General features: G+C 46.6%; 1 protein-coding gene across 1 annotated transcript; it reads left to right on the forward strand.

Moving 5' to 3' along the window:
- The first annotated feature begins 14,406 nt into the window (after positions 1-14,406).
- Positions 14,407-58,050, forward strand: Susd5 (sushi domain containing 5). Its single transcript, XM_036192726.1, has 5 exons — positions 14,407-15,034; positions 19,503-19,680; positions 23,035-23,153; positions 37,719-37,907; positions 54,597-58,050. Exons 1-5 carry the CDS (start codon positions 14,935-14,937, stop codon positions 55,874-55,876), a joined length of 1,866 nt encoding a protein of 621 aa, XP_036048619.1. The 5' UTR covers positions 14,407-14,934; the 3' UTR covers positions 55,877-58,050.
- The last annotated feature ends 14,039 nt before the right edge of the window (positions 58,051-72,089 follow it).

A 72,089-nucleotide genomic window follows, 5' to 3' on the forward strand; every position in this document is an offset into this window, starting at 1 on the left:
ACAGCAACCGAGAAAGACCCGATTCACATATGCATACATATTGTTCACACATACGCACAAACGTAAGTACATAAAACAAATATACAAACCAAGTACCCAAAGGACACTGAAACAAGGAACTTACTGTCATAGGCCTTCATGAGTTAGCCTGGCACTGGGCATATTACCACATGACCCTCTGACTGTGAGCATGGCACTACAGATAAAAACACAGAAAAGTAAATCGGCCCAACTACTGTAGAAAGCAGTATAGAGTACCCTCCTAAAAAATTAAAACTAGGGCTGCTGAGATGGTTCAGTGGGTAAAAGTGCGTCTTAGTTTCACATCAGAGGGAAGTCCGGAGTAACTCCAGGAGGAACAGAAACAGCACCTGTGGAGGAACACGGCTTACGGCTCCCTCTCATTCAGCCCAGGCCCATCTGCCTAGGGATGGTACTGCCCACAGTAGGCTGGGCCTCCTCCATCAATTACCAGTGGAGGCCATGCCCACAGGCCAGTCTGATGGAGGGAGGTTAATTCTTCAGTTGAGGATCCCTCTTCCCAGGTGACTCTGGCTTGTATAGTGATATTTTATTTGTACTGAAATGTGATTTTATTTGTATATTAATAAAGTTGCCTTGGGGTCAGAGCAAGCCATAGCAGAAGCTGGGTGGTGGTGGTGGTGGTGGTGGTGGTGCATGCCTTTAATCCCAGCACTTGGGAGGCAGAGCTAGGCAGGATCTCTGTGTGTTCAAGGATACAGCCAGCATGGTGACACACACCTTTAATCTCAATACCAACCGTAGAAGACCTGGAGATCTGTACAGACAGGCAGTGACGAGGAGGTCATGTGGCTGGGTTCACAACCAATGAGAAAACCGAACAGAAAGTCTACATAAAAGACAGGACACAGGAAGAAGCTCTCTAGCAGAGAGGAAAGACAGAGCAGCAGTGAAGGGTAAGGTTTTCAGCTCTCAGCTATTGCTCTGACCTCTTGGCTTTTAACTTTGCAATTGGCTCTGTGTTTCTTATTTAACAAGACAGTTACATCTAAAAGTTTGTGTCACGATGAGGTTACCATGAAACCTAAGGACCTGAATTGGATCCTTGGGATTTGGGGATTGGCGTGGTCCAAAGAACCAACTCCCACAAACTGTCCTCTGACCACCCCACACACACACACACACACATTAAATAAATAAAGATTTTAAAATTCTGAATCCAGCTATCCTACTCCTGAGTGTACTGCTGATGGTTCCTAAAACACCTCACTTCAGAGACCCCTGAATATCCATGTTTATACAGCGCCGTGCCCAAGTTATAAATCAGGCCAAGAGAGGAGCAACAGATGAAGAGTGAGTGAGTGAAGAAAACAGGGCACACATTGTATTAGTTACTTTCTTCCCTGCTGTGATCAAATCCTTGACGAGAGGTTGATTTGGTCCATTCTGGTAGGAAAGGGCACAGTGAGATGAGAAAAGAGCAGTGGGTTGATGCAGATCCCAGTTAGGAAACTGAGAACGAAGAAAACTGTTCTTCAGTTGGCTTTCTACTGTGTGTGTGTGTATGTGTGTGTGTGTGTGTGTGTGTGTGTGTGTGTGTGTATGTGTGTGTGTGTGTGTGTGTATGTGTGTGTGTGTGTGTGTGTATGTGTGTGTGTGTGTGTGTGTGTGTGAGAGAGAGAGAGAGAGAGAGAGAGCGAGAGCATGAGCACACATACGTGTTATGTGTGTTGTTTGCATGTGTATGTGTTCCTGTGTGCACATGTGTGTGCATGAGGATGCTGGAAGTAGATGTCAGGTGTCTCCATCTATTTCTTGCCACCTTATTTTGTGAGCCAAGGTCTCTCTCTGAACCTGGAGCTCACTGTCTCGGGTGGGCTGGCCGGCCAGTGACCTCTGGAGATCTTCCTGCCTCCGTTCCCAGGATGGGTTATAGATGGGCACCACCACACCTGGCTTTTTCCGTGGTGCTCAGCTCCTCCTGCTCAAGCACCTTTCTCCTTTTTATTCCTTGGGTTTGAGTCCTCAGCCCACGGAATAGCACCACCCACAGGACAGTGGGGCTTCACTCTGATAAACTTAGCCTAGCAATCCCCTCGTGGGCATAGCCAGAGATTTGTTTTCTAGGTGAGTCTAGACCCTGTCAAGTCAACAATAGGTATAACTATCCTTTGCACAATGGAATTCTATTTGTCTACAGAAGATGAAATGATAGAGCTGGAGAGCTGGTTCAGCACTTAAGAGCCACTGGATGCTCTTGAAGAGAGACTTCCGTTCTCAGTAATCACACCCAGCAGCTCATAACCACCTGTGTTTCCAGCTCCAGGGGACCTGATGCCCTGTTGTGACTTCCCTGGGCTACTGCATTCATGTGGTACACATATACACATAAATAAAAATAAGCATTTTTTAAAAAAGAATAAAATGGACTGTGTTGGCACATGCTTTTAATCCCAGCACTCAGGAGGCAGCGGCAGGTGGATCTGTATAAATTTGAGGCCAGCCTGGTCTACAGAGTGAGTTCCAGGACAGCCAGGACTGTTTCACAGAGAAACCCTCTGTCAACACCAAAGGAAAAAAAAAAAAAAAGCTGGGCGGTGGTGGATCTCTGTGAGTTCGAGGCCAGCCTGATCTACAGAGCTAGTCTAGGATAGACTCCAAAGCTACAGAGAAACCCTGTCTCGAAAAACAAAACAAAACAAACAAACAAACAAAAAAACCACATCAAAAAAAGGGAAATGGAGAGGTGAGATGGTCAGAGGACATGATGTGCTGGAAAGAAAGCTCCTATATGACACCAACACTATGTTCAATGAATATACACCAATAAAAGAAAAACTCATGCAATTTAAACAAAAACAAGCAGTCCAGACAGGATGTAAATGTTCAGGAACTAAGTCACTGAGCTGTACAGCGGTCCAGGGCAAGGTAGAGGAGGTGTCATCTGTGGAGAGAATGGGTCACCAGGAAGACTGCTCAGCGGAGGTGCCACTGCCACAGCTCAGAGGATTGTGGGAGAGAAGTCATCCTTCACTCAGCAAACCTTCAGCAACCAGGACAGGACAGGTGCCAGGAAGGGAGCAGAGGCAGACCCTCACATGGAGATGGTAAGACCCCGTACCCACCCTGTGGAAAAGGACAGGCTCATAAGCATGATCACGGGGGTCCCAGCTGTGCAGGCAAACACTGTCCCAGGCGGCTGCTGTCTACGCTGATATATGAACAGGTTCTTCCCTGAAGTTTAATTTCCTGTTCTCCCCTCCCCCACAGCCCTCCTTCCCTTTCTTCCTTATTGTTTGTATTTATGTGTATGTGTGAGTATAACTATATGTAAAGATGTATTTTTATTTATGTGTATGTGTGAGAATAACTACATGTAAAGATGTATTTATTTATGTGTATGTGTGAGTATAACTACATGTAAAGATGTATTTTGTTTGTATTTATGTCTCTGTGTGAGTGCAACTACATGTAAAGGTGTATTTTTTTATTTATGTATGTGTGTGAGTGTATGTATGTATGTATTCAGGTGACGTTGGAGGCCAGAGGAAGGCATCCGATTCCCTGGAGCTGGGGTTACAGGCGGTTGTGAGCTGCCCACCTGGGTGCTGGGAACTGAACTCCAGTGCACAGGAAGAGCAGTAAGTACTCGTAGCTGCTGAGCCCCCTCTCTTCATCACCCACCCCCCTATACTGGGGATTGAATGCAAGGCCTCTTGAAATGCTAGGCAAGCACTCTATCACTGAATTGCTTTCTCAGACCTTTTTCATATTTTATTTTGGATAGAGTCTTACTCAGTTCAAGCTGGCCTTGAACTGCATATCTTCTAGTAGTGAGTGTTCTAGTCTCACTATGGCCTTGGATGTTGAATTATAGTCGTGCACCATTATAACCAGTTCAAAGCAAAATCTTTGGACTGTAAACAATGGGACTCTGGTGTGGGCCCGATGCTAAAATTCCTTCCCTTGGTGAGCCCTAAACACCCTCCTCCTGTGGTCCCAAGGTGTGATTCTGCCAGAGTCCACCCTGCGGGGGAGCCAGCGACTCAGACTTACTTCCAGAGCAAGGAATGAGGAGTTACAGGCAGGAGCTTGGGTGGCCTTTAAGTAGCCAAGCTGCACAGGGGCTGTACCCAGCTAGGGTGATGGCTGCCTCCCCCATCCTTCCTCACCTCTATCCTCCGGCCCTTCCCAGAGACCCAACGCTGAATTAGGGTAGTACTGCACACAGCTGGTTGAGAGGACTGGCTGGATATACAGGTGAGGGTCCCAGGATCCTCTCCACCCCCTCCTTCTTTGGGGATCAGGCCCAGCCAAACCCCTGAAGATGGGAGCCGTTTGGCTCAGAGGACAGTCCTGTATGTCAGGGTCTAATCTCACTTGGGTCCTCATCTCTAAGTGCCGGCATCTTGGAGTGTTTAAGAGCTGGGTGCGTTTAGAGCTGTGCTGGGAAGCCAAGGGGAGCAGAGACCTAAAATGCAGGATGATGTGATGATGAGGATGAGGACAGCAGACAGACAAGGAGAAAACACCGAAAGATGGTAAAGAAAACAAAACAACAACAAAATGGTGTAGTTGGAGCCACGAGGATGGCTTGGTGGGTAAGAACGCCTGCTGTTCTGGCTTGATGTCATAGTTACCTTCAGCTGTCACTTTACACAAATCCAATGTCATCTAGGAAGAGGAAACCTCACCTGAGGAATTGCCTCCATCATGTTGGCCTGTCTGTGGGGCATTTTCTTGATTGTTAATCGACATGGGAGGGCCCAGTTATTGTAGGTGGTACCATTCCTGGGCTGGAGAGATGGGTAAGTGGTTAAAAGCGCTGGTTGCTCTTACAGGTTCTGTTTCTGACACCCACAAGGAAACACCTAACTACTTCTAGTCCTGGGGGATCTGTCTCCCTCTTGTGGCAATTTTGGGTACTGCATGCATGTAGGCAAAACACCCACATACGTAAAATAAAGCAAAAATTAAAAAGAGGGCTGGAGAGATGGCTCAGAGGTTAAGAGCACTGACTTGCTCTTCCAGAGGTCCTGAGTTCAATTCCCAGCAACCACATGGTGGCTCACGACCATCTGTAATGAGATCTGGTGCCCTCTTCTGGCCTGCAGTCATACAGGCTGTATACACAATAATAAATAAATAAATAAATCTTTTTTAAAAAAATTAAAAAGAAAAAGGTAGCTGGATGTGAGCCTGGGAGAAAGCCAGCAAGCTCTGCTCCTCCGGGAGCTCCACTCCCCTGGGAGCTCTGCTTCAGGCTCCTGCTCTGACTTCCCGTCTTCGCTTCTCTCTTTCCTTACTTCCTCTCTCCCTTCCTTCCTCTCTCCCTCCTTCTCCTTTTCTCTCCTTCCCTTTCATTTTCCTCCTGCCCTCCTTCTGTTCATGCTTCTTACCTCCCCTTTTTACTTCTTCCTCCCTCCCTCCCACCCATCCCTCCCTTCTTCCTACCCCACTCCTCCTGTACTCACTCTCTCCCTCTCTCCCTCCTTCCCACCCTCCCCTCCTTCCCTCCCTCTTCCCTTTCAGTGCTGATACTGAGACCCAGAAGCCTCCACCCCCCAGACAAATGTTCTTCTCGGTAAACTACATCCCCAGCTCCTTTGGATAATTTCTTCTTCCTTCAAATTGAGACTTTTTGCTCGGTGCAGGTAACTAGTGGTCACCCTGTGCATTCCCATCCCTTTAGCTAAGGTGAGGTGAGGGTCAAGGCCCCAGGTCTATTCTCCTGGGTTAGCTCCAGCTTAGTGTCTGTGTCTTTCTGACCTGCTCTAGGGAATGGTGGCTTTTGGTACTCAGGGGAAGCAGAAAGGTATGATGTAGGCATGTGATCCTTGCTGCAGAATTGCTGGCCATTCACTTCACCTTTACCCCATGGGTGCACAAAGAAGTCTGGTCCTCGGGATCTGAAGATGGCTGATCACTTGACACCTGATGCCGGCCAAATGAAGCTGACGGTAGTTCATTTGGATGAAGAGCCACACACTGTACAGACCACCCAGAGGTTACATTTAGCAGCAGAATACGGTAAATAAGGACATCAGTGAGAGGCAGGCTTTGTGGTGAGAGGGGGTGGGATGATGCCTGGTCACACTCCCAGGGTGCGGTTGGCTTGTTTGAATAATTTCCCAGGCTGGCGGAGAACTGAAGTCTACGCAGGGGTAAACAGAAACCTGCCTGCTCTCCCCGGGGGGGAGGGGTACTTGGCGGGGAACCCTCATCCTTAGGCGCTCAGTGGAAAGGAGAGGCTGAGGCAAGTCCACTTGAGGCTGGTCCTTCTGTCTCACTAGATGTCTTGATTCGGGGAAACTATTTAAACACTAAATCTTGCATCCTATGTCTTAAGTAGGGATGATGATGATGATGATGATGATGATGATGATGATGATACAAATCCATAAAGTTCTTGCTGTGATCAGAAATTCTTGGAAAGTAGCTGTGTCTGCTAAGACTAACACACTGGTAAAACTGCAGCGATCTGGTGGGGTTGGAATGCTTCAGGTCCCCAAAGCTGAGAATGTCATCAGCATCTGAAGCCTGTAGAAAAGCTTCCCCTCTCTAATTGTTTTAGTTAATTTTCTACATCATGACCAAGGAAATTTTTAAAAGAAGTGTGGTGATACTATATTTGTAAAATGTGATTTTATTTGTATATTAATAAAGTTGCCTTGGGGTCAGAGCAAGCCATAGCAGAAGCTGGGTGGTGGTGGTGGTGGTGGTGGTGGTGGTGGTGGTGGTGGTGGTGCATGCCTTTAATCCCAGCACTCGGGAGGCAGAGCTAGATGGATCTCTGTGTGTTCAAGGACACAGCCGGCATGGTGACACATGCCTTTAATTTCAATACCAACCATAAAAGACCTGGAGGTCTGTACAAACAGGCAGTGATGAGGTCATGTGGTTAGGTTCACACAAATGAGAAAGCAGAACAGAAAGTCTATAAAAAAGACAGGACACACAGAAGTAGGTCTCTGGGGGAGAGGAAGGACAGCAGAAGCAGTGAAGGGTAAGGTTTTCCGCTCTTGCTCTGACCTCATGGCTTTTAACTCTGCAATTGGCTGTGTTTCTTATTTAACAAGACATTTACATCTACAAAGAAGCATTTAATCTGGAGCTCATGGTTCCAGAAGGTAAGAGTCCATGATCAACATGGCAGGAGTGTGGTGCCATGGTGGCAGGCATGCAGGTAGGCAGGCAGCAGTGAAGTGTGAGCCACAAAAATCTATTTAATAATTTATTAAGGAGTGCAGTGGAAATACAGACTCATTAATACAGAACAAGGAAGAGGCCGGTGCTAATTCTGCTGGTCCAGCTGCCGCTGACCTGTCCAAGGAAGATGGGGACCAACCTCAAGCTGCTCCACACCGCTTGATCTGGTCCTGGCCACCCAAGAAAGGACACAACCTCTCTCCTTCTCCTCTTAAGTGGTCACATAGGCAGGTCAGACCATGACCTAGGGTTTTCTATCCCAAAGATGAATTCCCACAACACAGCAGGCAGGCAGGCAGGCAGCAGGCAAGGCACTGGAGCAGTAGTTGAGTTTATATATGATCCACAAGCATGAGGCAGAGAGCTAACTGGAAATATGACGTGGTCTTTCAAAGAGACCAGAGACACACCTCCTCCAACAAGGCCACACCTCCTGATCCTTCCCAAACAGTTCTACCAGTTGTGGACCAGGCATCCAGACACATGAGCCTTGGGAAGCCATTCTCATTCAAACCTCCACACTGATATATTTTAAACTTACCTTGATTTAAGATGTTCCTTGTTCTGTAAAACTATAGAACCGAGTTCACATTGGAGCATGGACTGTGAGGTAACCTAAATCCGGGTTCCTGGGCCATGGTCATTCAAATGGCTGGAGAATAAACTCTCTCTCATTCCCTTTAAGGTGAGAGCTGTGTGTTTTTCTCGGGCATTGCTACTATTAAATGAGACATCCCAGTGCACTGCAAGCATGGTACAGAGATTGGTTAAGCTTGGGGACTGCTGCCCCTTCTTTGCATCACTTGGGGGACACAGCCATGAAAGTGCCTCACCAAGCTTGCACGGTAAACACGGTAAACACGTTGAAAGAAAGTGACTCAGGGAATCTTGTGGCAAACATGGCGATGGCAGACCTTCTGGTGAGAGAAATGTTATCCCGAGAGGGCTTTCAGAGGAAGCATCGGTTGTCTATGGTTGGGAAGGATCAATGAGTCTGGAATTTATGGGCTTCTGTGACATGAAGCTGTACCTCCTTTGTGTAAGTTTTTTAAAAATCTCTGTTTAAAGTGGAGATGTCTCAGGATTCAGGTGGCTGCCTATATGGAGATGGTCCCCAGATGCTCATGAGCACTGTAAAGGGTCATTAGATATCCGAGAAAAATCTTTACCATAAAGACCTAACACTAGGTGGAAGGGTCTGTGTGAGTTTGAGGGCAGCCTGGTATACATACTGAATTCCAAGCCTGACAAGGCTTCATACGAATTGAGACCCTATCTTAAAAAACAAAAAACAAAAAAATCCAGAAACTAACCTGTAGTCCGGCTTATCTGGGAGGCAGAGAAGGGAAGGTCTTTGAGCCCAAGAATTTCAGAGAATCCAGACTTCATCTTTAAAAGAATAAAGAACAAGTGTGAGACTCTAAGAAATGTAAAACAGAACAGGACACTGTTTCAGAATGAAAGAAAATGTGAGGATTTGGAGGAACCTATTGGTGCACAACTCCATTGCTAGGACTCAGGAGGCTGAGGCTGTGGCTATCCTGGGCTACATAGCAAGATCTTCTCTCTAAAAACAAAGCATACCCAATGAGAAAACACAGAGTACAGAAAAGGCTTTCCCGGAAACCAAGACATCCTGGTAGCAGATAGGAGAAGGTGTTGCCGAGGTTTCCTGGGGAGAAGGAAGAAGGAGGAGGGGGCAGGGCTCTCAGGGACACGGTGTGCTGACAAAGAGAGCTGGGCACTGTTCTGGCTCATGGTAATTCTACTACCGTATTTATTGTTTAGTTTTTATTTTTTGGGTTTTGTCATTGTTAGTTTTTGTCAGTTTTTTTGTTTGTTTGTGATAGTCTTGCCATGACACTCTGGCTGCCCCAGAACTCTCTATGTAGCCCAGGCTGGCCTCAGACTCAGAGATCCACCTGCTTCTGCCTCCTGAGTGCTGGAATTAAAGGTGTGCGCCACCACACCAGGCTTTTTAAATTTTTTAATTAGATGTGCGTGTATGTGTGTGTGTGTGTGTGTGTGTGTCTGTCTGTCTGTCTGTCTGTGTCTGTGTATTACCTGGGAAATGAACTCAGGTCGTCAGGCTTGGTGACAAGCATACCTAGCCAATGAGCCATCTTACAAGACATTTCTTACAAGGTATTTCTTTAGAACGATGAAAACTCTGGGTCAATATGAAACTGGATGGGATACTAAAACCCTATGCATAGCTAAGAAATATGAACCAGGACATCTGCTCCTTCACAGCTTTCCTGTTTACCAGAGCAAAAGCTAGAAGAATTTGGGAAAATATTAGTTATTTATATTCAAACTTATCCAGCCTCCATTCTGAATAAAGCTATTCTCATAGGTACCCAGTCATTACTGAAATACGTCCACACACTCTGATGCCTGCTGTGTGGCTGCTAAACTGGTAAACACCTTATTCCTACTTCATCAGAAGCCGCTTGCCTTCAGTTGGCAAGGACTCCCTGTCATTGTGTGTCCGGGCCTGCAGCTAGAGACGAGTGTCAATCACACACTGCCTGACTTTAGAGTGATTGAAAGGGGCACACCATGCTTTGGAAACTGTTTCAGAAAGCAGTTAGTAGCAAGGAGTTCTACACCACCACCCAGACTGTGTGCAAGCAGCCTGCCTCTCACTCCTGCATCACCACCCAGACTGTGTGCAAGCAGCCTGCCTCTCACTCCTGCATCACCACCCAGACTGTGTGCAAGCAGCCTGCCTCTCACTCCTGCATCACCACCCAGACTGTGTGCAAGCAGCCTGCCTCTCACTCCTGCATCACCACCCAGACTGTGTGCAAGCAGCCTGCCTCTCACTCCTGCATCACCACCCAGACTGTGTGCAAGCAGCCTGCCTCTCACTCCTGCATCACCACCCAGACTGTGTGCTAGCAGCCTGCTTCTGGCTCCTGCACCACCACCCAGGTTACATGCAAGCAGCCTCTCCCTCCGGTTCTGTGATGCCTGGCTTTAGACTATGAGATTGACACAACCTAGAAACACTTGGGAAGAGAGTCTCAATGAGGGGTTGTCTAGATCAGGAAGGTTCGTGTCTGTGGGGGACTGTCTTAAGTTAGGTGGGAAGACAGTAAGCAGCACTCCTCCATGGCCTCTGCATCAGCTCCTGCCTCCAGGTCCCTGCCTTGAGTTCCTGCCCTGACTTCCCTACATGATGTGATGTAAGCCGTAAGTTCCTGGTTCTGTGACTTACTCCCAGGATGCTTCAGGTCAGTGTTTCATCCCAGCCACAGAAAAGCAAACTAGAATAGGTCTCGCCGAAACTGAAGATCACTGAGTTCAGCTCCGCTGCCTGCCCAACCAGCGTCCCCAGCGTCTGCCTATCTTGCCTCAACAGCACTGGAATCACAGCTGTGGTGCCCATCTTTTTTTGTGGGTGCTGGGGAACTGAACCCGGGTTCTCCTGTTTGCACTTGCTCTTTTCCCACTGAATCATCTCCTAGACCACGGTTCAGGTTCTCACCCCGCTTGGCAACATCCCAGCCTCTCCTAGGATGGTACCTCCTTCTCACAGTTGCTCCGCCCCAGAACCTCTCTTAGCCCCGCCCTCATCTCAGTATGTGGTCTTTTCATTAAGCTGTTGTGGTGGGTCACTGTTCTCGCCATGACCTGAAGCACGGCCCCTAGTGAGGCAGCAGGTAACTGTTATTGACATACCCCTGGGATGTAACTGCTGGGGTCTTTAAGACCTGGAATGCAGGTCCGAGATATCTCTTCCTTTACTACCTCGTGGTTTTGGATGCTGGGATAGACCAGGGCAGATCTCGCCAGAGAACAGTGTTGGGACCATGCCTCACTCTTCCAGGATCCTGCGACAAAATTCTCTATTTTGTCTTGTGAGTTTCGTTTCCCAAATAAATTCCTTTGCCCATTAAGCAGACTCTGTGGATTGCTAGCCATATAATCCCATTAAGCTGTTTTTGTCATAAAAACATTTTTTGTGGGACTGGAGAGATGGCTCAGTGGTTAAGAGCACTGCCTGCTCTTCCAGAGGACCTGAGTTCAACTCCCAACAACCACATGGTGGCTCACAACTATCTCAGGTGGGATCTGATGCCCTGTTTTGGCATAAAGTTGTACATGCAGATAAAGCATTAATATACATAAATAATAAAAATCTTTAAAAAAACGAAACAGGGTTGGGGATTTAGCTCAGTGGTAGAGCGCTTGCCTAGCAAGCACAAGGCCCTGGGTTCGATCCTCAGCTCATAAACAAAACAAAAAAAACCAAAACATTTTTTGTTCCTCAGAGAGGTAAGTGGATTTATAATTTTAAAAGTATTCAATCAATTATTTATTGAATAACTACTCAATAAACATTGTACACTTCAAATGTATAGTTTAGTGGGCTTTGACAAATGTCCACACTCGTGTGATCACTACTGTCCACAGGAGAGGGGACATACTTCAGATGTGTTCCTAGCCCTCAGAGGCAGCAATGGTGTGATGGGTAGTTTGGAAGTCTTTCCTAGGGAGACATGGACAGACATCTATTCATCCCAGGTAGGACTCTACTGACAGATCAAAGGAAAAGTTCCGCCCAAGTCTAGCTTGGTGAACCAGGGAGATTATTTGAGTTTCTATTGGGGCATGAGTCACCCAAGCACAGCTGCACCCCAGAAAGGCCCACCCCAGCATGAGTGATAAGCCCGGTGCTCTTGCTGAATTTGTGGGTGCTTCACAAAGACTCCCCACTCCGAGCACTTGATTACAGCTCACACAATATACACTTGGGGCAGGACCTTGGAACTTCTGTGAGTTTCTTGGTTGGTTGAAGTTTCTTGGGCTTCCCAAGCTGCCTGAATCTCAGGGTCCTTCCTCCCTCTGGAGGCAACCATTCCATTGCAGGGAGCGGCTGCCCATTACAACTAGCCTCTCATCTCCAATTCCTTTTTATCTATCTATCTATCTATCTATCTATCTATCTATCTATCTATCTATCTATCAATCTATGATACAAGGTCCCACTACATAGCCCTGACTGTTCTGGATCTCAGTCTATAGACCAGGCTGGCCTTGAACCCCCACCTACCCATGAGAGATCTGCCTTCCTCTGCCTCCCAAGTGCTGGGATTAAAGGTGTGCACCACCACAGCCCAGCCACATGTATTTTGTTTGATCATTTATTTATTTGTGGATGTGTGGATGGGTTTGCCTCAATTTGAGTGTGGAGGTCAGAAGACCACCCAAAGGGACTTAGCTCTTTCCTTCCACATTGTGGGCTCCAGGGGTTGAATGGAGGCCATAGGCTTCTTGGCAAGTGCCTTTTCCATCTGAGACGTCTTGCTGTCCTGTTTTTATGTTATTTTTTGCAGGTTCAGGCTGATCTTAATGTAGCTAAGACTGACCTTGAACTTCTGATCCCTGAACCTCCTAGATTGAAGGTGTGTACCGCCACAGCCCGTTGATGTGGTATTGGGGTTGAACCTGGTGCTGCTTTGTGTGTGCTGGGCACGCATCCAGCCCTAGCATTGTGTTTTGTTCCTCTGCTTGCCGGCTTTCTCATTCTGCACATCCACTGATGATGCCTAAGCTGCTCCTGGATGGTGCAAAGGAGGGAACGGTGAGCGTTTTTTGTACAAATCTTTTTGTGGCTGTCTGTTTTCATTTCCTTTGGATATACACTGCAGTGCTTTCTGGGACACGAGGCAAGCATACACTCATGGGAGACAGCTGGACGGTTTTCCCCAGCGCTTGCACAAATTATACCTCTAGAACATACCATTTCCTCAGAGTAGGACAGGCCAAGACAGACCTGGGCAAAGATAATGTTTAAAATGCCATCAGGGTTAGCTAGTCAGTTTCAAAATGACTTCCAGGCTGTCAGGAGACACTGCCCTCGGATGGGTCTCTGGGCGTCGCTCACAGGCACCTTCTGAGCCCTTCCTTCATTTTCTGTGCTAAGCTTCCAATGTCTCCTCCAGTCCAGACATGTGAAATCTCACTCTCTAGGTTGTCTTGCCAACTGCTAAACCGAAAGTAGCTAAGTAAATTCATTTATACTTACATGTGAATGATTGTCAGGATTGCCTCACTCCACCAACACCCTCAAGTACCTGTGTTTTGAATGTGAAACTTAATCATCTAAAGGAATTAATCACTGCTAGTAGCTTTTGAGGAGACATGCTGTCTTTTTAGTGTAGTCCAAAAATTGCGTGAGGGTTTGAAAGACGGTATTGATTATTAAAGGCATTTGCCTTTGAACCTGGTGACCTGAGTCCAATTCTCTGGACCCATGTGGTGGAAGGAGACTCTTGCAAGTTGTCTTTTGACCTATACACGTGTAAAAAAATAATAAAAAGCTATGTGAAGCCCTGGGCAGCACATATGGGGGTGTGTGCTTGGGAGGGCTGTGAGTTTGAGGCCAACCTGGGCTACATAGTGAGTTCCAGACTAGCCTTGATTCATATATTTTAGTGAGCTAAAAAAAAAAATGCTATCTGTCCTAAGTCAGATGTGGGTTCAAATCCCAGTCCATACTTCGAAAAGAAACCAAATTCTCCCCATGTCTGTGTCCTTGCTCACTAACTATTGACAGTTATTTGTGGCCTAGCGCCCAAGTCTTGTTCAGCCTTTAGCATTTATTTGGCTTACCTAAGCAGGACTTTCCAAAAGAACAAACTATGGCATCGTTATCGTCTAGCACAGGGGCAGCCATATTGTGGGCACTTAACCCATTTATTTACTGGCGCATTAATTAATACAATAAGGATTTGCAAACTGCAAAGAGCCACTGATGTTCTAAGTTTAACAATACATTATTCTTTGTTGATTGAATAATTGAGGTGGGGTCCTGCTATGTAGCCCATGCTGGCCCAGAACTGGCAGCAATTCTCCTGCCTCGGTCTCCAGAGTGCCAGGACAGGGTTATGAGCCACCAGGGTAGGCAACAGGGCTGGGTTTATGAGCTCTCCAAGGAGCCCAGGGAGACAGGACCCTGTGAATTGGAAGAGATCAGCCATTCCAGTGGGACCAAGATTGTAGCTTCTCAGATCACCCTCCACCTCAAACTTGAGAATTTCACGCGCTTCGGAGGTCCCCCAGTCTGACCTGGAAGTGAGTGGTAACAGTGTTGAGAAACAGCAGGGTGAGCTAAGAAACGCCCTTGACCGAGCGGTTGCTTAAATTAGACGCGAGCCCTCTACCTCCATCCCCCGAGTGCGGTGCGATTACCAGCGATTGTCACCACTACCCGGTTCTCTGCGGTGCTGGGGACTAGAACCTGGGGGTCTGTGGCTGCCAGGCAAGCACTCTGCCAACTGAGCCACCTCCCTAGCCCCAAGATGGCCTTTTCCTAAGGGAACGGAGCTCGCCTTCCTGAGGACCAAGGCTAGCAAATCAGCAGCTTCCCTTCTTCATTTAAAAAAGGTTCGTTTAACGAAGGTTCTGTCTGTGAGCCTGCGCCCAGCCAAGACTTCGGGTCCTGCGTGGCGACCGTCCTCCCCTCGAAGGTACCCACTGCCCGCCCTCCGGGCCCTGGCCCTCCGCCCCGGCCGCGCCCCTGGCGCAGCCCCTTTTGGCACCGCGGCTCCCAGGTGCCCGGCGCAAAGGCGGAGCCGGACTGCAGCCGCCTGGGTGGCGCCACCGAGACCCCCGGGTGTTTGCGGGTCCCAGCGCTCGGGCTACGATTCCCGCAGCATCCCTGGCCGCAGCTCCAGCATCCCCGGGAACTGGAGACTCCCCCGCGGTGCACAGCTTGAGGACGCCACCACCATGAACTCGGGGCCGCGATGGCCAGCACCCCGCAGCCTGCCTGCGCTCTGCGCTGCGCTGCTCCTGCTGGGTCTGCAGCCGCCCCCCGTGAGCGCCGAGGGTGAGTGTCCCCAGCCACAGGGGCCCCGGGGCAGCCCTGAGGCCAGCTGGGCCGGGGGTGCAGCCTGGAACTGACCACCCGGAGTCCCAGCATCACCGGGCCCCCACCCTTCCCTGCGCTCCCCGCCGCCGGCTTCTCGGAGAGAGAGCTCTAGAATGAAGTCACGTCTAGGCTGCCCTCGAACTTCCCCTGCTGGGGCTGATTTTTCCATCCTCCTTAGGTTTCTCAATGTCTGTTAAGTGGGTGCCCTTCCCGGAGGCTGCGGTTAGAAAATACTCGCGTTGTCCAGGAAGATTTGAAAGATGAGTGGGGATCCATGTCCCCGGCAAACAGGGAAGGAAGAGGGACCGGGCAGAGCCGAGGTGCTCAGTCAGAGGTGTTGGGGGAACATGGGACACATGATTTAAAAACAAAAAAGCAAGGTGGGAGCCGAGCTGCCAGGTGGGGGTGGATGCCTTGGGACAGGAGAAGGAAAACCAGGTAGCAGCAGCCAGATGACAAGTTGACCCACTTTGTTTTTTGAACCCGAATTCAGCTTTTTAAAAAATCCAAACATTTTGTATTTATTTTGTGTATGTGTTTATTTACTTTGTTAAGTCTGAATTCAACTTTAAATTTTTTTTAAATTAGCGTGTTCATGTATGTGTGTACGTGTGCGTGCGTGCGTGTGTGTGTGTGTGTGTGTGTGTGTATGAGTGTATGCTTACACGCATGCTTGCCAAAGTGAGTGTGTGGAAGTCAGAAGACAACGTGAAGGATTCACTCGTCCCCCACGCACTCCTTTGGGGGTGGAACTCAGGTTTGGCAGCAAGCGCCTTTACCCACTGAGCCATCTTGCTGACCCTTGAATTTGGCTTTTGATACTTGCCTTAAACTAGCAGGGTTAGGGCTCCGTGTCAATACAATTTCTGTTTGAAAGCTAATTCAGCTGTATTTAGCTGTTGAAACAAAACCCCCCAGAATGTGGAGCTGGAGATTCTGAAGGGAGCCGGCTGTCTTCAGCCTCAGAAGGTTTCTAGAAAGTCCACCCTTGGAACGACCTTGACCAATGGGGAAGAAAAGCCGTTGGCTGATTTAGGAAGCTTTGCATACATTGCAATATAGTTATTTAAATCTGCTAAAGCATAAGGGAAGCTAAAGATCAGGAAAGAAAATCCTGGTGCTTGAGAAAATGGTAAGGGGACAATATGTAACTGGACACCACAGGTGTGCTCTCCGAGTTTGCATGTGTGTGCCATGTATTAACAAGGACTTGGGCTCTTAGCCGTGCGTTCAGCATTAAGAGAGAGCACTGTTAACTCTAAAGGCTGTTAGTGGCCCCTCTAATTAATTACTAATTAATTTATTTGGCAGTGCTATAGAAGCATCCGGCCACTGAGCTATATCATCAGTCCCAAATTTAAAAAAAAAAAACTAGATATGCTTCATAAAAATTACCATTTAAAAATGTATAACTGGGTTGGGGATTTAGCTCAGTGGTAGAGCGCTTGCCTAGCGAGCACAGGCACTCTACCACTGAGCTAAATCCCCAACCCTATAACTGAGATTTTAAAAATATACATATATAAACATTTTGTTGTACAAACAATGTGTATCTGATTCTAGAACATTCCATCATAGCCACATGAAACATCATACCTCTTTGCAGTCCATCCACTGGTAATGCTTTAGTATTTCTGGCCTGATGCTGAGTTATGAAAATTAAACTGATTTTAAGGAATGCAAGCAGAATGGTTGGGGTTAGTACTAACTTTTGAACAATGTCTACTTTTGTTCCAATTTTAATTTCTTCGAACAAAATCTCTTTCCATGATGTTTTATAGCGTTTCACCCCATTATGAATGCTTAAGCAGGATGCCTCATGGATAAGGATCAAAGTTTTGTGCCCATCTGGCTTGGGGTGGGGCATAGAAAATACAAGGTGGGATTGTCATCCAGCAAAGAGAAACTGAGGACTCCTTGTGTGTGTGCTTTTTATTGCTAGAAATACTTCCTGTTTCACCTCCACCACCTCCCCTTTCCCCTCCCCACTTGGCCTACGGAGAATTAGGGGCACACTTCATTTTAAGAACATGGCACTTGCCAAGCCCTCCCTTGTATAGCGGAGCCATGGAAGAACTGTCAACTCTGTTGTGAACGGATCGCTCCCTGGTCTGTGCTTACTGCTGCTCTCACGCCTAGTTAGTTATCTGAGTCTGCACGGGGAGGGAGGGATGACTGTTTAACTGAGACCGGTTATTATAGATATTTGAACAAAAACAGTCTCTAAAACGAAAATTGAAACAAAAACCATTTCGTTTATATTTGATTAATTTAACATGTATCCCATACACAAAGTAGAGTGACTACCGTATTTCTGTATTTTTCCTTTGTTTCTCATTTGTGTGTGTGGGGTGTGTGGGGGCACACATGCTTGTGGAGTCCAGCAGCCAGTGCCAAGTGTCTTCCTCAATCCCTTTCTAATCTCGGGGGGGGGGGGGGGGGGGGGAGAAGTATAAGTGCCTTCTGAGGTCAGTGATGTGGGATTCCAAACAGTTTGACCCACCCTGTGTGGGTGCTGGAAACTAAACTCTGGTCCTCTGCTAAAGCAGAGTGAGCACTTCCAGCCTCCAATCTTGGTGGGGTTTTGTTTTGTTTTGTTTTGTTTTTTTGTTTGTTTGTTGGTTGGTTTGTTTTTAAGAGAAGGTCTCTCAAGGAACCTGGGGCAGGCTTGTCATCAAGTCTCAGGAATCCTTATGTCTCCATCATCCCGGTCCAGTGCTGGGATTACAGACACATGCAGCTGCACTCAGAGTGTACGTTATTGGGTGGGGGGCACACCCACATTCACATGTGGAGGTCGATGGCAACTTTTTGGAGTCATTTTTCTCCTTCTACCTTTACATGGGTTCTGGGACCAAACTCGGGTCGTCAAATGCATGTGGCAAGCTCCCATCGCCCCCAGCCATCTTACCTGCCGGTGTGAGAGCTAGGGATGGAACTGGAGCCCTTGGGTCAGAGCTACAAGCACTTTGCCAACCTTTATCTTCCCCAACTTTACTTTTTTATTTTTGAAGTGAAAAAAAATATTCTTCATATTAACTAAATGCAAATGAACTGTTTGGGTAATAATGTGGAGAAAGACTCATTAATTCAGACCATACCGAGTCACTACTGCACACCAGGCAATGTCCTGGCTGACAGGGAGCTCAAGACCACAGGAGGAGAGCTGGGAGCGGACAGCTGGATGAATGCCATAACCACTTCAATCTCTGAGGAGATTGAAGAGTCACGTCAGGAGGGTGTCCTCTGTTGTTTGTTTGCTTAGGGTCTCATTTGATAGACCAGGCTGGCCTCCAGCTCACAGTGGTCCCCCTGCCTCAGCCTCTCAAGTGCTGGAATTCAAAGCATGAGCTACCTACCTCAGTATAAGAGACCTTCTACTTAATGCAGGAAAATCTGAGAAACAAGTAAAAATTGCTAGGCATTGGGGCTGGAGAGATGGCTCAGCAGCCAAGAGTACTTGTTGTTCTTCCAGAGGACCAGGGTTTGATTCCCAGCATCCACATGGTGACTCTTAACTCTCAGGAGTTCTCATGTGGTGAGGTAGCCCTGGGCACCAAGATACTCACGAAAGGGAACCCAGGACACTGAGCCTTGTCACGTCTTTTTTGGAAGAAGGATTAAACAAAACAAAGCAACACACACACACACACACACACACACACACACACACACACACACAAATGGTCTCACTGTAAACCAGGTTGGCCAGTAGAGCTCAGAGAACCACCTGCCTCTGCCTTCGTCCCCAGTACTAGAATTAGAGACATGTGTCACCACACTTGGCTAATACAAATCCATGCCAGATCATCTGGTTGTGTGTGTGTGTGTGTGTGTGTGTGTGTGTGTGTGTGTGTGTATGTGTGCGTGTGGAAGCCAGAGAGGACAACCTCAGCAGTTGCCTTCAAATGCCACGCACCTTGTTATCTCGAGACAGGGCTTCTCATTGGCCTGACTGGCCAGTGAGCCCCATAACCTCCTGGTTCTGCTTCCTCCAGCACTGGAGTCCCAAGTCAACACTACCCCGGTTTGATTTTTATGTGGTTTCTTCAGATCAAACCCAGGGTCCTTAAGCCCCCAAGGCAAACACTTAACCAGCCAGTCTATCTCCCCACCACAGTTAAATTTTTGTTCGTTTGCTTGTTTATGGTGGACTAGAACAAGTGAGACGTGGTGGCATACTCTTGTTCCAGATAGACGGGAGGGTGAGGCGGGAGGATGGTCTGAGCTCACGGGTTTGAAACCCACTTGGGCAACAGAAGGAGAGCCCATCTCAGAATGACTAGAGCCGAAATAAGTGAAAATCCCAGCAGAACTGTCGCTGTCTGGCCCCAGGGATGGAGTGCGTTAGTGCCTGCACACAGCCAGATGGTGACCTCACAGTGCCTTGAACCTCACATCCACATATTGTATTTATCCTGCACAGGGAAACTCTTCCTGCTGGAGTCTCAGAACGGCTCTCAGGGCCTGGACCTGGAGGCAGCTCGGCTCTCCTGCAGGAGCAGGGGTGCCCACCTGGTGTCTGCTGGAGAGCTGAGGAGGATGGTCCAAGACTGTGCCTTTGCAGTGTGCACAACGGGCTGGCTGGCTGATGGCACCCTTGGGTAAGTCAGGCAGCCGGGGAAGCATTCTTTTCCAACCCCCTCAGCTGCACCACCTAGGTATATGGGGCTGGACAATTGCCCTGCAGGGATAGCAGGTAGGCAATGTGAAACGGACTGTGGCTCTCTAGCACGTTCAGTTTATTTATTTTTTATTTATTTGTGTGTGTGTGTGTGCGCGCGCGCATGAAAAAATAGGGCTAAAGAGATGGCTCAGAGGTTAAGAGCACTGACTGCTCTTCCAGAGGTCCTGAGTTCAATTCCCAGCAACCACATGGTGGCTCACAACCATCTGTAATGATGCCCTCTTCTGTATACATAATAAATAAATAAATCTTTAAAAAAAAGAAATGAAAAATAATAGTAACTAAGAATCCAATACATGGATCTAACAGCTGATTGAAAAGAGCCAAAGAGAGAATTAGTAAGCTGGAAGCTATTTCAGAGGGAGATATGCTAAATAAATAAAAAGAAAGGATAAAAATGTAGAGAAAATGGTAAAGGTGATGAAACTACATGCAATTAGAATTCTAAAAGGAAAAAGAAAGAGAGGTAGTTTGGTGGCTGAGAAGTTTCATGTCAGAGACTATTGCTCTTCAGCACCCACACAGAGGGTCTGTGCATACAGACTGCCCTCCAGCTGAGGGACACTGGTTTTGTGTCTCTCTACAGATGCCTGGGTACTAGAGAGGGCATACCCACTGTCTTCTCAGATGTTCCCTTCCCAGGCAGATTATGGAGACTCAGTGGCCCCCTCCCCAACCCCCACATATGCCAGGCACACATCATATCACTGAGCTATACCCCCAGCCCCAGTACCTCCATCTTACACATCAGTCTAAGGCCTGGAGGATCTGAGCAACTTTCGTAAGAACACTGGACCACCCCCTTCTAATGGTGGTTTGCCTTCTGTTGGTACCATTTGGCTCCATTTCCTTCTGTCTGGCTGACAGCTATGTCGTTCTTCCTTCTTTAAGTCCTACTCAGTTTCTGTCCTACCTCAGTCGTCCCCCGCCCCCAGGCTCATGGGCGCAGGCACCAGGATCCCATTCTTCACCATAGGTTTCTACAGACCTCTGAGACATGCTAGATAAGGTGGCCCAGCAAAAGGAATGCAACCCCCTCCTTTCACCCTCAGACTACCCTCCTCCTCCCACCCAGAGGCCACCCCTCCCATCTCTCCTGCAGAATCTGGGCTTTAGGGAATCTCCCATCAAAGGCTTTAGCAGGAGATGCCAAGCTTGGAGACTTTGTCAAGGAGCAATGGTTCTCAGAGAGGCTTGCTGAATAAAAAGAACCACCACCTAGTGAGGGGCCTCAGTTACACTCAGAGCTCCCAAAGGACGGGAAACCCCAAGAGCAGGGGTCCCTTGGAAGACCTTTCCCTTCCCAAGAAGACAGCTGTGCCTCCAGAGAAGTAAGGGCCTGGTCAAGAGAGCAGCGGTGTCTTGGCTAAGCCTTGCTACTCCAAGGGAATCTGTTGAAGCTGAAGGTCAGGCAAGCTCAAGGTGTCTTTCCAAAGATTAGGAGCCACCCAACCTGGTTCCAGAATAAAGGCCCCCAGGAGAAGCTCCCTCAGAAAAAAAGTTCCCCCAGATGAAGCCTCCTCAGAAAAAGTTGAACCTGCAGAACAACCCCCAAGCTTTCTCAGAACACTCTAGAAAAAAGCCCCTACAAGAAAGCCCCCCTGAAAATAAGCTCTCTCCAAAGAATGTCACATAGAAATCCACCCCTGCCCACTCAGAGAGCAAGTATTCTAGGACATTCCAGAACTTACTACGGAAGATGGCGGCAACTGACCATGAGTCTGTGGACACTGGTCTCAAGGGGCCACACTAGTTCCTTAGCTCAGTGTGACATTGTCAGCTGTAATGGGGATATGCTTTTTGACAAGGATTGCCTTCTCCTTGCTGAGATGTGAACTGCCTGACAATATGGAGTGGTTCCCTCACAAGTCATGTGGGGAAGTTTGCTTACAGCTGGCTCTTGAAGACATGTCCAGGGAAGATGGGAGTGAAGCATGCCATTTACAAAAGCTTTACCTCATGTCCCTTGCCTAAGACATCTCCCACCCCACCTCACTCCCAACCAGAAGGCCAATGCTTAGAAGAATGCCACCATGCCTCTGAAATGTCTCACTAAGGAAGCTGTTGGGCTGTGACATCCAGTCTGGGAAAGTCAGATATTCTTCTGTGGAAGATGCCCTGGTCACCATGGTGCCAGGGTACTTTGTGCAAATCAGGCTTTTAACTTTCAGCAGCAGGGCACAGTGGGTAAAATTCCCACATTGCCTCACCACTAGGGTGACCATCTGTCTTTTAGGAGAGGTGGTAGTGGAGAATACTATGTTGCCCAAGCTGGTCTCAAACTCTTTATTTCAAGTAATCCTCCTGCCTCAGCTTCCCAAGTAGCTGGCACTACAGTTGTGTACCATTATGCAAGATACATGTCATTTTATGCCTTCTGTTCTCAAATAACATGCTAATTTTTTTTAAAGATTTATTTATTTATTACACATACAGTGTTCTGTATACATGCCAAAAGAGGGCACCAGATCTCATTATAGATGGTTGTGAGCCACCATATGGTTGCTAGGGATTGAACTCAGGACCTCTGGAAGAACAGCCAGTGCTCTTAACCTCTGAGCCACCTCTCCAGTCCATAATCTGCTAATTTTTAAATGTTTTGGTTGCAAATCTGGAGTGACAGATTTGCTTGATTTAGGTTCTTCTTTGCAAACAGAAGAATTTTACATAATTTTAGTGGATTTTTTAGTCTCTTAGAATCTCCTGAAACTGGAGTTATGGGAGGTTGTGAGCCACCACACCCAGGTGCCTGGGACCAAACCCAGGTCCTCTGCAAGAGCAGCATTCAAACGCAGAGCTTCTCTCCAGCCCATACATTAAACCTTTTACAAACGCAAATGAGGGCTGGAAAGATGGTTCAGCCAGTAAAGGTGCCTGCTGCCAAGCCTGAGGACCTAAGTTTAGAACCTGGGACAGGCATGGTAGAAGATCCTCTGATCCTCATACACACATGTACACAAAGTAAACACAGAGAATGTAAAAATAAACCCAAGTGAGTCATTTGATGAAGTTTTCATAGTGAATAAAAAGATCGTAGAAGGGATCAGAAAAGGTTTGCCTCTGAACATTGAGCTGAGGCCTGTGAGTTATCTCCAGCATCAACTGTCTTCCAAATTGTGGCCTTTGTCTGTGGAGAATGTTTCTTGTGGATGCTTCCATCCAAAGGTCACGAATCACCCAAATCTCTGCTGACTCAAAGCTGATAGCAGAAAAGAAGTCTTTTCAGCCCAAAGACGTTCTCCTAACCCAGGTCCGCCTTTGTCTGTTTCAGGACAACTGTGTGCAGCAAAGGCAGCGATGAACAGCAAACTGCCAGAGCTGTTGATGTGAGAATTGACAGTCACCCAGTTCCTGGTGCCAAGTACAATGCCCTTTGTATTAAGGATGAAGGTCAGTCTTTGTAAGGGTCCTGGAGAGCGTGAGGGGCAGCTGCTGTCTAGACAAACACCCTGAGGTGACACACTGAACATGCTTTATTGAGTCTTCCCAGGGTGGATAGAGGGATGGTTTGGACGCTAAGATCACTTACTGGTCTTCAGAATGACATTCGGTTCCCGGCACTTATGTTGGACAGCTTACAGCTTGTAACTCTAACTCCAGGGACTCCAATACCCCCTTCTGGACTTTGTGTATACTAGCAATCACATGTGTGCATGTGCACGCGCGCACACACATACACATACACACACACACACGCACACATAATTAAAAAAAAACCCAAGTATTAAAAAAAGTGAAAGCTATTCAGGAGTCTAACTAGGAAAGCAGGTAAGGCTGCGAGAGCCTGGACAGCAAAGTGAATGTGGCCAAGCAATGGTACAACAGTAAGAAAGTTCAGAAAGGTGTGGTGGGAGGCATTGTCTCAGAGAGCCTCTGGCACAGTGTGTATGTATCAAAAACCTCTAGAGGCGGTGTGTATATATTGAGAACCTCTGGAGGCGGTGTGTATCTATGGAGAACCTCTGGAGATGGTGTGTATGTATGGAGAACATCTGGAGGGGGTGTGTATGTATGGAGAACCTCTGGAGGAGGTGTGTATGTATGGAGAACATCTGGAGGTTGTGGTTATGTATGGAGAACATCTGGGGCGGTATGCATTTATGGAGAACATCTGGGGCGGTATGCATTTATGGAGAACATCTGGGGGCTGTGTGTATGTATGGAGAACCTCTGGGGCAGTGTGCATGTATGGAGAACATCTGGGGGTGTGTGCATGTATGGAGAACCTCTGGAGGCAGTGTGTATGTATGGAGAACATCTGGGGGGTGTATGTATGGAGAACATCTGGAGGCGGTGTGTATGTATGGAGAACCTCTGGAGGAGGTGTGTATATATGGAGAACATCTGGAGGTTGTGTGTATGTATGGAGAACATCTGGGGCGGTGTGCATGTATGGTTACTGTCTTGTTACTGTGACGAAAGATGATATAAGGAAGTAGGTCTTTACTTTGGTTCACAGGGTTCACAGTTTGAGGGTAGAGTCCATCTTGCCGCAGAGCTTCAAACCACTGTGGGCAGTGTGTTCACATCTGGGAAGCAGAGAGGGACAAATGCTAACTGTCCCTCAGACTCTTCTCTTCCCAGAGGTCACAGGATGACACCTCCCACTCTGAGGACACGTCTTGCTTCCTAGTCAGTCACCTTCACAGACACACCTGGAGCTCTCTCCTATGTGGTTCTAAATCCAGCTAAGTTGGTAATGAAGATTAATTCTCACAGTACATAATCGTGGTTTTCCTGATTGGGGTAGGGAGCTGGGGTAGATATACCACTATAGCTGTCAATCACTGGTCAGGGGATGTGTCAGAAGATGTGGACTTCTGGGTTTTGTTTGCACTGATACAAGCCCTACCATCTCACAAAGAGGTTCAGGTGCCCACCAGGAGCTTATGCCTGGAGAGATAGAGATCCAGGGGAATAAGACAGAGCCCTGGGCTGAATGGTGATGGCTCACGCCTTTAATCCCAGTACTGGGGAGACAGAGGCAGGTGGACCTTTGAGTTCGAGGCCAGCCTGAACTATAGAGTGAGTTCCAGGACATCCAGGGCCACACAGAGAAACCCTGTCTCAAAACAAACAAACAAACAAAAAAGAACAGAGCCTTGTCCTTGTCCACTACAGATCCTGATGATCACAGTTTACACTTCAGTCTCTCTTCCTAGTCAGGGGCATACTGAAAAATAATCCTTTTTCTGAGGTTAAGAGCACTTATTGCTCTTGCAGAGGACTCAGGTTTAATTCCCAGCACCCATATGGAGGCTCATGATAACACCGGTCCCAGGGAACCAGACACCCTTCTCTGACTTTTGAAGATACTGGGAACACATATGATGCATATACATACATGCATGCGAAACACTCATACACAACCATCTTCCAGTATGAGCTCTCTGCCTAGGAAAAGGTCTGCATTTGCTGGGTTATATGGAAGACCATCATAGCCATCTATCTCTCCGTCAGCCTAATCACATAACCAAGAGATGTGGCCTTGTGTTTGCAAACATCTAGAGAGAACAAAATCAATCAATCAATCAATCTCCCCCTCTCCCTTTCTCTTTTTTTGTTTGTTTTGTTTTGTTTTGTATGTGGAGCTGAGGACCTAACCCAGGGCCTTGCGCTTGCTAGGAAAGCGCTCTACCACTGAGCTAAATCCCCAACCCTCCCTTTCTCTTTTTAACAGCTGTGTAAGTAAATTCAAATGACCCTTTGGATCCCAAACCTTGGCAGTGTCGGGCCCCCAAGGGAAAGACAATGGAACCAGAACCTTGTCCTCTAGTGATCTTTAGCTTTTGTGACATAATGTGCCACTCCAAAGCAGAGTGACTTGAAATGACAACTTGGTAGACCCACAATTTTTGTGGCTCTTGTGCTAATCCTGGCTAGGCTCATTTACAAATCTTTTTTTTTTTTTTTTTTTAGCTGAGGATTGAACGCAGGGCCTTGCTGCATGCATTTGCTAGGCAAGCACTCTACCACTGAGCTAAATCCCCAACCCCCTCATTTACAAATCTATAGCCTGTTCATGGTTTGGAGGTAGTCTTGCTCCTGGGGAGCTCCAGAGCTGCCATCCCAGCTGCAATAGTGAACTTAAAAAGGGAACCCCTGTCTGAAGGGAGCAGGTGACAGTGACAGCAGGTCACCTGACACATTCCTTTGACCTCCACACAAGTGTTCTCAGGCACACACACAGATATGTAGCAGGAATCTTAAAGAGTCTTATTAATAAAAGCAAACCCAAGGCCAGTTATTGGGGTGAATGCTGAAAGATCAGAGAAGCAGAACAAGCCACAGCTACCTCACTTTGCCAGTTCCTCAGCTGATCCTATTTCCTCAGACTGGAAGTCCCTGAGTCCTCATATCCGAATGGATCTCAGCTGAACTGCTGCTAGAAGCCTAAAAGCTAAGCCAGCCAGATGCTTCTAGTTTCTGGTCTTCATGCCTTAAATACCTTTCTGCTTTCTGCCATCACTCCCTGGGATTAAAGGCATGTGTCACCATGCTTGGCTGTATCCTTGAACAGATGGATCTCTGCCTCTGGAATGCTAGGATTAAAGGCTTGTGCTACCACTGCCTATCTTCTATGTTTAATATTGTGGCTGTTCTGTCTCTGACCCCAGATAAGTTTATTAGGGTGCACAATATTTTGGGGAACAAAATCCACCACAGAGATACACTGAGACATACAGATAAACCCCCCACATATATCACGCACACAATCACCCTCCCGCACACATACATACACCACACACAGATACTCCCCTCCCCACAGCACCATACATACACACAGACATACCTCACACACACAGACACTCCCCTCCCCCACAGCACCACACAGACACGCCTCCCCCACTCCCACATACCACACTAAAATAAATTAAGCTGCAGAGAATCAGAAAACAGAGAAAGGCTAAGCAACTATCCAAGATTAAAATGGGATAAGAGACTTGATAATGAAATCCAATCCCAGATTGTTTCCTGGGTAGCAAAAAACAGCTCTATTTGATGGCATTTGAATATGGATTGTGAATTGAACAACTTGATATCAATTTTGATAATTACTGTTACGGTGGTAAGAGAACATCCTTGTTTTTAGGAAATTGTAGCATGAATTTTAAAGAGTCTTATTAATAAAAGCAAACCCAAGGCCAGTTATTGGGGTAAATGCTGGAAGATCAGAGAAGCAGAACAAGCCACAGCTTCCTCACCTCACCTGTTCCTCAGCTGATCCTGTTTCCTCAGACTGGCAGCCTCTGTGTCCTCATCCAAATGGATCTCAGCTGAACTGCTGCTAAAAGCCTAAAAGCTTAACTAGCACTAGTTCCTGGTCCTCACGCCTTAAATACCCTTCTGCTTTCTGCCATCACTTCCTGTGACTAAAGGCATGAGTCATCATGCCTGGCTATTTACTCACAGAGATCCAGATGGATCTCTGACTCTGGAATGCTAGGATTAAAGGTGTGAGTGCCACCATTTTCTGGTCTCTATGTCTATCTACTGGCTGTTCTGTTCTCTGACCCCAGACAAGTTTATTAGGGTGCACGATATAGTGGGGAACACAATATATCACCACAGGAAATACACAGTAAAGTCTCTGATGGGTGAAGGGCATCATGACAGCCTACTCTCAAACGGATCAGAGAATTGTGTGTGTGTGCTTGTGTGTGCGTGAGCCTGTGTGTATGTATGTGTGTGTCCTCCCACACACAGTGAGATTTTCCTAGTGAGATGTGAACCAACACCTTACATCAGCTAGGATACCAATGACAGGACCAGAAATGACTCTGTTCAAGTCGAGCTTGGTGGCGAGCTTACTGGGGTCACCCTTGACGAACTCAAGAGCAACTGCAGTATAGAAAGCTCACCTCATTGTGAATATCCACTGAGGAAAGCTGCATCCCTGGTGCTCACACAGCTGTCCCTGTGTCCTGCTGTCCTGCCTTAGCTGGACCGCGTAAGCCACTCCTCACAGCCCTCCAGGCTTCCTGGTGGAGAGGCTGCCCTTCCGTTGCTGGGACTTGATGGATTACAGAGTGACAAGGGGCACAGGTTACTGAGGGAAGGCCCACCTCCTTGGCTAAAGCAAACAGGCTGGCCAGAGAGCTCCTATATACTCTCAAGTGCTGCTCATCTGAGCGCTCCTGGGGTTTGTTAGTACACACAGAATAAGAGGACCTAAAGGCAGAGAGGCTCAGCTGAGAGGACCTGAGGGCGGGAGGGTCGGCCCAGCTCAGAAGGTCAAAGGCTCCTACCAGCGCGTAGGTGAGGCACAACTTGGTGCCTGAGCAGCATACCCTCTTCCTACCCTCTCTCTGAGTGGCACATCATGGCTATGTCACCATGATGCTGCTCCCCTCTGGCAAGACCAGGAGGATGAAAAGTACTTACTTCAAAACTGGCAGACATGCCTCTGCTAAAAAGCCCAGAGGGAAGATGGGGCCTGGCTCACGTGCACACAGCCCCTCCTGCACTTCTCTAAAGCAGAGCTCACCACCAGTGTAGACAAGTTGGGTGTTTTTGTTTCAGACAGTGAATTCCCAGTCCCGTGGTATCTCACGTAAACTAGTGCAGTTAATTTTAGCCAACGGGATGCCTCTTCCACTCTGAATTTCCCCACTCTGCTTTGGCAGAGTCTCAGTGGGGTCGGTGGCTTCCAGCCCCTCCCCCCCAGAGTTGAGCCCCCCCCCAGAGCTGGCCTCACCTCCCCCCAGACCGAGCTGGCCTCACCTCCCCCCAGACCGAGCTGGCCTCACCTCCCTTTATAGCTATTGCCACCATTACGTCCCCTAAAGACAGGCCTGGACAGTTCCATTATGCCTTCAAGAAGAGCTGGGTGCCCACTGACCCCAATCCTCCGGTCTGCCTAGAGGAGTCCCCCTGCCTCAGGAATGGCTTTGGGAGAATTCCCAACTGAGCCATCTCTCTAGCCCCTGTCTGTCTATCCTTTAACCGCTATCTACATGGGTGTTTAGAGGCCAAGGTCCGTGGTCAGGGCTGGTCCTCCTCCAAGATGGGGAGCCATGTTGAACAGCAGCAAGGAAGATCTTGGTGCATGTGAGAATTGTCCCCAGAGAGAGGGCAATCTGAGATAAAGATGGGAACGCTAAGAAGAGTTATCCGCAGGGGGAGAAAACTGGATTGGATTTGAAGGGGGAACTGGGAAGCCGTTGCCAGACTCTTGGCTAGGATGTGGTTTTTGAGCATCTTGTGGTTGTTCTAGTTGCTGGAGTGGGATGTAGATGAGCAGGAGGCTGTGAGCTGGCTTCCCACATGGAGACCCATGTCTGTGACAAAAGGCAAGTCCATGCTAAACTTCAGTTTCTTCTGGTGAAAAAGCTGGGGGTAGATTTAACACTCGGGATCAGACCCGTGGACTCTCTGCTTCTATTTCCTGGTTTCTAAACCTGGCTCTGTACTTCTATGCTGTGAGAAGAATGTTAGAATTCCTGGTGCAGAATTAGCCGTAGACAGATGGATGAGCTAAAGAAGTAAATCACGTACGTACGTAGCCCTGCCTGACACAGGGACACACTCAAGCTAAAGTGTGAACCATTATGGTGGATTGTGTCCAGCTCAACAAAAACTCTACACATAGAGAATAACAATAACCTGGCTTCTTCACTCCAACCCTACACAATTTGTTTGTTGTTTGTTTTTTGTTTTTTGAGACAGGTTTTTTTGTGTAGCCCTGGCTGTCCTGGAGCTCAGTCTGTAGACCAGGCTGGTCTTGAACTCAAAGAGATTCGCCTGCCTCTGCCTCCCGAGTGCTGGGTTAAAGGCGTGCACCACCACCACCACCCAGTAACCCTACACAATGTTTAACTAATGAATTACCCATGATTTTCTTTCAAAGTCATCGAGCAAGGTTAAGAATGCACAGATTGTACATGCATGTAATATGCCCACGATCAAGTAACACCTTGTCTAAGTATTAAGCTAAGAGTGGTGGGAGCTTAGCTTGATGGTAGAATGCTTGTCTCTCCTGTGTGAGGCCCTGGGTTCCATTTCCAGTAGCTCAAACAAATAACAAAGTAAAGGAAAACATACTGATAAGCCAAGAATGAGATAGGTGTTGGATTTGTCTGTGTTTTTCTGCTGTGGTAAAACATTGTGACCAACAGTAACTTGGGGAGGAAAAGGGATGATTTGGCTTATACTTCCAGGTCACAGTCCATCACTGAGGGAAGTCAGGGCAGGAACTGAGCAGAGAGACCATGGAGGAATGCTGTTTATTTGCTTGCTGACTGGTTCGTGTGCAGCTTACAGCCTAGGGATGGTGCCACCCAAGGTGGGCTAGGTTCTCTCACATTATTCGGCAATCAAGACAGTCTCTCACAGACATGCCCACAGACCAAACTGATCACGGTAATTGAGGTTCCCTCTTCCCAGATGGCTCTAGGTTGAGTCAATCTGACAATAAAATCTAATCAGGTCTGTGGGGGCAGCGTCTCACCAGTCCAGTGTATCTCTTTTTGAGCAACATGTTTCTTGGGTGACTTGACTGCAGGGGCACTAAAAGAGAGGATGATGGGGCTGGACGGTGGTGGTGCACACCTTTAATCCCAGCACTCAGGAGGCAGAGGCAGGCGGATCTCTGTGAGTTTGAGGCCAGCCTGGTCTACAGAGTGAGTTCCAGGACAGCCAGGGCTACACAGAGAAAAGAGAAACCCTGTCTTGAAAACAAACAAACAAACAAACAAACAAACAAACAAGGATGATGGAATATTGGAAGAGAATATCCTAACTTTAAATTATTTTCCTTTTGGGAAAAAAAGACTTCTTCACTTTGATGTGACACTCTGTCCTACAGATTTATCCAAACAAACAAATAAGTAAATAAATAAATAAGGGACAGGGAGATGGATCATGGGTAAAGTGCTTGGATCTGAGCTTGGTTCTTCAGAATCCACATTTTTAAAAAGCTCACCAATGGGACTGGGTAAAGTTGTTTGCTGCGTAAGCAAGAAGACCTTAGTTTGGATCCCCAGCACCCACATAAAAGCTAAGTGTTATGGCACATATCTGTAATATATCTGTAATCCCAGTGCCTGGGAGCTGAGACAGGTGGATCCGGGGTTCACCGGCTAGCCAGTCTAACAAAAAAAGTGAGCTCCAGTTTCCATGAGCAACCTTGTCTCAAACAGTGAGTGGGGAGCAACGGACGAGGACACAAGACAGAAGCCTCTAGACTCTACACATGAACACCTGGACAAATACAAACACACATGCACACGTGCGGCATCTAAGAAGCTGCACCCCAGAATAAATAACAGCAAAACCTGTAGTGAGCCAGCAGATTGATAAAAGTTTAATTTTTCTCATTTGTTTGTTTGTTGTCTGTGTGCACACGCACTCCTGTGTGCACACGCACTCCCGTGTGCCACAGCACTGGTGTGGAGCTGAGAGAACATGTGGGAGTCAGTTTTCTCCTATTCTGTGGGTACCAGGAATCCAACTTAATCCTCCAGACTTTGTGGCAAAGCCCCTTTGCACACCGAGCCATCTTGCTAGACCTAAATAGAAGTTCTTAGAGAGAACAAAAATAAATGCTAGGGAGAAACGTGCACAGACACACACATTTTAAAAGTCTTCTAGCACATGAATGAAAGAAAAACTTTCAAGAGATTTTTTTTTTAACCAAATGAGAATAAAATACAATCTATTAAGATTTATGAGACAGGGGCTGGAGAGATGGCTCAGAGGTTAAGAGCACTGGCTGTTCTTCCCAAGGTCCTGAGTTCAATTCCCAGCAACCACATGGTGGCTCACAACCATCTACAATGAGATCTGGTGCCCTCTTCTGGTGTGCAGGCTGAACCCTCACTGTCTACATAATAAATAAATAAATCTTAAAAAAAAAAAAATAGACTTATGAGACAGTAGTCAGACAGAAACATATAGCTTTGAGTGCTCATATTAGGAAGAACAAAGATATAAAAATCATTCTAAGACACTCAAAATAGAAGAGCACAATGAAACTGAAAATAGGAAAATAAGAGAAAAATCAACAAAACTCAAAGTTAGTGCTCTGCAATGACATTGATAAACCTCCAGTAAGACAAAGAGGAAAAAAACCTGTAAGAAATGGAAGAAGGAGGACAGGAGAGATGGTGAAGAGCACTTTCTGATCTTTTGGAGGACCAGATTCTGATTGCCAGCATCCACATGGCATTGGGTGGCTCATGATCACCTCTAACTCCAGATCCAGGGGAGTTGACACCCTTCTGGTTATTGGCACACCATGGGCACCCACACCACACACAAATAATGAAATAGATACATTTTTAAAATAAATGAAAAAACATCCGGGCATGGTGGCACTTGCCTTTAACCCCAGCACTCAGAAGACAGAGGCAGGTAGATCTTTATGAGTTTGAGGCCAGCCAGGTCAACACAGAAGTTCCAAGCCAACTAAAGCTACACAGTGAGACCTTCCCACCCCACCTTACCCCTCAAAAAAAAAAAAAAGAAAAGAAAGAAATGAGAAAAGGGGAATCACTACAGATCATGTGACTATCAAATGAATCATAAAATAATATAAAAAGGGCTGGAGCAATGGCTCAGCGGGTAAGATAGCCTGCTGCTTTTGCTCAGAACCCAATTTGAGGTCTCAGCACCTGCATCAGGCAGCTCGTGTGTCCATCAGCCAATTTGATCCCCAGCACACATGATGGGTGGCTTACAACCACCTGTAACTCCAGCTCCGGGGGTTCTGACACCCTTTCCTGTCCTCTGAACTCATGTGCACAAACCCACGCACCCCCCCACACACAAATATGATTAAATATAAAAAAGATCTTAGTAGCTGTGCCCTCAACTTTCAAAACCTAGATGAAATGAACGAGCTTGTTGAAAGAACAGTCTAGCAAAACTGTTAAGAAGACAGGAGCAATCTCACAAAGCCCCCTCTTTCAAAGAACAGAATGAATAATAACTCTGAAACAGAGAGCATCAGGCACAGATGAGCATTTAAGGAAGAAATTATGCTGATTCTCTACAAAATTTTCCAGAAGTTAAAAGCAGAAAGAACACTTCCTAATTCATTCCATGAGGCCATTATTACCTCCAAACCAAAACCAGACACATTCCAAGAAAAGAGGACTACAGACCAATATATCTCATGGACACAGACAAGGAAACATTAGCAAATTCAGTCTAACAAGATGTAAAAGAATTACACAGCCACGTGGTGACATGCCTGGAATCCTATCACTTCAGAAGGCGGGAGCAGAAGAATCACAAATCTGAGGTCAATCTGGCCTATATAGTGAGACCCTGCTTTCCACCCTACCCACCCCCAAAATTACAGGAGTTGGGAAGACAGCTTAGTGGATAAGAACACTTACTCTGCAAGTATTAAGTTCTGGGTTCAAATCCTCACCATATAAGTCAAAAGCTGTACATGCCTGTTGCCCCAGATTTGTGGGTGGAGACAGGGGGATCCTGGGAGCTAGAGAAGGACACTTAATATCCTGCTCTGGACTCTGCAAGTACACACATATGAGCACATGCACCCACACATTTCCATGCAGACAGTGCATGCACACACGCATACACACACAAACACACACGCACACGCACACGTGCACACGCACGCACGCGCACACGCACACGCGCGCGCGCACACACACACACACACACACACACACGCACGCACACGCACGCGCGCGCACACACACACACACACACACACTCTGACCAAGTGAGATTGGCCTCAATTGCACTCATCTGGTTTCACATTAAAAGAGCAACTGATATAATCCATTACTTCAGCAGACTACAGAAGAAAAATCACATAACAATTTTGATCCATGAGAAAAGCAACTGACCAGATCCAGCATCTGCAGATGATAAAATAAACTTTTCATCATTATTGAAATAGAGAGGAACTTTCTCAAGTTGACAGAGAACATCTAGGAAAAAAAAAAAAAAAAAAACCCACTGCTCCTGCTTCCCTGAATGGTGAGAGATGAAGTGCTTCTCACTAAAATCAGAACTAACTCACCTCTTCCCCTGCCTTCCAACAGCAACTGGAAGTTATGGACAGCACTGAAAGGAAGAAAGGGCATCTGGAGTGGCTGGAGAGGTGGGGAGGTGGTTAAGATCATGGACTGCTCTCCCAGAGGACAGGAGTTTGGTTCCTAGCACCCACACTGTGTGGTTTATGATCACCTGCCCATAACTCCAGCTCCAAGAAATCCAACATACACATGCACAAACCCCCACACAAGCATTCCTCATTAAAAATAATAAAAATCAAATTTTTTTCTGGTTTTTTGAGACAGGGTTTCTCTGTGTAGTTTTGGTGCTTGTCCTGGATCTCACTCTAGATCACACTGGCCTTGAACTCACAGAGACCCACCTGGCTCTGCCTCTCAAGTACTGGGGTTAAAGGCATATGCCACCGCTGCCTGGGAAAAATCAATCTTTTAAATAAGATAAAATAAAAGATATGCAGAACAGTAAAGAAAAGCTAAAACCGTCTTTGCAGATAAAGTGACTGTGTGGTAGAAAGCCCAAACAACATTTTAACTTTTCTCCGTTTATTTGCTGAGTGGGTAGAGGGCACGTGCATGCCATGGTGCATGTGTGGAGGGCAGAGGATGACTTCTGAGACTTGGTTCTCTCCTTCTACCATGTGGGTCCTGGGGATTGAACTCAGGTCATCAGGCTTGCAGGCAAGTGCCTTATCCACGGAGCCATCTCTCCAACCCCCAAACCTAAAACATTTGACAAAAGTGTCTTGAAATTGATTATAGCAAAGTTGCAGGATATGAGTTATGATGTATATAGAGTCAATTTTGATTGTCAACTTGGTATAGCCAAGAATCACTTGAGTAGAGAGTCTCAATGAGGGATGCTTAACATTGGGTGGGCTGTTGTCATGGCTGTGGAAGATTGTCTTAATTAATTGATGTAGGGAGACTCAGCCCACTGTGGGTGGCACCATTCCCTGGGTAGGAGGGCCCTGAATGGATAAGAGACATTGAGCAGAGCACAAGCAAGAAATTCATTTCTCTCTTCTATCTTGATTGTGGACGTGATGTGATTGACATCTTCAGGCTCCTACCATCCTGACTTCCCCTCGGCAGTAGACTGTAACCTGGAATTATAAGTTGAACAAACCGTTCATCCCCTAAGTTGCTTTCTGTCAGAATATTTGATCACAGCAACAGAAACAAAGCTTGAATACAAAGTTAATAAACAGAAGTTCATCCTCCACTTCCCTCTATAACTGGACAGTGGGACTTGAAATTCAAAACATACCATGTGCAGTAGTGCCTTCCAAATGAAAATACTTAGATATGAACCTAAAACTAATGTTAAGTGTGAGGCAAACTACAATACACTGAGGAAATAAAAATGTGAACAGTAAGCCTTGATATTGTAACACAGTGGGTCTCCCCAGGTTGATTTCTTTTGACACAATACCATAATCAAAATGCCCTGGAGCTATTGTGTGGATACGATCGATTGCTGTAGACACTATTGCTAAAGGACTTGGAGCAGCCAAGTCAATGTTAAACCACAAAGTCTGAGGAACGATACTGCTGTACTTCAGGACTCAAGTTACAGTAAGCGAGAGAGGGTGCTCATGGGAGAGTGACTCAGATCAGTGAGACAAAACTAAATTCACATAGTCAGGCCATTGGTCTTGGACAAAGGATCAAAAAAACATGATGGAATAAAGACAGTTATCAACCTAGATACCAGAAAAACCATACATCCTGAAGCTGACCTTAAGCCCTTCACAGACATGAACTCAACAACATGGATCACAGACCCAAACGTAAAGCAACAGGCTACAAACTCTGGGAGACAGCATAGGAGAAAGCCCAGGTGGCCTTGGATAGAGTAGTGAGCACCAAAGGGACAGTCTGGAAAAGATGCAGTTGATAGTTGGGGTTTATTAGATTAAATTCTGTCCCTCAGGTGCACCCACAGAATGAGAGAACAAGCCACAGGCTAGGGAACAGGTCTGTGGAAGACATGAAGGGTTACTACAGGAAGCAGACAAAAGAACTCTCAAAAATCAGCAATAATATAAACCAACAACTTGTTTAAAAAGTGGACAAAGCCAGGCAGTGATGATGCACACCTTTAATCCCGGCACTTGGGAGGCAGAGCCAGGTGGATCTCTATGAGTTTGAGGCCAGCCTGGTCTACAAATCAAGTTCTAGGACAACCAGGACTTTATACAGAGAAACCATGTCGAAAACCAAAAAGTAAATAAAAATAAAATAAATAAAAACAGAAAATGAACAAAAGACCTGAACAAATAACTCAACAAAGAAATAGACAGATAGCAAGCAAGTGTATGAAGAGGTCTTCAATGCCCTTTGTCCTTAGGGAATTACAAATGAAAACACATACTGGTCTATTTTCAGTTCTGCTGGCTGTGATTATATATCCTGATGAAAAGCAACTCAGAGAGGGAGAAAGGAGGTATTTTAGCTCACAGTATTGAATTAGTCCATGATTAAAGGAACTCCAAACAGCTAGTCAAATCACATCTATACTGAGAGAATGAATGTGTATCACCCCCACCCCCTTTTTGCTGGCTTGTCTGAAGCCTTCCCCTTTCCATCTCTAATTTTATTTCATCTATTTATTTTTGGTTTTTCAAAACAAGGTTTCTCTGTGTAGCCCTGGCTGCCTTAGAACTCTCTTTGTAGACCAGGCTGGTTTTGAACTCACAGAGATCCACCTGTCTCTGCCCCCTGGGTACTAGGGTTAAAGGCATGCGCCACTGCAGCCCGTGTGATGTATGCTTCTTGATGACAAACTTCTTCCTTCATCCTAACAAGGCAAAAGGAACTGCCCCGAGGCTTGCATGTCTGAGTTATTCAAGGCAGAGGGGTCTTGGTGTCTGGCAGTTTAAAAATACAAACTGGAGCATTTGGTACCACACTGAGTCATTCAACAAACTGTGTGTGTGTGTGTGTGTGTGTGTGTGTGTGTGTGTGTGTGTGTGTGTGCGCGCGCGCGCGCACGCCCCTCCTCCAGTCAGGCATTCTGCCAGGCCAGAGTTAAATGAGGTTGCCCCTGGGATCCTGGTTCTGGGTGTACAAGGTACTCAGGGAACAGGGGATCAGGGTAGGTGAGCTCACTCTGCAGTGTTTTGATTTGGAAAAGTTCTGTATCATTTGTGTATCCATTACTTGACATGATGCTGGGGTGTATTGGTGAAATTATTAAGGCCACTCCACGTAGTTAAAAGGGAGGTTTATTTTGTGGGGTAACTTACAAATGAAGGGGTAGGTTGCAGGGTCTGGGAAAGGTATGGTGCAGTCTGGTGGTGTTCTCTGGAGAACTCTGCTCCGTCTACCTCCAGCATCCAGCGTCCCAGAACCAAGAGAGAGCCCTCCTCTCGATCCTGGGTCTTCCGCTCCCTCCTCCGCTGCCTTGTGGGCGTGACCATTACCGAAGCCTAATGGGGGTTGGAACTTCCAGGCCAGTGCTGGGATGGCGGCTATCCACTACAGGGGTGAGGTAGTGATTTCCTCACTGACAGGTGGATTTCTTTGTCCCACAGTGTGAGGATGCAGTCCATATTCAGTGAAGAAGGCTCAAGGCTCCTGCATCCTCCCACCCTCCCTCCCTCTTCCTCTTCCCCTCGCTCCTCCCCCCCCCTCTTTCATCTATGTAGTCCTATCTTGGAACTTGATATGTAGACCCGTCTGGCCTCGAACTCAGAGACCCTCCTGCCTCTGCCTCCCAAGTACTGGGATTGAAGGTGTGCACCACTGCTACTTTCATCTTTGTATTCAGCCCTGGACCACAGCGCATTAAATGGTGCCACCTATGTTAAAGGCCTCCAACCTCAATTAACCCAGTCTAGAAAATTCTACATAGACATGCCCAGAGACACATTTCCATAGTGACTCTAGATGCTGTCAAGTTGACAAGATTCACCGTCACCATTTGGAGATGTTGACTGCTGTTCCTTCTCCTCAGAGAGGCCGTGCGGAGACCCACCATCATTCCCACACACCATCCTCCAGGGTCGCACTGGCTTGGAGATGGGAGATGAGCTGCTGTATGTGTGTGCACCAGGCTCCGTCACGGAACATCGAGAAACTGCCTTCACCTTGCTGTGTAACAGCTGTGGGGAGTGGTACGGACTGGTTCAAGCCTGTGGGAAAGGTAAGCACCGCTTGTCTACATGGAGCCCACACAGGGCTTTTAGAAGACCACCACCCTTTCCACCCCCAGATACTGAAAGCCTCTACACTGGGAATGCATGCTCTTGGGCATTTCACACCTGCACTCTGCATCCACCTGCTGGAGGTGAAGGGTTAACAGTGCCCACCCCTCTCCTCTAAGGAGAGACTTGACCCACACTAAGTTGCTTTTTTTTTTAAGTTTGTATTATTATTATTTTATGTCTTATGGGTGCTTTGCCTGTGTATGTATCTGTCAACTCAGAGCTCACCAATGTAAACAGAGATAGTCTTGCTATCCTGCTTGCTGTCTCCACCTTCTGAGGTTTAAATTAAATTATCCATAGGTCACTATGCCCACCCAGCATTTATGGTTTCTGGGGATCTGAACTCAGATCCTTGTCCTAGTACAGCAAACACTTTAACCATGCGGCCATCTCCCCAGCCCTTCTACAGTATTATATTTAGAACGGTTTGTCCTCAAATGTCTTGTAGGTCATGAAGGAATTAGGATGGTTGTGGGAGCACCATTAGGACCCTGCAATTCACCCATGTCGTCTAAAGTTTTGGTCCGTTGTATGTCTCCACTGCTAATTACTATCCATAGTGTGGTACAGCCTGGTATGTCTGTCAGTCTGCCAGAGGGACATATGGCTTGTTTTCATTTTGTGGCTGTCAGAAACTGTGCATCATGACGGTTGTCATCCATGTCATTTGGTTCTCGGGAAGTGTCACATCATTGGCTCCTATGAGCAGGACTCTGCCATATGACGTGCATATCCACACAGATACATTGTTCCCCGAGTGTTTTCTGGGTGAGCCTGGTCAGTCGACCCTCTAGTGTCAAAGGTTTTTCTCATTGCTGTGACCAAATCTCAACAAGAAGCGACTTAAGGGAGGAAGGGTGGATTTTGACTCTGTTCAAAGGGACACAGTCGCTCCCTGTGGGTAGTCATGGCGTCAGGAGCAAGAACATCTGGTCACATGACATCCAGTCCAGAAGCATAGCAGAGTGCTCGGCTTGCCTTCCCCTTGTCATGCAGTTGAGGACTCCTGCCCATGGAGTGGCGCCTCCCACATTTAGTGTGGGTCTTCTTAACTCAGATAACCTCAAAATAGGGAATCTCTCACAGGCATGGCCAAAGGTTCCTCTCTCTGTGATTATAGATCCTGTGAAGCAGGCAATCACATCAGCCATCACACCCTCCCACTACAAGTGTCCAGCAGCTCACGGTTCACATTCCCAGCATTTGTGAATGAAGTCAAAACACTCTTTTCACCAGTGGCAGTGAAGTCATGACATGTCAATCCAGCAGTAACTTTCCTCATATCAGTTTTTAGCTGAAATACTTTGCCAAGTTTTCTAATTGCTTAGAAATGGTCATTTACATCTAGGTGTGGTGCACATCTTTAATCCCAGCACTAGGGAAGCAAACTCAGGTAGATCTCTCAATTTGAGGCCAGCCTAGTCTACAGAGCAAGTTCCAGGACAGTCAGAGCTGTTACACAAAGAAACACTGTCTTGAAAAAGAGGAAAGAAAGAAAGAAAGAAAGAAAGAAAGAAAGAAAGAAAGAAAGAAAGAAAGAAAGAAAGAAAGGAAGGAAGGAAGGAAGGAAGGAAGAAAGGAAGAAAGGAAGGAAGAAAGAAAGGAAAAGAAAGAAATGTTCATTTACATACCATAGTTTTTATGGGATATTCATAATTAATATGTTATAACTATTTTTCTCAGCTTGGGAGGTATAGCTCATTCATAAAGTGCTTATATAGCATGTGTGAAGCTCTGGGTTTAATCTCCAGCAACACACAGAGACACACACACACACACACACAGACATACACACAAAGACACAAACACACACATGTGCACAAACATGCAAGCAATCAAATTAAATGTACTTTTTGTTTTGTTTACTTTTGCATTATTGTTAGTATGAGAGGTGAGCAGTGTGTGTGTGTGTGTGTGTGTGTGTGTGTGTGTGTGTGTGTGTGTACACATGCTATGGCATACAAGTGGAGGTTAAAGTACAGCTTGCAGGAGTCAGTTCTCTCCTCCACTATGTGGGTCCTGGAGATTAAACTCAGATCTTCAGGCCGAGACCACTAACACCCACTAAGATGTCTCTCCTGCCTTGTTTCTTCCCTTTCCTTCCTCCTTTCTTCCTTTCTTCCTCCTTCCTTCCTTCTTTCCTTCCTTCCTCCTTTCTTCCTTCCTTCTTTCCTTCCTTCTTTCCTTCCTTCCTTCCTCCTTCCTTCCTTCCTCCTTCCTTCCTTCCTTCTTTCCTTTCTTTCTTCCTTCCTTCCTTCCTTCCTTCCTTCCATCTTTCCTTTCTTCCTTCCTTCTTTCCTTCCTTCCTTCCTTCCTTCCTTCCTTCCTCCTTCCCTTCCTTCCTTCCTTCCTTCCTTCCTTCTTTCCTCCTTCCCTTCCTTCCTTCCTTCTTTCCTTCCTTCCTTCCTTCCTTCCTTCTTTCCTTCCTTCCTTCCTTCTTTCCTTCCTTCCTTCCTTCCTTCTTTCCTTCCTTCCTTCCTTCCTTCCTTCCTTCTTTCCTTCCTTCCTTCCTTCTTTCCTTCCTTCCTTCCTTCCTTCCTTCCTTCTTTCCTTCCTTCCTTCCTTCCTTCTTTCCTTCCTTCCTTCCTTCCTTCCTTCCTTCCTTCTTTCCTTCCTTCCTTCCTTCCTTCTTTCCTTCCTTCCTTCCTTCCTTCCTTCTTTCCTTCCTTCCTTCCTTCCTTCCTTCCTTCCTTCTTTCCTTCCTTCCTTCCTTCCTTCCTTCCTTCCTTCTTTCCTTCCTTCCTTCCTTCCTTCCTTCCTTCCTTCTTTCCTTCCTTCCTTCCTTCCTTCCTTCCTTCTTTCCTTCCTTCCTTCCTTCCTCCTTCCTTCCTTCCTCCCTCCCTTCCTTCCTTCCTCCTTCCTTCCTTCTTTCCTTCCTTCTTCCTTTGTTTCTTTTTCCTTCTGCTGTTCTTCCTCTTCCTCCTCCTTATTTGTGTATCTCTGTGTAGCTCTATCTGTCCTGGAACTTGCTCTGTAGACCAGGCTGGCCTGGAACTCAGAGATCCACCTGCCTCTGCTGGAATTAAAGGCATGCACCACCACACCCAGACCTTGCTTTTGGTTTTGTTTGGTTTTGTTTTTCTTGATATAGTCTAGGGGTCTTGATCAGGTTTGTCTTCTCTCCCAGTTAAAGAATTAAAAGGCAGGAGTTTGTGCAGTGCTGGGGTTTGGACCCATATGAGTGCTAAGCAAACACTCTCCTAAGTGAGCTCCACCCCAACCCATAAACAGAATTGTTAAGAATAAAGATTCTATCTAGTCTATGCCTTAATCTTGTTAGTCTTCAGAGCATGTTTTAATGAATGTATTTTTTAAAATCTGTTTTATAACCTTCCAGACCAGAGTGGGTACATTTAGGGTGGTTTAGCCACAGATTAGCTACAAACTCTGTGGACTATTACAAACCTTTTGGTATTAGATAAATACCAAATTTATGAATAATAAATGAATTATATAAAATAAGATAGATTCCCATAACAAATACAATTTTTTGTTAGCATGGATTTTTAAATTCCCTGTGAAATTATTACAGAAGTGTCTACAGCCATTATCTCCACTTGCTCATTAGTTCCTAGTCACTGAAGTGGGAGACACAGGTGCTGGAGGGCGTTGCCCAGGATGTCTAGCACCCACCCTCACCCAGACCCTTAACGTTTCTAGAGGCCCTGAAGTTGCACCTTCCTGTGAGCTACGCCCTCTACCAAATGGGTGGTTTGCTGGCCCAGGGAGGATGAGAACTAAATGCAGGTCTTGTGTGTTCTGGAAAGTGTTTATTTTCTCATTGCAATGAGGAGTCAGAGCTTTCAACTGATTCTGGCTTCTACCCTTGTCTGGCTGGACAGAACGCTACAGTTTTCCTTACTCTGAAGCATTTAAAATGTCTGTGTCCTAGTAAAAAAGTGTGCGTGTGTCTGCAGAACACCTTCACCAACATGGTCATGGTGGCACACACCTGTAATTCCAACACTTGGGAGGTAGGGACAAGGAGATTCGGGAGTTGAAGGTCATCCTTGACTGAACAGCAAGTTCAAGGCCAGCCTGGGATACATGAAAACACATCTGAAAAAGAAACAGAAAAGGACTGCAAATGTTGCTCAACATCTGTTCCTAGCATGTGTGAGGCCATGGGTTAGCTCCTTAGCACCACACAAACTGCATGGTGACACACACCTGTGGTCGGAGCAGTCTGCGGGGAAGGCAGCAGGATCCCAAGTTCAATGCTATTCTCGGTTGCTTAGTGAGTTTTAGGACAGCCTGGGCAACATGAGATTTTTTTGAGGGTTGGGGAAGATTGTTCTGAAGGGAGAAGGGGAGGGAAGGAAGGGAGGGAGAGAGGGAGGGAGGGAGGGGAAAGAATGGGGAGGAGAGAACAGATTAGGCAAGTTTAGGGCCAGCCACTCTCCTGACACTACAGACTTACAGAAAACGTACTTGGAACCTGGCTGGTGGGATTTACTCGTTTGCTAGGGTGCTAACACCATATTTGAAGGCCTAGGTTTGATCCCTGGCACCATGCAAACTGCATGGTAGCACACACCTGTCACCCCAGCACTTGGGAGATGGAGGAAGGAAGCTCAAAACTTCAAGGTCATCTCTGTGCCACATGGCAAGTGAGGGGACAGTCTGCGCTACAAGAGACAGTCTTAAAACAAGAAATAAACAGACATACGGGACATGCAGTGGAAGGCTCTACTGGCCTTTTGGAGTCTTAGGGCTTACTGGAGGCTTTTGGAGGCGAAGTTTTCCACTTCCACCTTGCTTGCCTACAGCCATTCTCTCCCACTCTGGCCACACAGGATATGTGGCCTCTTTGGGAGCCAGGGGTAGAGGCCACAGAACCACTTCATCCTGAGGTCAGATGATGGTAATGGAGGACACAAGAGATGAGCATGGAGAGGAGAGGGTCTGTGAGCCAAGAGATCCACAGAGGCACGTTAGGAGGTCAACAGTAGGTTCAAGTGACGGGGTGGGAAATGCTGTCATTGTACCAGTGGCCCAGAAAGAAAAATGGCCTTGAAGAACATAGGCATGGCATAGTACAAAGCCGATAGAAACCAGACCCAGCATGGAAATCTGTGGCGTCCTGCTCAAGGAGCAGAGCACTGGGGTTTTCTGTAATTAGAGCAACAAGCAGTTCTGGTTAGATACTGAGTGCAGGCGGGAGGCTTGCCAGACACCGCTGCCAGCCCAGGAATGGAAACCAAGCTGTGTGGATTTGGCCAGGAGAATGGAAGACTGAACAGTTATACCCAGACCAGAGCTCTAAAGCCCAAAGCTAGAAAATACCAACCAGCATGTGAGAACATAGCAGGCCAGTTAGCTTAGTGGTCAAGGCTTACTGGACCCCAGGAGTACCTGGGCTAAGTCTAAGAGATAAATATCTCTCATTCTTTCAGGACAGCAAATTAAGACTCAAGAAAGCAGAGGGGCCTGTTCTGTTTTCAGCTCTCCTCAGAGCCTTCTATCATTTAAATATCTTAAATAAACAATCTTCAAAATGACAAGAGTTAGGGTTGATGAGATGGTTCAGGGGGTAAAAGTACTTGTCACCAAGCCTGAGGACTTGAGTTTGATCCTAAGAACTCACATGGTAGAAAGACAGAACCGACCCCCAAATATCCTCTGATCCTCTGACCTCCACCCATGTGCTCACACACACACACACACACACACACACACACACACACACACACACACACTAATAATTAATTAATATTTTTAAAAGTTCGAGTAAGCAAAACAAGCCCTCAGCACCCCTTGGGCAGCCTACTTGCCAGCTCCACCTGTGTCTTCCCTGGTCTCCTCCGTGAGAAGCGGACATTAAAATGTATCAATAGTGGTACACACCTTTAATGCCAGAACTCAGGAAGCTCTCTGTGAGTCGGAGGGCCCAGGGAGAGAACGGTCCCTTTCCTCACTCCCTCTTAATCACTTCATCACTGCAGTGCGGCCCTGGTACATCCCCCACTCACCAAACCCACTGAATACAAGGGCCAGAGGACCTCCTGTGGGCTGTGAAGCAATGCATATTTCTCGGCTTTCATGTCCTTGACTTCTGCGGCCATTAAATCCATTGAGTCCTTCTGTGAAGAACCATCACATCTTTGCAAATAACCTAAAACACCAGGTTCCTGGTTTCTCTACTACCTCATCTTCTGCCTCATGGGCTTCTTGAGGCACCCAGTGACTAGTAATTGGTTTGTCTCAGCTCTATAGACACACTTAAGAAGCTGCCAATGATAGCATGTGACATAGGCCAGTCCACCTGACAAGGGGGAACTCTTATCCAAACCCAGGTGCACCCAGCTCCAGCCCTTCCCAACGTACTTCCCCAAATGACTGCTCTCCAATTTGAAGCAGTTCCCTAATTTTAAAAAAGATGCTCATTGAACAAACATGAAAGTGAGTAAAATATTTTTGAAGGTGTGTGTGTGTGTGTGTGTGTGTGTGTACAGGTGTGTGTGTACAGGTGTGTGTGTACAGGTGTGTGTGTACAGGTGTGTGTATCTGTGTACATGTGTATATTTATTTTGTTTAGTGATTTTTTATTTATCATTTACTTATTGTGTGTGGGTACGTGTGCCGTGGTGCACATGTGGAGGTCAGAGGGTAAACTGTAGCAGTGCCTTGTGGGACCCAGAAATCCCACTCAGGTCCTCAGAGCTGGCAGCAGGCACCTTTACCCCATGAACAGGCTTGACTTCTCTATGTCATGTTTCCTAAGGGTTTCTTGTTTGTTTGTTTGTTTGTTTTGGGGACAGTATCTCCTGTGGCTCAAACTGGCCTAGAACTCATCTAACAGCTGGATGACCTTCGACTTCAGATCCTCCGGCCTGCACCTCCCAATTCTGAGGTTGCAAACTTCTGCCACTATGCCTGGCTTTCTCCAGCCTTCCTTTTTAACTCCCCTGATCTGATCAGTCATGAACACAAGACATCTCTGTTATGCACTAAGAAAAGAGCTATTACCAACCAAATATCTGATCTGTGCCACATCTGTCCTGGAAATTGTGACATTTTCTTCCTGAAGCTTTGTTTAAAGCTTATCTCACATATATCAAACCATCCACTTCAAATATAAAAGTATCTGAGTTATCCCAAGTTACACCTGTGAACCCACTATCACAGTCAAAAACAGAACCCCAAGGTTGGAGAGATGGCTCAGCAGTTAACAGCCTTGGCTTCTCTTCCAGAGGATCCAGGTTCAATTCTCAGCACCTACATGGAAGCTAACAACCATCTGTAACTCCACCTGAAGTGGGTTCTGGGAACTGAATTTGAGTCTTTTCTTGTCTCTTCAGGCATCAGGCATGTACATGATGCACATATATACAGACAAAACACCCATACACATAAAAAATATTAAAAAATCAGAACATCTCTGCCCTTCACCCCATTTGCCCATCACCCCAACTTTCCCCTATGCCTTTCTATATAAGGCATTTTACACACTCCACCTTATTTAGTCTTTTAGTATATAGAAGAGGGTGCCAGATGTCATTACAAATGGTTGTGAGCCTCCATGTGGTTGCTGGGAATTGAACTCAGGACCTCTGGAAGAGCAGCCAGTGCTCTTAACCTCTGAGCCATCTCTCCAGCCCTTATTTACTCTTTATAAGTGTGAGTGTATTAATGGCTAGCTCCAATGTGCAGATGGGAAAACTGAGGTTCACAAAGCTTCCCTGATTTGCACATGTCATACAGACAGGAAAATCACAGAGCTGGGATTTAAAGCCTGTGTCTCTCCAGTGTCATCATGAAGAGTGGTGCCTCCCCCAGGACCTCAACACTTCCGGCAAAGCCAGAAGCTCTCTCCCAAACTGTCTTCTCCTTGAGTTACCCCTCACTTCCGCTCTCATTTTGGAAGGCATTCTTTTGGTTTCTTAAACCAACTTCAGTCTCTATTTTTCTCTGCCATTTGGGCTTCGTTTTCCTCATTGACTCAAACATGAGCCCGAAGCTGAATTTAGAATTCCCTCGTCAATATGACCATATTTGTTCAGAGGTTCATTGAGCCCCTAGTTATTTCTGGCATGTCTGGATGTCTTTTTTTTAATGACTATTTTTAAAGGCTGTGTAGCCAGGACCAGAGGGCAAAGAGAACCTATGTGCAGGCTTCCCAAACGGGGCATGGTGAGGACAGACAGCGGCGCTGTCAGCAGAGGGAGGCTGGAGCTCTGGGCTCCTTCTGGATATCTGCTTAACCACACTCTTACAAGGACTGCAGACATGCAAGCGGGCAGAGGTGGCTACTGGAGCTGAGGATGGGGATGAGGGCAAGGAGGGAGAGAGGTCAGAGGTGTCAAGAATAGATCCCAAAGGCTGAATAAGTCTCTCTCTCTCTCTCTGTCTCTCTCTCTCTCTCTCTCTCTCTCTCTCTCTCTCTCTCTCTCTCTCTCTCTCTCTCCCTCTCCATGTGTGTGCATGGGGACCAGAGGACAGCTTAGTATGTCATTCCTCACATGCTATGTTTAGAAGAAAATGTTTATATGTGTGTATATCTGTGTTGTGCATATCACATGTGTGGATGCCTGTAGAAGCCAGAACAGGGGTGTAGGAACCTCTAGAGCTGCAGTTAGATGTGTTTGTTAGCCACCTGATTTGGGTGCTGGGAACTAAACTTGGGTTCTCTGGAAGAGCAGGAAATATTCTTAAGCACTGAGTCATCTTTAACATTTTCTCTATTTATTTGAAACTTGCTGTGTCACTGGCCTGGAATTCACCAAGCAGGCTAGGCTGGGTAGCCAGCGAGCCCCAGGGGTCCACCTGTCTTGGTCCTTCTGCTGTGAAGAGACACCATGACCAGCACAACTCTTATTAAGAGAAGGCATTTGATTGGGGCTGGCTTATAGTTTCAGAGGTTTAGTCCACTGTCGTCATGGTAGGGAGCATGGTGGCACACAAGCAGACATGGCACTAGAGAAGTAGCTGAGAATTCTACATCTAGATCCACAGACAGCAGGCAGAGAGAGACACTGAGCCTGGCTTGGGCTTTTGAAGCCTCGAAGCCCACCCCCAGTGACACACTTCCTCCAACAAGGACACACCTCCTAATCCCTCCCAAGTAGTGCCACTCCCTGATGACTAAACATTCAAATATACGAGCCTATGGAGGCCATTCTAATTCAAACCACCACACCACCTCTCTACCTCTCCAGTACTGAGTTCGAAAATCTATGCCCCATAGATTTTTCACTTGGGTTCTGGGGGTTGAGTTCAGGTCCTTGTGCTAACAAGGCATAAGTCATCACCCCAGAGTTAGTGATTTAGGTGGTTTTGCTAATCCCACCAGACAAGAATAAGACCACTACCATAGTTTTTGAGCCAAATTTGAAGCAAACTTTATTAAATAATGGCCAGGTTCATGGATACTGGCTAGGTCCATTCCCAGGATTCCCAGAATATGTCACCAAATTACATTAGTCTGGGGCTTATAAAGGCAAAACTCACAAGGCTGTGTCCTTCCTGCCTTCCTCCAAACAGAGGCAAGCACACAACCTAATGTACTTCCTGCCTATGTGTGATCAAGCACACACCCTGTGATGTTAGAGCAACCAAGCTTGTTTACAGAAGCAAAAACACACAGTTTGTTGTCTTACATAAGCAACAGCCCCAAGCATTCTGTCCTTGGGCAAGTGGGGCTCACAGGTCAGAGGCATTTTTGTTTTATAGACCTCTTAAGCACAGGAATATAAACTTAAAACATAACTTTACCCATCACGGTTTTTGTTTTGAGACAAGAATCCATGATGTAGCCCAGTTGGCCTGGAATCTGTTGTACAGACCAGGCTGGGTTCAAACCAGGTGATTATCCTGCCTTGGTCTCCTGAACATCTGGAATTGCAGGCAAGAGACTCTACCTGACTCAAATACAGAGATTTAATCATGAGAATCATAGGCAATATAATTGTACTATATGTGAAGTTCATGGTAGATAGATTTTGTAATGGGGATACTAGTGGTCATGCCCTGGATTAGAGAAAGAATTGAATATCTGGGAGAGACAGAAGAAAAAGCCTCAGAAAAAGGGAAAGTGAAAACATTATTCCCTGAGGATGGGAGAGGCATAAGGCTGAAGTCCACTAAATAGACACAGACTCGGGGATCTTATAGAACTCCTTTCCCCTATTGGGCCAGTCTAGATACCCACCTTCCCGGACCAGAAGCCACCATCTCAGGAAGCTGCTTTTCACCTTCCTTGTCTATGGCCCTCTCCTTCGGGTTTTTTTAGTTGCTCTTATACAAAATAATACAGAGTAGGCATCTCTGGGATGCTGGATGCTAATTTCCTTCACTGTGACATTTACTCTCAGTGTGTCCCTTAATATGGTATGTACTTTCTCTCTTTTTACATTTAGTTATTTTCCCTCTCCTTACCCTTCTCTCACACACACCTGTGTGGATATTCTTGTGCCACAGCATGTGTGGTAGACAACTTCTACCATTTGGTTTCCTGGGACGTAACTCGGGTCACCAGATTTGACAGAAAACACCTTTATTGGCTGAGCTACCTCACTGTATACTTTAAATAGACACAATGACTACCTGGGGAGACAGCTCAGCAGTTAAGAACAGTGGCTGCTCTTCCAGAAGACCCAGGTTTGATTCCCAGCACCCACACGAGAGCTTATAATCATCTGCAACTCCACTTCTAAGAGATAACCTCTTCTGACCTCCTCAGGCACTAGACACACACACATGGTATACAGACATATACACAGGCAAAACGACCATACAAGTTGCCACGTGAATGCTGGGAATCAAACCTGGATCCTCTGAAAGAGCAGCCAGTGCTCTTAACTGTTAAGCCCCTAAAACTAGTTTTTAATTTGAGTTTATTTTTTTCCGAGACAGGGTTTCTCTGTGTAGCTTTGCACCTTTCCTGGAACTTACTTGGTAGCCCAGGCTGGCCTCGAACTCACAGAGATCTGCCTGGCTCTGCCTCCTGAGTGCTGGGAATACAGGCGTGCGCCACCACCGCCCGGCTCTAATTTGAATTTTTTATGGCTTTTATTTGTTTTTCTTTTTGAAATAGACTTGTTGTGTGGCCCAAACTGGTCTCAAACTGCCAACCTGTGCCTCAGCCTCCCAAATACTGGGATTGCTGGCATGTGCCATGATGCCTCACTAAAACGAGTGGATTTTTGTGTTTTTAGGAAGAGTCACACTCTATAGCCCAGGCTTGACTCAGATACAGTGGTTTCCCATCTCAGCCTCTCAAGTGCTGGGGTCACAGGCACGAGCACCATGTCCAGCTTTAAATTTTATTTTATTTTATTTTTTATTTTTGTAATTTATTTATTTATTTGTTTGTTTTTCAAGCCAGGGTTTCTCTGTGTTGTTTTGGTGCCTGTCCTGAATCTTGCTCTGTAGACCAGGCTGGCCTCGAACCCACAGTGATTCACCTGGCTCTCCTTCTCAAGTGCTGGGATTAAAGGCATGTGCCACCACCGGCTTAAATTTTATTAAAACAACAACAACAACAAAAAGACTATGTTGTTAAGGTGCATGCCTTTAATCCCAGCACTTGGGGGTGTGAGTTCAAGGCCAGCCTGGTCTACAGAGCAAGTTCCAAGACAGCCAGGGCTACACAGAGAAACCCTGTCTCAAAAAACAAACAAAAAGACACAGGCCAAACGTCTCGTTTATTCCTGACTTCTGCATTCTGTTTCCTAAAGTAGCAGTCAAATAAAAACGCCCAGTGAGAGGCCTGGTCTCTTCCCTAGCCTCCTTTGTGTCGATTGCAGGCTCTAGACTGTGTTAGCCTAGACTCCTGTTAAGAGTGCCATGTATGGAGGAGCTGAGATCCTGGGCATGAAGTCAGCTTGCAAGAACACAGAGGGGAGCTGAGAGAAGTCACATCTGAATAGCAAAGGGCTGGTCTTCTGCATCTCTGAGACAAATGTACTTTCTGGTAGAAATTTAATCAATAACAGGCTTTGCTGTTTGCTGTGAGAAAATCATGCCTGGGATACTCTCCCATGAGGAAGCTGTTTGTAAACACTTGCTGGTCCTCATCCTCATTTGAGATTTTGGGGAAATAGACACAATAAGAGCTACTTCTGAGCCGGGACCTTATGGGGCCTGGGAATCTGGGGACAGGAAGGTCCTGGCTAGGGCACTGGGTGGCCATCCTGGGGTATCTAGCCACAGGGAGCCCTAAAGGCAGGTACACATTTACACACACACACACACACACACACACACACACACACACACAAGCTGAGAATGACTTTAAGCATCTTGTGGACCTGTCCACTCCCTAGCTCAAGAGGATGACCTTCCCCCATCCTCAACACCTCAGACACCATACACAAGGCCAGTGTCTCCTACTCTCGACAGTGGTAATGAGACCATGGCTCATCTCTTGTTCCTACTGAAGGCACCTACTTTGCTCCACAACATACTTAGGTATACATCATAAATCACATAGGAGGATTGAGCAGTGTTTTTTCCAAGTGCTGGAGCTCACAGGCTCTGTTCATCTGGCTCATAGACTTCAGACCACATAAAGCTTTATGGAAATTGGCTTCCTGGCTATGTGTGGTGATACGTGCATGACTTTGATCCCAGTGCTAGAGAGACAGAAGCAGGTGGATCTCTATGTTTAAGGCCAGCCTGGGCTCCATAATGAGTTCCAGGCCAGTAAAACCCTGTCTCCAAACACAAAGTCAACAGCAACAAAAACTACCATGGTTAAAGAGATCTGAGGCCCTAAGAGTAAACTTACTATTATTGTTTAGCTAAATTGCCATGGTGCCAAGATGCCTTTAAATGTTTATGTTTATAACCATATGGACAAATGCTGCTCACAGCCTTTAGAGAAGTGTGTGTGTGTGTGTGTGTGTGTGTGTGTGTGTGTGTGTGTGTGTGTGTGTGCAGGCACCATAGCACATGGGGGAAGTCAGAGGACAACTGTGGCAGCCAGCTCCACTTCCACCACATCAATCCCTTCCTTCCTTTCTTCCTTCCTTCCTTCCTTCCTTCCTTTCTTCCTTCCTTCCTTCCTTCCTTCCTTCCTTCCTTCCTTCCTTCCTTCCTTCCTTTCTTTCTTTTTTAATTAAAAGCAAATTGGACACAGCCTAGAATAACCTGTGGGGTTGAGAGAAATGCCAAGTTTCTGTGCAATAAGATTTGGTTTTGCTGAAAAACCGCCTCTCTTCCCCTTTATGATGAATCTGTCTGCTGGGGCTTTCTATTAAACTGACACAGGGGTCCGGGCATCAAGGAGGAGCTGGGCTCTTGGCGTGTGTGTGTGTGTGTGTGTGTGTGTGTGTGTGTGTGTGTGTGTGTGTGTGTGGTGTGTAGTGGATGTGTACTCAACAATGGCGTCTTTTCAGAAGACTTGGTACAGGCTGTTCGTTCCTCATCATTTGGCAGTGGGCCAGTATCCCCCTTGCATTTGGCGGACTGAGCTTCTGGAACTAGGTCTTGGGCTCTGAGTGGCTGGGAAGCTGCTTTGGAGCGCAGTTTGGGGTGTAAGCTACTTCAGATTTTTCTCCTTCCCCATGCCAGAACAATTACTCTTTCATTCATTCCAAGATGCCTCTGTGAGCCAGACATGAGGATAAATATCTGTAATCCCAGCAGTTTAGGAGATTATGAATTCTAGGCCAGCATGGGCAACATAGCAAGACCTTGCCTTTAAAAAAAAATTAAATATTTAAAAAAATACCTGCAATAGGTTTTCTTATCCTATCTTACAAATTCAATGCCTGGATTCCTTCCTGCAAGCAGTCCATTGCCAGTGTCTTAGCTTTTTCTGCATAGTTAACAAGCTCTCTCCCCAAAACCATACTGACTCAATCAATCATTGGGAGGCTGGTGAGATGGCTTGGTGGTTAAAAACATTGAGTGCTCTTCCAGAAGACCCAAGTTCAATCCCCAGGACTCACATGCTAGTTCACAACCATCTGTAACTCCAGTTTGAGGGGTTCCAATTTCCTCTTCTAGCTTTTGTGAGCAAGTACACACATGGTACACACAAACACAAAGGTAAAACACCATATATATTGTAGTTAGAGTTTTCCTGCCTGGCCTACAGTCAGGACAAATCTCTCTCACCCACCAGGCCCACAGATGCTCAGAACCAACCAAGTAAACACACAGAAACTTACATTGTTTACAAACTGTATGGCCGTGGCAGGCTTCTTGTTATCTACTTCTTCTATCTTAAATCAGCCCATTTCTATTCATCTATACTTTGCCATGTGGCTCGTGGCTTACCATTACCTTACATCTTCCCTGTCATGGTGGCAGCTGGCAGCATCTCTCTCCCCAGCCTTCCACCTCCCAGAATTCTCTTCTCTCTTGTCCCACCTATACTTCCTGCCTGGCCACTGGCCAAACAGCTTTTATTTATACAGAGCGATATCCACAGCTATATATGAAGAAAATTTAATAAGAAACAATAATCGTTTAGAGGCAGGTGAAGTGTCTGGTGATTATAATCTCAGCACTAAAAGTATAGAGGTAAGAGGCTCTGGGGAGAAGTTTAAGGTCATACTCAGCTTCTTGCTGAGTTTAAGACCAACCTGGGGTACATAATGCCCTGGGGAGGCAGAGACAGGTGAACCTCTGAGTTCAAGGCTAGTCTAGTCTACTGAGTTCCAGCCAGGGCTACATAGAGACCCCATCTTTAAAAGAGAGAATAGGGTGGGGAAGAGTGGGGAACACATCCATTAGTAATCTTTCCATCAAGGACAATCAGTAAATATAGATCCAGGCGAACCTAACTACTTTATTCCTGAGGCCCAGGACATCACTGAGGCCTTTGTAAATCTCTACCTGAATTCAGGACAACTGATAAGTTTCACATTAAGTTTTAGAGAAGAGTTTTGACATCTATCTTGTGTGTTGTATCTTTTTTTTTTTTTTTTTTTTTTTTGTGGAGCTGAGGACTGAACCCAGGGCTTTGCACTTGCTAGGCAAGCGCTCTACCACTGAGCTAAATCCCCAACCCTGTGTGTTGTATCTTAAAGTATAGTTTATTAATGAAAACCTGCTGTTTGTTTCGCGTGATGAGTTAGACCTCACAAACAAAAGCTTTTGAACCTCAGCAGGATAGATTTCAAGATAGATAGTTGACCTTCTCTCAAATTCACTGAATGAAGGAGTTGGTCAAAGGGGACCTGGAATGAGGACATGGCAAGGAGCAAGCCCGGGTTCTGATCCTGGGTTCTGATCCTTGCCTTTCACTTTGAGACAGTCTCATTGTTTTCTTACTGAATACCCAGGACTAGGTGGCCTGTGAGCTTTGGACATCCTGTCTGTCTCTCCTTGTAGGAGCACTGGGATGTCACAGGCTGACGATACCCACCTGGGTTTCATGGGGGTTCTGGGGATTTGAACTCACATCCTCATGCTTGCATGGCAAGCACATTTGCCCACAGACCCATCTCCCCAGCTTTTCTACCCTGTTTTGTTTAGAGACAGAGTCTCTCACCGTATCTTAAGCTCTGGTTTTGGCTAGTCTAGCTGGATAGCAAATCTTGGGGAACCTTCCTGTCCCCAACTCTCAGCACTGGGGTTAGACATGTGTGGCCCTGACCCATTTTTAAATTTTATTTATTCAACATTTTTACATTTTATTAATTTAGTGTGTGTGACCTTGAGTTTCTGATCCTCCTGCCTCCACCTCTTGAGTGCTGGGACAACTGGTCTGCACAGCCACGTCTGGTTTCTGTGGTGCTGGGGATCAACCCCAGGCCCTTGGTCATTGTGCTGGTCACTGTTTGTAGCTAGCTTGATAGAACTTTGAGTCCCCTGGGAAGAGGAAATTGCCTTGATCAGGTTGGCCTATGGGCATGTTGTGGGTCATTGTCTTGATTGATGGATATTTAGGAGGGCCCAGATCACTGTGGTCCTGGGCTGTATAAGAAAGCTGAACTCAGAAGACAGGCAGGTAAATCTGAGTTCGAAGCAAGCCTAGGTGGTTGAGTTCTGGGTCAGCAGGGCTGCAGAGTGAGTCCCTGTCTCAGAGAGGGAGGGGAAGTTAGCTGAGCATGGCCCTAAGAGCATGCTGGGAAGCAGTGTTCTTCCATGGTTTCTGCTTCAATTCCTGCCCCAATTTCCTTCAGTGACGGACTGTGACTCAGAAGTATGAGCTGACCAAGTTACATTTAGTCATGATATTTATCACAGCAACTGCAAAGAAACTAGACTATGCATGCTAATAAGCACACTCCCCACTGAGCCACCCCGCCCCCAGCTCCCCTACACACACACACACACACACACACACACACACACACACTCTTACACTTTTGAGACAGGGTCTCACTACATGGCTTAACCTCAAACTCATGGCCCTCCTGCCTCATTATTACAAATGTTGGAATTACTGGCATGTACTAACTACCACACTTAAAACTATTAGTTCCTGAAAATTCTTTTAAAATGATGTTTTCTAGTATATACAAATATGCTTGATTTTTTATATTTCATAGAGCCCCAGTGCCTATGATAAGCTCATACTTTAGTTCTAATTGCCTGCCTGTGCATTCTTCAGGAATGATGCCAGTTTTGTTTATTCTCTCCCAGTCTCCGTGTTCTGTTCCCCTCCAGGTTTTCTACATTAACTCCAGGTCTTTAGATCTAATGAGGTCTCTCCTCTCTCCCTTCAGATGAGGCCGAGGCCCATATTGACTATGAAGATAATTTCCCTGATGACAGATCCGTGTCATTCAGGGAACTCATGGAAGATTCCCGGGCAGAGGGAGAAGAGGAAAAGGCTCAGGAGGATGCCTCTGAGGAGACACCAAAACAAGACCGTCTGGTCCTCACTTCTGTGTCAAAAGAGAACATAGCCCAGGAAAATGCCTTTGTGCCTACCACAGGCTTGCCCAGCCCTGGGAGCAGGGTCCACACAGACTGGCCCAGATCCCGCCTAAACAGGAAATACTCACTCTGGTTTCCTGCTGAGACTTTCCACAAACCAGAGCTGGAAAAGGAAGTGGGGGATGAGACCAAAGATCCACTTCCGGCCGGAGAAAATCACAGGGAAGTAGAACTGGTCCCAGGGGAGTCTGAAACCAGGCTGGTCTATGCCAGCACCTACAGCCCCTCAGAACCATTTGTGGATAGGAATGACAGCAAGGCAGAGGACCCAGTGGTGAGCAGCAGTGACGAGTCCTGGTTAGATGGCTACCCTGTGACAGATGGGGCCTGGAGGAAGGTGGAGGCAGGGCGGGAGGATGATGGGTCAGTGGGGCTGGATGAAAGTGTTCTCATAACCCCTGATCAGCCCACTGGGAAAGTTAAGGAGCAGAAGAATTCCACCACCATACCTAGCAGGACTGTGGTATACAGTTCAATTATTCCATCTCAAATGCTCAATGTAGAGGCTCTGGTTCCAGGATCCATGGATGTGTCTGGGACTGAGGATCCCTACACCAGGGATGGTGATTTGACCAAGTATCAGTCAACTGTACCCCGGAGAGTCACCACAGAGCAGTCGCCTATGGCTACCTTACCCTATGAACTCACCACCTCCACCCAAGAGACAGTACCAACAACTCTCCAGCAGACACTTAAACTCATCCCCTCGACTAGTATGGAGGCCACCCATCCTCCAGTGGAGGCCACAGCTCCTGAGATTCAGGACAGCTTCCCATACCTGTTGTCTGAGGACTTCTTGGGACAGGAAGGCGCTGGGCCTGGTGCAGGCGAGGAGAAACTTCTTCCAACCTTGGCACCATGTGTGGGGAATGAGTGTCCCGGCTTAAGGAGAGGCCCAGTGATTGCCATCATTGTCACTGTCCTGTGCCTGCTGCTGCTCCTGGCAGTCGTGGGGGCTGTCTGGGGTTACCGCAGGTGCCAGCACAAGAGCTCTGTATATAAGCTGAATGTCGGGCAGCGCCAGGCTAGGCACTACCACCAGCAGATTGAGATGGAGAAGGTCTAGCCTCTGTCAGCATGGGCTCTCACAAAGCCACTTGGAGGAAGACTAACTGTGACCCATCACACTGATAATTCTCAGGATCAGAGGTGGAAAGGTGGAACCCTCTAAAGTTCACGTCTTTCTTCTGTCTGCTGAGAAGTGTCTCTGGAGGTACCCGGAGGGCAGAGAGGGTTTGGTGGCATCATCACATATGCCAAGGCCTTCTCAACCACATGCTCTGGAATTCATCGCCCAAATCACAGACTTCTGCTTTGGCTCTATTCCAATATAAGGGTGGGTTGTTGTTGAGATCACCTTTTCTTACCACACTAATGTCTTATCATCTTTAGAGAGAGAAAATCACAGACACCATGCCCTGAAATGTATGAAACAGTTTTGATAAGCCATGTATTTAAGGACCATGTTAGAAAACAGATGTCCAATTGTGGAATGGGATGGGGAAGGATCATGTTGTTTCCTGTTAGTGTGATGTTGCTGAGGAGAAATGAGTCAGGAGCCAGAATGTACTTTATAAACATTGGCATTTATTTTTTTGTTTGTTGAAATTGGAGAGAATTTAAGACTGACATTTGGCCTCGGGGTATGAGGCACAAACAGGTACATGCCCACCCCGGTCCCATGGTTGTGGGACAGCCCATTGTTTTCCTTTAAGAACAAGGTGAACTTGGTGCCAGTGAGGACAACATTCGGTGTCCTTGTCTGGACTGTGCCTACAAATGCCCTGGGATTGCTACCAGAGCTGATGACAATGTCCAGCTCTTAGTCTCCTCTCTCAGGATTAACTGTTTCTCTGAACTCCAGTAAAAGGGAATGATGTGGCCGGGGGGAAAATGTTTGAAGAAGCTCAAAGACTGATATATCAAGTGTGGGTCCTAGTCGATGGTGGAGGGATGAAAACAGACATGGATTGCCCTGGGTTGAGCTGCCCCAGCCATTTCCACCAAGTGGCATCTCAACGGGTGTCATTTCTAGAAGGATGGTCCTCAAATCTGCGGCACATCCCTGAGGGATTTGTTGAAGATGTAAACCCTTTAGTCTCACCCCAGACTCAGCAAGCCACACCTGGGGCTGGGCCAGCTCTGAGCTCACCATGGCTCTGATGTACATTCATACTAAGAGCCACTGGCTTCTGTCATCTGTGGTGATCTTGGAACCCAGGAAGGCCTGGAGACAGGGAGGTGAGTACCTCATGTACTGTCTAGCTTGACCTCAGCATCTCGACAGCAGCATGTGAAGTCTCACCTCCGGCTGTCTCCAGGGTATTAGCCCAGAAGTCAGCACACCATGATTTTCTATCTGAACTCCTTCCTGAAGGTGTAAAAGTGATGGAGACTATATATTTATTCTGAGGCACCATGGAGTGTCTACTTTTGTATGGCGTGGTTTTACTGTTGAAAAGCAGGCGGCAGGGAATGTGGCTTAGTGGCAGAGTGACTGTTTGGCAGGTGTGAGGCCCTGGGTTCAAACTCTGGTACCACCAGAACAAAAAACGTTGGTGATGGTATTTTACCAAAGGAAGAGAAAAGATCTCACAATATATCTTCTGTGCAGTCACGTGTTTGATGTGAGCTTTGGAAAAATGACAATGTAACACCATACAGAATCCCAACGACCATAACTAGGCCAAATGAAGGCCTGAGAGAGTCTGCTAGAATACCTCTACTGCAGAGGAAATGGAGAGGAGGGAGAAGACGCTTTCTGTACGTAGCCAAAGAAGAACTCGATGGAGTAAACCCAGAGACTGTATTTTTAAATGAGAGTCTAATCTCTTGTGAGGTAGCATTTCTATTTTTATTACTGGTTATGTAAGATAACTTCTGTCTCCACATGGGGAGTTCTGTCAGTAACTAAAATTAACCCAGAACACTGAATTTATATCAACGTGAGTAGATGGCATTAATACAAATGAATTAATGAGTTTATTGTAAATTATTAACACATGTCAATGCATTCTTTTGTGGACATGGACTGTAAAGTAAGCTCAGTGCATTAGCTTGTAAATTTCAATGATCTTTTGTCATCTAAATAAAGATGACAGAACATGAGCCTGCATGTCCGGAGGACGAGAGTAGCTAGCTCACTCGGAACCCAAGCTGCCACTGCAAATGCTTTGAGAACGGGGAGGGGAAGGGTTTCCTTAATATAAAGCTTTTGATATATTTAAAATAAACAGTTATTTCCCACAAGCACTTGATACATGTATTTCATTTCTACATCATTGCACCATTTTTTAAAAAAACATATGAGTGTATATGGTGTGTATGCACAAATTCATGCCTCTGTGTGTGTGTGTGTGTGTGTGTGTGTGTGTGTCTGTCTGTCTGTCTGTCTGTCTGTATGTATGTGGGTGTCTGTATGGGTGTGTCTATATCTGTGTGTCTGACTGTGTCTGTGTGTCTGACTGTTTGTGTCTGTGTGACAACTGTGTGTGTAGGTCAGAGGGCCACATTGTTTGAGACAGAGTGTCCTGTTGTTGACCTCTGCATAGCCAGACTAGCTGGCCTGTGAGCTACCAGAGACTTGTCTCTGACTCACATCTCAGCAGGAGCAATGGGGTCACAGATGTGCACTCCTGTGCCTGGCTTTAAGTGGGTTCTGGAGATCAACCCAGGGTCTCCATTCACACTGTTTGTGTTTCACCCACTGAGCCATCTCCCCTATGCGACCATGACATTTTTTAAGAATCACTAGTAATCCTGAAAAGAATGTCTTAATGCTGGCAATGCTGACAGAGACTCTCTCTAACCCCTGACCTCAGCCGTGTTAACAACTCCTGCAGGATTGTGGGAAGGAGGGATGCAGAGCTCTTTTTCTTCTCCTTCTTCTCTATGCCTTCCATCTTCCTCATGCCAACCATAGAGGAGTTTGGAGAACATGCTAGAAATATATAATTCGGGCCTTCTCTAGATGTGCTGACCTAGAACCTCACTGAGCAAGGTGTCTGGTGATGAGTGTGCATGGTAAGGTCTGAGAGAACACAGTCAATGACCCCTCTCAACAGGTAGACCCTTTCAACAGGTAGACCCTCTCAACAGGTAGACCCCCTCAACAGGTAGACCCTCTCAACAGGTAGACCCCCTCAACAGGTAGACCCCCTCAACAGGTAGACCCCCTCAACAGGTAGACCCTCTCAACAGGTAGACCCTCTCAACAGGTAGACCCCCTCAACAGGTACACCCTCTCAACAGGTACACCCCCTCAACAGGTACACCCTCTCAATAGGTAGACCCTCTCAACAGGTAGACTCTCAAAGGAATAATTAAGAGGGTTAGAGGTGTGCCAAGGTGTGGCCTGAGCGAGGTACCAAAGGTTGGTAGGGAGCTGGCAAGGGACTCAATGACAGCCTAGGCAATCAGAAGGACACTGCAAGGGGAGCTCTGGTTTCAGGAAAGACGCAACCATGGTCCAGCTATGACCTGGAGCAGTTGGAGGTAAAGACCTGACTTCTTTCTGCAGTCTTCTGTACATGTCTCCAATTAGCAACAGGAAGTCAGAAGGTGAGGAAGCCTAGGTTGTATACACCATAGGGATCGGGAAAGGGAGGCAAAGAGTTCCATCTGGGTAGGACGCTATGTGCAGAGAAAGATCCAGCTGGGTGGGATGCCATTTGCAGAGACTATTAGCACCAATGCTGTCTCTTTAGTTATATCCCTAAGCCTGTAGCCATGGGCCTATGACTGGCAAGCCTCCTGTCTTGCAGATACTTGATCCCCTCCCAGATCTCTTTCACTAAGCAGGTGACCATCTCTCAGCTGCTCTGAGTGGCAGCTGCTGAAATACTCATAATTACTCAGAAGTGAGAACCCCCTTCTTCCCTGCTGGGCCAGTCACCATGGAGATCAAATGGGCCCACCTCCCTGGCTAAAATGGAGACTATCTTGTATAATTCATGCTCCAGGGCTCCCATGAGATCATCCACAGCTTGTCCAATTGAGAACATATCCTGCTCCATCCTCCTGTTATCCTCACACACACACAGAGAGCATCTGCTCACATGCTTCAGGAATCAGTAGGACTTTGATTGACATTCAAATACTCCCAGGATCCCAGGACTCAAAGTAAATTCAAACCAACAACTGTAATAATATTAACCATTTCTTATAGCTTATCAAATCATAGGGGAGTAAAACTAGAAAACAATAGCAAAAGGAGTGATACAAATGTAGGAACTGGACACACTTGAATGTTAACAGACCACTGAGGAAAGGAGTTCCTAAGCCGATGCAGAGGATAGAGGTGCAAAGTTCTGGTTACAGCCAAAACGGAAGTTTATAACTATGAATGCTTATATTTAAAACTTCAGAGCTTGGGGCTGGAGAGGAGGCTCACAGTGGTTAAGAACACTTGTTCTTGCAGAAGACCCAGGTTTGATTTCCAGCACCACATGGCAGCTCAAACTGTCTGTAACTCAGTTCCAAGAGATCCAACACCCTCTTCTGACCTCCATGAACAACAGGCACAAGGCTCACAAACATACCTGCATGCCAAACACTCCCACATAAAATAAATAAACCTAAAAAATACTTTTTTAATTGGGGCTGGAAAGATATCTCAGTGGCTAAGAGCACTTGCTGCTCTTCCAGAGGACCTGGGTCCAGTTCCCAGCACCCACATGGTGGCTCACAATCTTCTGAAACTCCAATTCTAGGAGATCAGACACCATATTCTGACCTACACAGATATCAGACAAAATACCTACACATACCCAAGTAAAATAGTAATTCTTTTAAAATAAAAATATTTAAAAACCAAAGAGGAAGCTGAAGAGATGCCTCAGCTGTTAAAAGCCCTCCTCGCTGCTCTTACAGAGGACAGGAGTTCAGTTCCCAGCACCCACATTGGCCCCTCACAACCACCTGTATCTCCAGCTCCAGGGACGCCAGCACCCTCCTGGGGCCTCCTCAGGCACCCACACACATGTGCACACACATACACATAAATAAGATTAAAATATCAAAGAAGTCCCAGATAAATAAATAAATAAGAGTGAATGCACCCCAATATTTTTTAGTGAATAAGCCCAACTCCAGTCAGTAGACAAACAGTAAAGATGAGGCGTGAGGCCGAGTGTGAAAGAGAGATACAAAGAATCAAGGTTGGCTACTTCAAAACGTGAAGAAGTTCCACAAGTCCTAAGCAAAAGTAACCAAAGGAAAGAATTCCAAATTAATAAAATAGAGATGGGCCAGGTGGTCGCCACCTTTAATCCCAGCACTCTGGAGCCAGACAGAGTTCTGTGAGTTCAAGGCCAGCCTGGTCTACAGAGCGAGGTCCAGGACAGGCACCAAAACTACACAGAGAAACCCTGTCTTGAAAAACAAACAAACAAACAAACAAACAAACAAAACAAACAACAACAACAAAGCCCCCTGGGATATCTTTTGCAGCCTCCTCCTATCCATCTCTAATTTTATTTTATTCCATTTATTTTTGGTTTTTCGAGACAGGGTCTCTCTCTCTCTCTCTCTCTCTCTCTCTCCAAGGTTGTTTTTGGTGTACTCATAGAGAGCCATCTGCCTCTGCTTCCTGAATGCTGGGATTAAAGGTGTGCCCACCACCACTCAGCCTGCCTTCCTTCCTTTCTCTCTCTCTCTCTCTCTCTCTCTCTCTCTCTCTCTTTCTTTCTTTCTCTTTCCTTCTTTCTTTCCTTCCTTCCTTCCTTCCTTCCTTCTTTCTTTCTTTCTTTCTTTCTCTTTCTTTCTTTCTTTCTTTCTTTCTTTCTTTCTTTCTTTCTTTCAAGATTTATTTGTTTATTATGTATTCAGTGTTCTGCCTGCATGTATGCCTGTATACCAGAAGAGGGCACCCGATCTCATTATAGATGGTTGTGAGCCACCATGTGGTTGCTGGAAATTGAACTCAGGACCTCTGGAAAAGCAGTCAGTGCTCTTAACCTCTGAACCATCTCTTTAGCCCCACAGGGGACTGTTAAGTAATACTTTGAAAATCTAAATTCCAAAGTCCTGAGAAATCAAGAGGAAATGATTCCTGGCCATATATGAACAACCCAAGTTAAATAAAAATTATATCAACAATATTTATCTATATTGAGCAGGGAGACTGAAGCAATAATAAAGTGTCTCCCAGTGAAGAAAACCCATGACAACACAGATTCACTGCTGAGTTCTACCAGACCTTTAAAAACAGACTAATGTGAATGTTCCTCAAACTATAGCATGAAATAGAAATTGAAGGAACATTGCCAAATTCATTCTATGAGACCAATATTACAATAATACCAGAGCCAGGAAGGACATAACAAAAGAATATAGATCAATAGTCCATGAATGTAGACACAAAAAAAATTCAGTACAATACTCGCAAACTGAATTCAACAATCCATTTTTAAGTATATACCATTTTCAATTTGGCCTCATTCTAAGAATACAAAGATGGTTCAGACCCCACAAATCAATACACACAATAAAGCACACACAGAGACTCCAGCACAGAACCCACAATCACCTTAACAGATGCAAGGGAAGGCTTCGAGGTCCTTGTCAAATAGGCTTCCTTATTGTTTTGTTTTGGTTGGGTTTTTTGTTTGAGTAGTGTGGCTTTGAGATAAGGTCTTGCCATATAGGCCAAGGTTAGCTCAAAATGCATTCTGCTGTGGGATAATCCTTCTGTACACTGTGAGAATGTGTTGCTTTCATTGTTAATAAAAAGCTGATTGGCTGATAGCTACGATTTTGGGAGCAGAGAAAATGGAAGAAGGGTGGAGTCAGAGGAGTCTCCAGGATGCGAAGAGGGAGTAAGCCATGCTGAAGGACAGGTGGAGCCACAAGCCCTGTGGCAATGCATAAATAGAAATGGGTTCATTTCAGTTCTAAGAGCCAGTAACAAAGCCTGAGCTGTTGGCTGAATATTAAGTCTCTGTGTGGTTACTTGGGAGTGGTTACTTGCAGGGCAGAAACTTCCACCTACAGCAATCCTCCTGCCTCCGCCTCTCAGTATGTTAGGATTATGGCCACGTACCACCATGCCGAGTCCCTTGTTTCAGTACTGACTAGTTCTTTATTCTTCCTGCTCTCTTACTGTCCTCTCCTGCCTTTTAGAGACATCCATGAAGCAGTTACTACAGGCTCTCCTGTCCAAAAATTACCCCGATCTCCTCTGGAAGTCTTCTCAGGGAGAGGGAGAGGCCTCTCCTGCTTCACCCAATCCTGGCCAGCCCAGGGCTCCAGAAGCCACCTGGACTTTGGGAGACCCGGGGATCCTGCTGTGAAGATTCTGTCCTGGTAGGTGAATGTCAGAAATCTCATGGACTTGAGAGAAAAGAATCTATTACGGTAGTGTCCTGGAATGACTGGGTGTGCCTGCGGTCCCCGAGCCCAGCGGATGGGAGAGAAACAGTGAGAAATAAGCAAAATCAAACATTTAAAGTAGCTTTTTAATATTATTATTAAAAGAGCTTCTTTCCCCAACTATTTTCCAAATTCTACTTTCCTCCAAGACGCAGACTGAACATACCACCCTAACTCAAGAGGTAGGCAGGGCCAGAAATAACATTTGGGCTATGGCTCACCATCTTTGTGGGAAATAAAACTCGATTTTGCATTGACAGGCCTTACTTACTAATCCCTTTCCATTGTGTGTGCACACCTGTGCAGAGGGAGGTCAGTCCCAGGTGTCATTCCTCGGGAGCTGTGTTTCCAGACAGGGTCTTTTCCTGGCATCTAGGCAGACTGGCTGGCCAGGGAATCCCACAAGTGTTCCTGTTTCTTCCTCCCCAGTGCTGGGATTATAACTGCACATTGGCACATCTGGTTTGTTTTTTCTTTCTCATACACTGCTGGGAATCGAACTTGGGTCCTCAGGTTTGCATGGCAGCACCGTGACAACTGAGCTATCAAGCCCCCCCCCCCTTTTTTTTTGTTTTTTCGAGACAGGGTTTCTCTGTGTAGCTTTGCTTTGCACCTTTCCTGGAACTCACTCTGTAGCCCAGGCTGGCCTCGAACTCACAGAGATCCGTCTGGCTCTGCCTCCCGAGTGCTGGGATTAAAGGGGTGCGCCACCACCGCCTGGCTCAAGCCTCCTTTTGTTTTTGTTTTCAAGGCACAGCCCTGCCTTTTAGGCCAGGCTGGCCTAGAACTAACTCCCAACGTTGGTCTCAAATCTGTGATCCTTCTGGCTCAACCTCCTGTTTTCGAGCAGGAACCACCACAGCTGATGGCTATTTTCACTTGTAAACTGAGGCACCAGTGTCCTGAGTACCAGCTCCAAGAAGGTACTGAACTAAAGCCACAAGCAACCCGAGCCAGGAATTTGTGGCAGATGGTCTGAGGCGCTAGGATGGAGCTGCTTCCGCCCTACCAAGAGAGAGTTTTCAAAAGCACTCACACAGCATTGCTGCCCCAAGCTGGGGTTTCAGTGGGCCAGCCCCGGCAAACCTGAGCTGCAACCCTGGTGTCTGCTCTTGCAGGAACATGCTACAGAGACAGAGATGGGAAGTGGTCCTGCCCTAGCTGCAGACAGGAAGGGCAGTACACAAACCTTTTGAGTGAGGCTTACTTAAGGTCCCCCTCACCCCACCCCCTTGTACACAGTTTCTACTCTCCACACTAGGTCATTCAAGTCTGGAGTCACCAGAAAAAAGAAGTCGCTGTTTTGGGGATGGCAGAAGATCAAGAGGGCAGACAGCTGCGATGAACGATTAGCTGTGGTTTCTTCTCACAGCCTCGCTACAAACTGCGCTGCCATCCCATGTTCAAACACTATTAAAGGAGAATGTTTTCTCTGGCGCCAATCCATCTTCTCCCCACAGCTTAAGTATTGATTTTTTTTTTTTTTTAACTGAAGTAGCTTTGGTTTGCAGCTCACATTTAAAACGTAAAAAACGTTATTTCCATAAAAGTTGGCAGAAACCGGCCACTGTTTATTCCCCCGGTGGCTATAATAAACCCTTGCCCGCTGACAATCTAACAGATCTTTTTCTGTTTGCCACTGGGTTGGGTTCAATAACATTTCTGTGCTTAACATTCCCTTAATAAGGGCTCCTAAGAGCACACATTTCCTTCCCAAGGCAGCCTTTGTGGGTAACATTCCCAGCAGCTCTCCTGGACCCCGGAGGTGAGTGGAGCCGTTAGTGGCCACCAGAATGCCTTAACTCAGAAAGATACTTGGGTATTGGACCTAGTGGTCTGGGCTGGGGACATAGCTCACTGGCTAAGTGTTTGCCTAGCATGCACAAGGCCCTAGATTCAATCCCCATTACTGCCTCCATCATGCATTCCAAAATTCCTTTTACTCCAAGGATGGCAGCTCACACCTGTAATCCCAGCACTTAACCCAGGAGGTTAAAAGCAGGAGGCTCAGGAGTTCAAGGTCATCTTCAGCTACATAAGGACTCTGAGGTAAGCCCAGGCTACATGAAACTCTGTTTAAAAAAAAAAATGAAAGAAATAAAGAAAAATGAGAAGGAAGAAGAAGAAATAGTCAAGTGTGTTGGTATGCAACTTTAATCTCAGCAATCAGGAGGCAGAGGCAGATGGATATCTGTGACTTTGAGGCTAGCCTGGTCTACATAGCAAGTTCTAGGCTAGGCAGGGCTCCCTAGTGAGACCCTGTCTCAAAACAAGAAATAATGTTGAATATGGTAGGCTGTTGGTCAACCTTACATGCATGTCTGCACATGAACTCTTGCTTGGCATCTCTCCTGTCTGCAAGTCAAGGCTAAGGCTGGTGCAGGGCTCCTGCCTATCATCCCAGCACTTGAGAGGCTGAAATAGGAGGGTTGTCATGAGTTCAAAAACAGCCTGGGCTATAAACTAAGGCTCTAGGTCTCAAAAAACAAAAACAGATTACACATTGAGTCTGGGTGACCCCAAGTGACAGTCCATAGGCCCTCTGGAGGAGGTGACACTCAGACTTGTTGAGGTTTCTGGAGTTGGACGAGACCCTACTGTGTGTGACGGGGCTGCCTCAGCATAGCCATTGCTCCACGCTGGTTGGACAGAGGACAAATAAGGCATCTCAGAGCAGACATGGAGAGTCCCGTAAACTTATACTGCATGCTTTAAAAGAAAACTCTTTTTCAAAAGATAGACCAATCTGATGCTGGCCCTATGGAATGTAGAGACCTTCTAGGCCCTTCCAAGAAACAGGGGCAGGAAGGCACTGGCTGAGCCACTGAGCGATTGCATGGTAGATATGAAGGAGCAAGTTCATATTTATTTTCTTAAGAGAGATTAGGTTTCCTTTGAAATAAAATAATTTCACTGGATTCGGTTGTGCATGCCTACCATCCCAGCATTCAGAATGCCAAGGCAAGAACTACAACTTCCCAAGCCAGCCAGAACTACATGGCAAGTCCCCAGCCAGCCTGAATTACATAGAGGTGCCCTGCCTCAAATAAACAAACAAAATTTAGTAATTCAAGTAACGGCATTGACAGGGTCAACCATATTGTCACTAGGGAACACATTGCTGGGATGGGAGGCCAGCTTCTAAGGGTTCCAACTCAACCCTAACCATATCACCCTGACTCCAAGAACAAGGACCAGGTGGCCACTTTAAGGGCCATACAGATGTATGAGCACCTGAAGATGTCACTTTGCCCCTTATCACATGGCTAGAAAGACAACTACAGCCTTAAAGCAAATTCAGCAACCACTAGGTTCTCTGCATAGACTCTGGAGTTCTGGGGCAGCGTCTAGCCTGTGCCTGAAGTGTCAGGGACCTGTCTCATGATTCCCTCCACCCCCTTCTCTGAATGAAGTTTCTCTGGTAGAATAGTGGGTAGGGCAAGGTGAGGAAGGAGACCCCACCATTCTGTGTTCTCACCATCCATCACTGATGGAAGTCAAGGCAGGAAGTCAAGCCAGAACCCTGAAGGCAGGCATCACTAAGGATCGTGGCTTGCTGGCTTGTGCTTGATCAGCTTTCTTATATAGTCCAGGACCACCTGCCCAGGAAATGGCTCCACCCATAATGGGTGGGCCCACCTACATCAGTTAAAATAGTCAAGACAATCCTTCAGGACTGGAGAGATAGCTTAGCAGTCAAGAGCACCTCTGCTTTTCCAGAGGACACAGGTTCTAGTCCCAGAACCCATGTGGTAGTTCACAACTGTCTGTAATTCCAGTTCCAGGGGATCTTCTGGCCTCCTCAGGTACCAGGTATGCACACTGTATACAGACATACACGAAGGCAAAACATCTTGTGGTGGTTTGAAAGAAAATAGCCTCTAAAGGGAGCGGCACTATTAGGAGGTGTGGCTTTGCTGGAGTAGGTGTGGCCTTGCTGGAGTAGGTGTGGCCTTGCTGGAGTAGGTGTGGCTTTGCTGGAGTAGGTGTGGCTTTGCTGGAGTAGGTGTGGCCTTGCTGGAGTAGGTGTGGCTTTGCTGGAGTAGGTGTGGCCTTGTTAGAGGAAGTGTGCCACTGTGGAGGCTTTGAGGTCTCCTGTATGCTCAAGCCATGCTCAGTGTATCAGGCCACTTCCTGTTGCCTGTGAATCAAGATGTAGAACTCTCAACTCCTTCTCTAGCACCATGTCCTGCATGGTGCATTGCTTCCCACCATGATGATAAAGGACTAAACCTCTGAACCCTAAGTGAGCCACCCCAATGAAATGTTTTTCTTTATCAGAGTTGCTGTGGTCATGGTGTCTCTTCACAGCAATAGAAACCCTAAGACACACCTTTACACGTAAAAATAAATCTTAAAAAAAAAAAAGGGAATGCCCACAGACAAACTTAATGAAGATAATTACTCAATTGAGACTCCTTTCCAGATGATCCTAAACTACATCAAGTTGGCAGTTAATACTAATTAGCACTGGTGGGAAAGAGCCATCTGACATACCTGGAAGTCACTGGTCATTGAGAGGAGGGGACTGAACTGCCAGGGTGCTGAGGTCACTGTCTCTCAGAGTGACCCCTTTCCCAAAGAGTCCCCTGGGGGTACAAACACCACCTCCGTGGGGTAGCTCAGCCTGAGAGGGAAGAGGCCACTATTGGTGAAATTATTAAGGCCACTCCACGTAGTTAAAAGGGAGGTTTATTTTGTGGGGTAACTTACAAATGAAGGGATAGGTTGTAGAGTCTGGCAAAGGTATGGCGCAGTCCGGCGGTGTTCTCTGGAGAACTCTGCTTGGTCTACCTCCAGCGTCCAGGGTCCCAGAACCAAGAGAGACCTCTCCTCTCGATCCTAGGTCTTCCGCTCCCTCCTCCGCCCTGCCTTGTGGGAGTGACCATTACTGAAGCCTCAATGGGGGTTGGAACTTCCAGGCCAATGCTGGGATGGCTATCCACTACATCTCTCCCTTTTGTCTAAATAAGAAAGTTCTAACCTAATACAAGACTATATACAAAGAAATGGTTATCAAATATTGTCCAGGAGTAATGAGGGATAATGACCTAGATAAGTTGGAATTACAATCCATGTAAACAATATCAAGCAAAAAACACATAGTAAAATCCAGGGAAGTCTAGAGCGTGGGTAGGTGGTATGTTATAAAGATCATTCCAAAAGGTGTCCTATCCTAAAGAACCTGAGTCTAATACTTAATATATTCTATCTAAGATATTATATATGTATATATACTAAGTTGTAACTATAACTGCTAGTCTTCAACCTCATCAAAGACCTGAGAAGGAATATAATAATACCTGAGAAATGGAAGATGGATACAAGCAACTTTCAGGAGTATTGCAAGAATAGACAGAGACAGCTGGCAGCCTGGACAGTCACCTAATGTTTCTCAGCATCGTTGGTGCATTCAAATTGGCTACAGGCCTAGAGTATCTGACAGACCATTTTCAGAAGCAGGAATTCTGAAAGACCATCTTACCCTGTCTTGGCAGAGTACAATGGTCGCTTTCCTTGTGTCCCGCTTGTCCAGAAAGGACAGCATTCGTACTGTCAGCAGTTGAGGCAAGGGCAGTTCTTTGCCCAGTAGGCCATTTTTGTGCCAAGAAGACAAACTTCCAAATGGAAATGTCTTAGAAGCCCAACATTCTCTCGGGATCAAATTAGTGCTGCCAGGAGCAATTGTGTCTCATGTCAACAGAATTCTAAGTTATTTAAATGCCATATTCTCTAGGTCCATGAAGTGTTTGAAGATTACCTGTCCATCTGACCTATGTATTTATAAATCTGGATAACCTAACATAATTATAGAGATGACAAGCATAGGTGACAATAAACCTATAAGTCTTATCTACCTAAACAACCTAAGGACTAAGGCTTCATATAAATAAGGCAGTCTGTAAGCAAATGTACAGTAAAAGGACAATGACTTTAAATTCCCACTATAGGCCAGAGTGTTGTGGGATATTTGTACACTGTGTAAAGATGTGTTGCTGTGATTGGTTTAATAAAGACCTGAATTGCCAATAGCTAGGCAGGAGGTACAGTTGGGACTTCCAGGCAGAGATAGATAGAAAGTAGGAGACACGGAATGAGTCAGACACACAAAATGGGAGAGAAGAAAAGCCACATGGTAGAACAAAAATTAACTTTAAAAAATGGGTAAATTTGGGGGCTGGGGATTTAGCTCAGTGGTAGAGCGCTTCCCTAGCAAGCACAAGGTCCTGGGTTCGATCCTCAGCTCAGAAGAGAGAGAGAGAAAGAGAGAGAGAGAGAGAGAGAGAGAGAGAGAGAGAGAGAGAGGTAAATTTAAATTATAAGAGCTTGTGGGACAAGCCTAAGCTAAGGTCAAGCTTTCATAATTAACAGTAAGTCTCTATGTTGTCATTCGTGAGCTGATGGTCCAAAGGAAAGTCCAACTGCACAGGAGCCTAGTTGGGTTGTGTGCCCTGGCTGAGATCCACTGTGGAGACTCATGTGCAGGTAGGTGAAAGAGAGCAAGCTCTTAGGGGTGGGGGCGAGGACCTGACGATGCAGGAGGACTAGGGTGTTCTTGAGTCCCTAAGTAGTTCAAGATGTGTCCTGGGGAATAAAAAAGAAGCCTGCAAAAGTACAAGCATGTGTATGTGTGTGTGTGTGTGTGTGTGTGTGTGTGTGTGTGTGTGTGGAAAAACACAAGTATGTGTATGCATATGTGTGTGCACGTGTGTGCACGTGTGTGGGCACATGCGTGCAGGCCAGAAACAACCTCCAGTGTCAATCCTCAGGTCCTATTTATCCTGTTTCTGGAGACAGGGTCTCTCGTTGGCCTGAAGGAGTTGGCTTGTTCCCAGCCCACTTCCAGGCCCAGCTTTTTGTTCTCTAACATTTTTTATTTAGTGTGTGTGTGTGATGTAGGAGAGGGTCAGAGGACAGTCTGTAGCAATCGGTTCCAACCTTGTGTCTGGGGAACTGAACTCAGGTTCTCAGGCTTAGTGGCTGCCACCTTCACCTACGGAGCTATCTTGCCAGCTGCTGCTGGTGTTTTAAGATGGGTTCTGGGGGCTGGAACTCAGGTCGTCATTCTTGCAAGGCAAGCAAGCTACCACGCCCACCATGTGTGGGTTTCCTGTCCTCAATTGACCACCATAATACAGAGACTTCTGTGTTTGTTTCGGTTCATAGTGGTCATCTACCAAATGCTGGACCTGCCTCTACCCACACAGGGTCCCATCTAGACAAGTGCTTACAGGTAGGAAGAAAGAAAGCTCAGGTTCCAGGACTCCTTATCCCCTTGGCCTTCCCGGGCCCAAGGCTAGTTCCTCTGGTCTTTCCTCATCTCCTAGAGAGCCTTCGGCTGTTCTCAGCTCCACATGGCAGCATCTCATCATACACATCCCTCTATACCTGATGGCTTCATGTGCTACTGACATGCTGGGGACTCCCCAGTCAGTGGATTTCCCAGCTGCTCCCACAACCCCAGGCATGCTGGCTATGGCAGACTTGTGGCTTCCCTTCAAGACAGCAGTCCTTAGTAACAGCACTAGCCATTAAAGGTTGCCAACAAGTGCCTGAAAAAAGCCTTCTCAGGGGCCCTTGAGAGCACCCTTTAAGAAACCATCTGTGGGGGGCTGGAGAGATGGTTCAGAAGTTAAGAGTACTGGCTGATCTTCCAGAGGTCCTGAATTCAATTCCCTGCAAGCACATGGTGACTCACAATCATCTGTAATGAGATCTGGCGCCCTCTTCTGGGTGCAGGTGTACATGCAGGCAGAACACTGTATACATGATAAATAAACAAATCTAAAAAGAAAAAGGAAAGAAGAAACCATCTGTGGGACTAAGGAGATGATCAGTGGGTAAAGTATCTGCCTCACAATGATGGGGACTCGAGTTCAAACCCCAGAATCTATCTGTAAACCCAACATTCCTGTAGTGAGAAAGAAGGCAGAGCAGAGGAATCCCTGGGCCCACCCTGGGTCAGCTAGCCTGGACTACTTAGCAGTGAGCAGGATGGACCTTGAGGTCTACACCCAAGGCTGCCCTGGGACCTTTACATGCTTGCTGTGGAACGCATGTGCCCACACACTTCCACATCGATTAAAAAGAAAAAACGGTGTTGCTCAGATGCCTGCTTCGGCTCTGCAGCCTGAGCCTCTCAGACCAGTGTCAGGCCACCAGCCCCGGGCCACATCCTTCCCCAGCCACCGGTGGGTGCCATTAGTTACTTCCCCGTGGCTGTGACCAAAGAGCCAGCAAGAAGCATTTTAGGGGCAAAGGGTTGATTTCTGCTTACGGTTCAGGAAGACATTCCACTGTGGGAAGGGGAGTGGGACGCGGCAGCTGGGCACACTCAATTAGCTGAGGAAGTACCCAGCTCACTTTCTCCTGGTTTTCTGTCCAGGGCCCCAGCCCAGGGGGGTGGCATGCACAGTTAGGGGGGGTCTTTCTACCTCCGTTTACCCACAGAATCTTCCTCACAGGCATGCCTAGAGGCTTGTCTCCTAGGTGACTCTAAATCTGTCAGGCTGACATCAACCTGTCACAATCTCACCATCACATCTATGTTGGCCAGCGAGAGCGTCATCCTTCTCAGCGGGCAGGCCTAAACTTGGATGCCATCTTTAAGCCCTCTCCTTACATTCCACACATGCCCTATTATCAACTCCCAGCTCGGGAGTCAGAGGCAGGCAGGCGGATCTCTGTGAGTTCGAGGCCAGCCTGGGCTACAGCGTGAGATCCAGAGAAGGCTCCAAAGCTACACAAGAAACCCTGTCTTGAACAAACAAAACAAACAAAAAGTGACGTAAAAGAGACGAGAGTCTAGAAGGGCAGAGAGACCAAAGAACTCTTCAAATATATTTATCATCTTTTAGTGTTTTTCTTACTTAAAAAATAATACTGATTTTTTTTTTCAGGGCTTAAAA

This window comes from Onychomys torridus, chromosome 7 (genome assembly GCF_903995425.1).
Source record: "Onychomys torridus chromosome 7, mOncTor1.1, whole genome shotgun sequence".
In the NCBI taxonomy this organism is placed as follows: domain Eukaryota; kingdom Metazoa; phylum Chordata; class Mammalia; order Rodentia; family Cricetidae; genus Onychomys; species Onychomys torridus.

Excerpts from the sequence above, each read along its gene's own strand:
- Susd5 (XM_036192726.1), top strand. The coding sequence starts at position 14,935 with ATGAACTCGGGGCCGCGATGGCCAGCACCCCGCAGCCTGCCTGCGCTC. Across the intron at positions 23,154-37,718 it reads CCTTTGTATTAAGGATGAAG|AGAGGCCGTGCGGAGACCCA; the intron begins GTCAGTCTTTGT and ends CCTTCTCCTCAG. Across the intron at positions 37,908-54,596 it reads GGTTCAAGCCTGTGGGAAAG|ATGAGGCCGAGGCCCATATT; the intron begins GTAAGCACCGCT and ends CTCTCCCTTCAG.